This window comes from Rosa rugosa, chromosome 3 (genome assembly GCF_958449725.1).
Source record: "Rosa rugosa chromosome 3, drRosRugo1.1, whole genome shotgun sequence".
Taxonomy (NCBI): Eukaryota; Viridiplantae; Streptophyta; class Magnoliopsida; order Rosales; family Rosaceae; genus Rosa; species Rosa rugosa.
Genome location: NC_084822.1, coordinates 4,886,142 through 4,957,139, shown reverse-complemented (window position 1 = coordinate 4,957,139; position 70,998 = coordinate 4,886,142). Strand labels below are relative to the sequence as shown.

At 39.7% G+C, this 70,998-nt stretch overlaps 6 protein-coding genes, 2 long non-coding RNA genes and 2 pseudogenes across 9 annotated transcripts in view; 8 read left to right on the top strand and 2 right to left on the bottom strand.

The window, feature by feature from the left end:
* Window positions 1-1,913, top strand: part of LOC133736808 (probable zinc metallopeptidase EGY3, chloroplastic) — a 3,859-nt gene extending 1,946 nt beyond the window's left edge. Inside the window, exons 4-6 of the mRNA XM_062164405.1 lie at window positions 35-273; window positions 498-652; window positions 1,230-1,913. Coding sequence (XP_062020389.1) covers window positions 35-273; window positions 498-652; window positions 1,230-1,585 — 750 coding nt within the window. The 3' untranslated portion in view covers window positions 1,586-1,913. The remainder of the gene's footprint in view (window positions 1-34; window positions 274-497; window positions 653-1,229) is intronic.
* Window positions 1,565-5,283, bottom strand: LOC133736810 (uncharacterized). The gene is made up of 2 exons (XR_009859751.1): window positions 2,140-5,283; window positions 1,565-2,061 (listed from the first exon to the last, which is right to left on the bottom strand). It is a non-coding gene; the product is annotated as an uncharacterized LOC133736810 (long non-coding RNA).
* Window positions 5,284-5,319: 36 nt separating this feature from the next.
* On the bottom strand, window positions 5,320-9,350 carry LOC133741442 (uncharacterized). Its single transcript, XR_009861919.1, has 3 exons — window positions 8,569-9,350; window positions 6,174-6,221; window positions 5,320-5,983 (listed from the first exon to the last, which is right to left on the bottom strand). It is a non-coding gene; the product is annotated as an uncharacterized LOC133741442 (long non-coding RNA).
* Window positions 6,340-8,290, top strand: LOC133741438 (F-box protein SKIP22-like). Its single transcript, XM_062169331.1, has one exon. The coding sequence runs from the start codon at window positions 6,527-6,529 to the stop codon at window positions 8,060-8,062; it is 1,536 nt and encodes a 511-aa protein (XP_062025315.1). The 5' UTR covers window positions 6,340-6,526; the 3' UTR covers window positions 8,063-8,290.
* Window positions 9,351-9,483: 133 nt separating the features above from the next.
* Window positions 9,484-11,458, top strand: LOC133741439 (mogroside IE synthase-like). The gene is made up of 2 exons (XM_062169332.1): window positions 9,484-10,221; window positions 10,431-11,458. Exons 1-2 carry the CDS (start codon window positions 9,559-9,561, stop codon window positions 11,151-11,153), a joined length of 1,386 nt encoding a protein of 461 aa, XP_062025316.1. The 5' UTR covers window positions 9,484-9,558; the 3' UTR covers window positions 11,154-11,458.
* Window positions 11,459-12,111: 653 nt separating this feature from the next.
* On the top strand, window positions 12,112-13,950 carry LOC133741440 (mogroside IE synthase-like). The gene is made up of 2 exons (XM_062169333.1): window positions 12,112-12,855; window positions 13,078-13,950. Exons 1-2 carry the CDS (start codon window positions 12,193-12,195, stop codon window positions 13,798-13,800), a joined length of 1,386 nt encoding a protein of 461 aa, XP_062025317.1. The 5' UTR covers window positions 12,112-12,192; the 3' UTR covers window positions 13,801-13,950.
* Window positions 13,951-32,486: 18,536 nt separating this feature from the next.
* Window positions 32,487-34,455, top strand: LOC133739710 (mogroside IE synthase-like; annotated as a pseudogene).
* Window positions 34,456-42,214: 7,759 nt separating this feature from the next.
* On the top strand, window positions 42,215-46,401 carry LOC133737270 (mogroside IE synthase-like). 2 transcript variants are annotated; one of them, XM_062164868.1, is made up of 3 exons: window positions 42,215-42,777; window positions 44,714-45,407; window positions 45,479-46,401. In XM_062164868.1, exons 2-3 carry the CDS (start codon window positions 44,760-44,762, stop codon window positions 46,199-46,201), a joined length of 1,371 nt encoding a protein of 456 aa, XP_062020852.1. In that variant the 5' UTR covers window positions 42,215-42,777; window positions 44,714-44,759; the 3' UTR covers window positions 46,202-46,401. The 2 variants fall into 2 exon arrangements, with proteins under 2 accessions (XP_062020852.1, XP_062020851.1); XM_062164867.1 differs by having other exon boundaries at window positions 44,711-45,407.
* A 439-nt stretch (window positions 46,402-46,840) lies between these two features.
* Window positions 46,841-61,476, top strand: LOC133737060 (UDP-glycosyltransferase 74E2-like; annotated as a pseudogene).
* A 7,079-nt stretch (window positions 61,477-68,555) lies between these two features.
* On the top strand, window positions 68,556-70,384 carry LOC133739707 (1-aminocyclopropane-1-carboxylate oxidase homolog 1-like). Its single transcript, XM_062167497.1, has 3 exons — window positions 68,556-69,098; window positions 69,191-69,512; window positions 69,900-70,384. Exons 1-3 carry the CDS (start codon window positions 68,581-68,583, stop codon window positions 70,152-70,154), a joined length of 1,095 nt encoding a protein of 364 aa, XP_062023481.1. The 5' UTR covers window positions 68,556-68,580; the 3' UTR covers window positions 70,155-70,384.
* Window positions 70,385-70,998: the final 614 nt, after the last annotated feature.

Sequence of the window (70,998 nt, the reverse complement as noted above, 5' to 3'; positions counted from 1 at the left end):
TGGTTTTCATTCTGACAAAACTTGTGTTATGCAGATAGCCACTAGAGTAACAGCAGCTCGGTATGGTGTAAAACTCAGCCCATCTTTTCTTGTGCCATCCAATTGGACAGGGTGTATAGGAGTGATGAATAACTATGAATCACTGCTTCCAAATAAGAAAGCTCTCTTTGATATTCCAGTGGCTCGCACAGCTAGTGCATATATTACATCTCTGGTGCTTGCAGTTGCTGCGTTTGTGGTCGATGGCAGCTTTAATGGGGGTGACAATGCATTGTAATTTCTTCTAACCTTCCTCGGAACAAAATGTTAATTTATTGTCAAAAATAAGTTTTGCTTGTATTTGTTTGGGTACAACCGTACAAGTAAAGCGATGGTGGCAGTGCTTACCAAAGTATAGTTTCATGTATTTCTTAATAGTGCTTTATAATCTTCACGATACTGTGGCATCCAGCCCTTCATTATTTGGTTCTAACAATTATTCTTTTATTTCTTGGCAGGTATATAAGGCCCCAGTTTTTCTACAACAATCCACTGCTTTCGTTTATCCAATTCGTTATTGGTCCTTATGCCGATGATCTTGGGAATGTGCTACCCAATGCAGTGGAAGGTGTTGGAGTTCCTGTTGATCCCCTTGCTTTTGCTGGACTTCTAGGTGAGTTCCTTGGCCTTCTTAAGCCATATAATTAAGAGTTATGTCAAATATTACTATGGTAGTGGTCAGCAATTTGGGTAAAATTGACTGTTTTTGTCCAGAAACTCAATTCTACAAGGGCTCAGCTTGTGTTTATACTATCTGTAATCGGTCCTTATGATCGCCAACTTTGACACTTTCAAAGCATTTTAGCTTAAGTTCTGTAACTCCATGTGATCAGGACAAATGCAAATGACTTTAGACTCTTTCCAGGTCTGAGTGCGAATTAACACCAATATGATGAAGAAGTTGAAAGGAAAAACAGGAAACCAGTACGAGTTGGCTAAAAAATTGGGGCTGTTGGGTAATAAAATTACTTGTTTTCTTTCTATTATTGACCATATTTGTTCTCCAAATATTTTTGTAAAACAATTGTGAGTTGGTTGAAAATCTGGGTCTTGGGGGAAGCAATTACTTCATGCCAAGCCAGTGTTGTCTTTGTGAATATATGGTTTGCAATTATCTTAGGCAGTCCTCAAATACATAGAAGTATAGAACTAGTATCGATACAAGGTATTGACTACAATTTTATCTGCAGGAATGGTGGTGACTTCTCTGAACTTGTTGCCTTGTGGAAGACTCGAAGGAGGGCGGATTGCACAGGCTATGTTTGGGAGAAGCACGGCTACTCTGCTATCCTTTGCCACCTCACTTTTACTTGGTATCGGTGGCCTGAGTGGAAGTGTCCTTTGCTTGGCATGGGGGTTATTTGCAACCTTCTTCCGAGGTGGAGAAGAAGTACCTGCAAAAGATGAGATCACTCCCTTAGGAGATGACAGATTTGCTTGGGGCTGTGTCCTTGGCCTCATCTGTTTCCTCACTCTTTTCCCCAATGGCGGAGGAACATTCTCCAGCTCATTTTTCAATGGACCATTCTTCAGGGGAGATCTGTAAATAGCAAGTGTAAAATAGGGAACTAGGGAAGAATCAAGAAGCTCAGAGGCTGATATATAGTACACGTATAGTTCCAGGTTGGTATGCAAGTTTGGGAGACTCATGTTACATGAGCTGTAGCACACTATGCTTTCCAGCAATGCTGCAGCTCACTATGCTTTCCAGCAATGTTGCAGCTGGCGGAATATACTAATATTGACAGAGGTGTATATGTAAGCTTTCTAGCTGTAATACACAGAGTGTAATCATGGTATGAGCTCTATAAGAGCATGATTGTAATTCAGTTGTAAGTGTGCTTGAATACAGAAATACATTACCAGTTTTGACATGGTATCAGAGCAGTTTGCTCTTGAGACCGATACCCATATCTAGAAATCTAAATTACCCATACCCATATTCCGCTGCCAGAATTACCAAGAGAAGAACTCTGTTCTTCATCTGAACCAAGCACCAGAAACTCTTAGCCATACCAATACCTTCAACAGAAGAACCTTGTTTCTTCATCTTAACCAAGTACCCAGAAAATACCAGCACCAGAAAATCTAAACCAATACCAAAGAACTTTTGTTCTTCCCCATATCCATATTCCTAGAAAATACCAAGAACAAATTTTGTTCTTCAGTACTCAGTACCCATATCAATACCAAATTCTATCCCATACCAAACTCAGAAAAGAAAAAATCAAACTACCTTGATTCCTTTCAGACCACTAGGTACGTGAACATCACCAACCTCAAGGGTGGTAAAGCTGGGTTCGGTACTGAAGATAACAATACTCCTTTCTACCATAAGTCTCTGAAGTTATCCGACCACCTCATACAATATCACACCCAAACTAGCGGTGCAGTCCCACATCCAAGTCGGCCGTACTGCACCACCTCCATTCCCACCAACGAAACCCGAGCTGCAGCATCTCCGATCGAACCGCGCCTTCCACTCCACCGCAGCAGCAGCTCCATTCTCCAATCTGCACTTCCACTTCAGTTTCAGCTGACAGAAGAAAGAAGAAAAGAAAGGAGAGAGAGACAAGGGCTGGTCTCGGAAAAGGGAGGAGGAGGAGAAGAAGAGAGAGAAAAAAAAAAAAAAAAAAACCAACTTTCTCAAAAGCAGAAGAAGAAAAGAAGAAAGGGACAGGCACGTCCTTTCTTTAAACTCAACTTTAAAAGGCCACACATGAGACTCCTTTAAAAAAAAAAAAAGGGAGGAGGCGTGCAAGCTTGCCAGCTTTGTCTGGAGAAAAGGAAAAAAAAAAAAAGGCAGGCTTTCTCGAAAAAGTGGAGAGAAAAAAAAAAAGAAAAAAAAAAGAGAATCTCGCAGAGGAGCATCTCGCAGAGGAGATCCGACAAAGGAGAATCTCGCAGAGGAGAATCCAGCAGAGGAGAATCTCGCAGAGGAGCACCTCTCTTGTCTTCCTCTTCACCTTAAAAGAAAAAGTAAAAAGTAAATTAGATTAGAAATTTTATCCTTGTAACGTCGAGCTTACTCGCTCAACCACATAGGTCCACCCAATTAATGTGGTGTCTAGGCTGATTGGATACGAGAAGTGCTAGCAAAGGGTCTCATCCCCTACTAAACAAGTGAGCTGAGCTCCGCCAAAATCGTTCCTCTACTACCTGGCTACATTAAAAGGAGTTACCGAAAGGTTGCGCGATAGGCAACACCCAAGGATCCGATTTCTCTTCTCTTTACTTAGTAAGTATTGAACCATGGTCATCGAGGAAGTATCTGCTGATTCAACCCACACATCGGCAACCAACTCTTCTCAACATAAAGGGCGATCATCGTCCAATGATCATGGTCCTATTGCTCCAGAAAAATTGGACAGCACCAATTTTATTTCCTGGTCTAAACATGCGAAGTTGAACATCACCGGCCGAGGTAAACTTGGCTACCTCACCGGCAAGAAGAAAGCGCCATCTGAAGAAGATGAGGAGGGGTATGAAATTTGGGTCGAAGAAGACAGTAACTTACTAAGTAAAGAGAAGAGAAATCGGATCCTTGGGTGTTGCCTATCGTGCAACCTTTCGGTAACTCATTTTAATGTAGCCAGGTAGTAGAGGAACGATTTTGGCGGAGCTCAGTTTACTTGTTTAGCAGGGGACGAGACCCTTTGCTAGCACTTCTCGTATCCAATCAGCCTAGACACCACATTAATTGGGTGGACCTATGTGGTTGAGCGAGTAAGCTCGACGTTACAAGGATAAAATTTCTAATCTAATTTACCTTTTACTTTTTCTTTTAAGGCGAAGAGGAAGACAAGAGAGGTGCTCCTCTGTGAGATTCTCCTCTGCGAGATTCTCCTTTGTCGGATCTCCTCTGCGAGATTCTCTTTTTTTTTCTTTTTTTTTTTCTCTCCACTTTTTCGAGAAAGCCTGCCTTTTTTTTTTTTTTCCTTTTCTCCAGACAAAGCTGGCAAGCTTGCACGCCTCCTCCCTTTTTTTTTTTAAAGGAGTCTCATGTGTGGGCCTTTTAAAGTTGAGTTTAAAGAAAGGACGTGCCTGTCCCTTTCTTCTTTTCTTCTTCTGCTTTTAAGAAAGTTGGTTTTTTTTTTTTTTTTCTCTCTCTCTCTCTTCTTCTCCTCCCTTTTCCGAGACCAGCCCCTGTCTCTCTCTCCTTTCTTTTCTTCTTTCTTCTGTCAGCTGAAACTGAAGTGGAAGTGCAGATCGGAGAATGGAGCTGCTGCTGCGGTGGAGTGAAAGGCGCGGTTCGATCGGAGATGCTGCAGCTCGGGTTTCGTTGGTGGGAATGGAGGTGGTGCAGTACGGCCGGCTTGGATGTGGGACTGCACCGCTAGTTTGGGTGTGATATTATATGAGGTGGTCTGATAACTTCAGAGACTTATGGTAGAAAGGAGTATTGTTATCTTCAGTACCGAACCCAGCTTTACCACCCTTGAGGTTGGTGATGTTCACGTACCTAGTGGTCTGAAAGGAATCAAGGTAGTTTGATTTTTTTTTTTCTGAGTTTGGTATGGGATAGAATTTGGTATTGATATGGGTACTGAGTACTGAAGAACAAAATTTGTTCTTGGTATTTTCTAGGAATATGGATATGGGGAAGAACAAAAGTTCTTTCGTATTGGTTTAGATTTTCTGGTGCTGGTATTTTCTGGGTACTTGGTTAAGATGAAGAAACAAGGTTCTTCTGTTGAAGGTATTGGTATGGCTAAGAGTTTCTGGTGCTTGGTTTAGATGAAGAACAGAGTTCTTCTCTTGGTAATTCTGGCAGCGGAATATGGGTATGGGTAATTTAGATTTCTAGATATGGGTATCGGTCTCAAGAGCAAACTGCTCTGATACCATGTCAAAACTGGTAATGTATTTCTGTATTCAAGCACACTTACAACTGAATTACAATCATGCTCTTATAGAGCTCATACCATGATTACACTCTGTGTATTACAGCTAGAAAGCTTACATATACACCTCTGTCAATATTAGTATATTCCAGCTGCAACATTGCTGGAAAGCATAGTGAGCTGCAGCATTGCTGGAAAGCATAGTGTGCTACAGCTCATGTAACACTCCCCCTCAAGTTGGGGAATAGATGTCTCGCATACCCAACTTGTCTAGTGAGCTGTGGAACACTTTTCCAAAAACTGCTTTGGTCAGAATATCTGCAAGTTGATCTTCAGTACGCACATGTGGCATGTTAATGGTTTCTGACTCCAACTTCTCTTTGATGAAATGTCGATCCACTTCAACATGTTTTGTTCTATCGTCGCGTACTGAAGATCAACTTGCAGATATCCTGACCAAAGCAGTTTCTGGAAAAGTGTTCCACAACTCACTAGACAAGTTGGGTATGCGAGACATCTATTCCCCAACTTGAGGGAGAGTGTTACATGAGCTGTAGCACACTATGCTTTCCAGCAATGCTGCAGCTCACTATGCTTTCCAGCAATGCTGCAGCTCACTATGCTTTCCAGCAATGCTGCAGCTGGAATATACTAATATTGACAGAGGTGTATATGTATGCTTTCTAGCTGTAATACACAGAGTGTAATCATGGTATGAGCTCTATAAGAGCATGATTGTAATTCAGTTGTAAGTGTGCTTGAATACAGAAATACATTACCAGTTTTGACAACTCAAGTATGCACCTTCCATTCCAAACCATTGTGACAGTAGGAATGCCTTATATTCTTTCATCGTACTGTTCTCTTGGTTATTAACAAAGATTCTCCATTTCTGGTGCTATATAATCATTAATGCAATAATAGAGAAAAATCTACGAGTTTAAACTCTTGTTCAAAGAGAGGTGTTCACTGACACGCAATGAGAGTGAAAATAGAGGCACTCCTATTTATCCTCATGTCGTGTTTATTGACAGCCGAACACCAAGAAGTAATCCCTTTAACAAGAATAAGCCGTCTATATCCGCGTATATCACGTTGAACTACATTGATATGAAATGCAATGAGAGTCGTTAAATTAGAGGTCAACCAAAGATTAAATCATAAAGTCTACAATCAGTTCAGTATATAATTCTTCCATAACTCATTAGTATACACAATAAGTTTGAGTTTACCAGAATTTATATACAACAGCTTTTCAAAGAAAAACAAGAATCGTTTTAAGTTACTAACCACTTCACCACTTACTAGTGTGCTCTGATCTAACTGATGTAGAACGACCTGCAGAAAGAAGAGTTTCAGGAGCACCTTGAAAAACGCGTCGAGAAGCAACGTCGCAAGCAAGCATAAATTTTATGTAATCCTTGAAGTTTGTTATTTCCTAATTCTAGACTAAATAGAATGTCTATTCATGGGTTAAAGTCTATTCAAGTGCTCCTATCCAAGGTTATTTGGGTAATTTCCTATCCATTTCCAGATAAATAGGAGAGAAATCCTATCTTCTTCTTCCTAAACCAAAACCAGAACCAGAACCAGAACCTGAACCAGAGAGAGGGTTGAGTTGATAGAGCCATAGATAGAGTCCAATGAAGCTGAGACTGCGATCCATCGAGTCTAAAGAGACTCTCCGAATCGAGGTCCCCAATCTCTGTTCTCTCCACCACCTCAAACAATCCCTCTCCGAATCCATCTCCGCCGCCTCTCCCTCTTCTCTCCGCCTCTCCCTCAACCGCCGCGACGAGCTCCTCTCCTCCTCTCCCGACGACTCCCTCGCCTCCCTCGGTATCACCTCCGGTGACCTCATCTTCTACACCCTCGACCCCTCCTCCCAAACCCTTCAATCCCCAATTCCTCACACTCCAGCTTCCCCAATTCCACAAACCCTAACCCTAATTGGCCAAGGGGCTTCCACGAGTGAGGCAATGGCCGAAGATCCGAGGTCGGGTTCGGAAATCCTAATTGGCGAAGGGTGTTCAGGTGTGGGAACTTCGATCTCCGAAGAGCCGAGGTCTGTGGGTTCGAATTCTCAAACCCTAATTGGCGAAGGGTCTTCTGGTATGGAAATTGATGATGAAGATGAGTCGACTGGAGTGGTGAGGAAGAAGTACTCTGTTCCGTTTTTCTTGAGGAGGGTGATGAGGGAGGAGCTAGCCGAAGATCGCAGCGATCACAAGCTTCTGGTGATTGCATTACATGCGGTGCTCGCAGAGTCTCGATTCGTCAGGTTTGATTCTGTTTCGGGTGTGCAGACCGATCGGTTTCATCTTCCGAAAGAATGGCCGGCAGTGGCTTACACGCTGTCCCTCTTGTATACATTGCCTGAGGTTCTGCAGAATCGGGGCAATGGCGGTGGTGGGGTTGAAGCTGTAGTGCTGAAGATTCAGACTTTGGGGCATTTCGTCAATGTCTATGGGTCGTTGGCTGGTGGCGGCGGTTCTGGGCATTATAGGGTGTCTTTGGATGTGAAGAGGTTTGCTCCAATGCTGGATTTTGTCTGGGAAAGCAGGAATGTGAGTGATAGTGAAGTGTTTGTCCCGGAAATTGAAATCTTTGAGTTTTGGAGGATTGTCAAGGATGGGATTACATACCCATTGCTGATTGATCTTTGTGCAAGGGCTGGTTTGCCTGAGCCGCCCAGCTTCATGTGCCTTCCTTTGGATCTCAAGATGAATATTTTGGAGAGGCTGTCTGGTGTTGACATTGCGAAAGTGGGATGTGCTTGTAAGGAGCTACAAAATCTAGCCAATAATGATGAGCTCTGGAAGCAGAAATTTCAGGAGGAGTTCAGGGAGGGCGCAGGAGGAATAGGTAACTGGAAGTTTCGATATGCTGGGAAGTGGGAGGATAGGGAGCGAGAGAAGAAGGCACTGGTCATGTGGAGAGATTGGAGAGAACATGTTAGGCCTCATCACATCATCCCTATGAGAAGGGACCCAATAGTCCCATTTGTACCTGGTTTTCCTGGAATTATTAGGGATCCTTCAGGTTTTGGTGTCCCTGATCCTTTTGGACGACCACGGTTACCATACCCTCTTGGTGGTGGTCAGCCTGAAATCTTTCGGCATGGGAGGAGGCAGAATTTCTCTCCCAATTGCAATCTGGGAGGAGGATTTAGTGAATAGTCCAGGACCTTCTCCACTGCTGAGTGCTGCAACTGAAGCTGCAGGTTCATCCGTTCATGTTTTGTTTATAGAAATATATATAGTAAGTTTACTTGGATCTCCTAGTACAGTTAAAAGACTGAAGAATAATCAGTTTTAGTTCTGTTGTTTTTGTTTATATGGATATTGTTCATGTGTTGATGGGCTTTTGGTTTTTGGATATAATATGATTTCTGAGTTTTGTAATTACATTGCTAGTACCACTTCATGTATTATAGAAGTTATCTTGCTTAAATTTCTCACTGATAGCTGTTCTGTTGGAGCCGGCTGCTGGCATTATATGGTTTTAGTTCAATTCAGATGAATACTTCAGTTTATGATATACATGGTTACTTTAAACCACATTTTCAAATAAGAACCTATTCTTGTCAATTGTTAGATGATGATATAGATCAATACAGATATCAATCATTTGCATGTGGATTGTAAAAGGAAATTATATGCTAGAGAGAAATTTTACCAAATACCTTATACATCATCCGACTTAACCAAGTCCAATTCTTGCTTCCTCGCAACCCCTGCTATTTCTTTCAAAACCATTGAATCCCCTGTTTACATTCTTGAACCCCCAGAACCCCCAAAAGAACTCTTAAGTTTGACAAGAAGAGGGAAAGACAGTACAAGAAATTCAGAACTATCTCTGATATTCATGTGTGGGTTGATGCACTCTTTTTCTCTAGAGTATTCTGGGTAACATAAAAAACAATGTAAATGGCTCCCAAGGACATGCCTCAGGTTGTCCAAGCTATTCTGCACAGGGAGATCATCTAGAAGCTAAACATTTAGGATTTCCATTCAAGGTATGGTGCAATCATGCAGCACAGATGCAAAAGCCAAATTGCACTTGGCTATTTTGAGAGCACAGATGCAAGAGCCAAATTGCACTTGGCTATTTTGAGGTTTCCCAAATGAGCTATGAAATTTGTTACACAATGATATTATTGGCTCTGTACCCAATTTTAGGTGCCACAATCATAAAGGAACTTCAATTGTCCTTTTTTGTCCTCTGCATTCCACATAGTGTGTCTAATTACTCTATTTTCTTTACTGGGCCATCGATGTCCATCATATACATTTTTATTTAGCCAAAAACAAAAAGTCAATATACATTTATTTACTCTTACCAACTTCGTAGAACGATCCTATATTGATGCACCATACAAAACCTCAGCGTCCAAAGGTAGTTGTCCTTTTGCTGCATTTTAAAATCATTGTTTTTGGGAAATTGTGCAACAAAGGGACGTATAGATGTGACTTGGTGCTCAACTTCACATCAGCACATGTGGAGATGACTTGGCGGCCAAGGTTTATATGACCACTAGTTTCTTGGCGGACAAGGTTTATATGACCACTAGTTTCGTGGACTGATTGTGCACTCCATCTTCATTCTTCAGCAGTATATATTAATCTGCAGCTGAAGTTCATTCCAAATACAGATACAAAACCAAACCAGAGAAATGGAGAAAGAACAGAGAGTCTACAAAGCTCACTGTTTGGTCTTTCCCTATCCTAGTCAAGGCCATATTAACCCTTTGCTCCAATTTTCTAAGCTTTTAGATCACAAAGGAGTCAAAGTCACACTGGTCACTACTCGTTTTATCTACAAGACAATGTACAGAGGATCAAGTTGCACTGCCCTTGAGACTATCTCACTGGAGACCATCTCCGATGGTTATGACGAAGGCTGGAAAACGCAGGGAATAAGTATTCAAGCATATTTGGAGAGCTTTCGGAAAGTCGGGTCACAGACTTTGGCTGAGCTCATTGAGAAGCTATCCGGCTCAGGGTGCCCAGTTGACTGCCTTGTTTATGATGCGTTCATGCCTTGGCCTTTGGACATTGCTAAGAAGTTTGGAATAGTCGGGGCTGTTTTCTTTACTCAGTCTTGTGCTGTTGACAACATTTACAACCATGTCAACAAAGGGCTGCTGAAACTTCCTCTTACTGACTCTGAAATTTCACTTCCTGGGATGCCACCACTTGAGCCTTTGGACCTGCCATCTTTTGTATATGATTTCGGGTCTTACCCAGCTTTCTTTGAAGTTGTTATCGGTCAGTTCTCCACTGTTGACAAAGCCGATTGGGTCCTCTGCAACACATTTTATGAGTTGGAAGAACAAGTAAGTACATCCAAGACTGCTATACAATTGTTCTGCACTACCATGGTTTCTTATCGATCATGTACTAATTCTTCAGGGTGCTTTATCATCTTAATCTGTCTTTCATGGTTTTGATATGAGTCCAAGTTTCAAAACCAGTTGCTATAATAACCAAAAAAGAAAACTAACTGTTGTCATTTATTTTGCTTCCTTGGCTTTGCTCTGTGTAGGTGGTAGATTGGATGGCAAAGTTTTGGACACTGAGGACCATTGGACCAACTATACCATCCAAGTACTTGGATAACCGACTTGAAGACGACAAATCTTATGGTGTTGACCTATTTAAATCCAACAATGATGCCTGCATGAAATGGTTAAACGAACATCCAAAGAACTCTGTTTCTTACATTTCATTCGGCAGCGCTGCACAACTTGGACTTGAGCAAATGGAGGAACTGGCATGGGGTTTGAGGAGGAGCAAAACCAAGTTCTTGTGGGTGATTAGAGAATCAGAAGCAGCTAAAGTCCCCAAAGGGTTTATTGAGGAGACAGCTGAGAAGGGTTTGGTGGTTTCATGGTGCTCCCAACTGGAGGTTTTGGCTCATGAGGCTGTTGGATGCTTCATTACACATTGTGGTTGGAACTCGACTTTAGAGGCTTTAAGTTTGGGGGTCCCTTTAGTGGCAATGCCACAATGGACCGATCAAAGCACCAATGCCAAGTACATTAGGGATGTGTGGAAAATAGGGGTTAAAGCTCAACCTGATGAGAAAGGCATCGTAAGGCGAGAAGAAGTAGAGCATTGTATAAGTGAAATCATGGAGGGGGAGAGAGGAAAAGAAATACAAAAGAATGCCATGAAATGGAAAGATTTGGCTAGAAAGGCAGTGATTCAAGGTGGAAGTTCCGACAAAAACATTGATGAGTTCATTGCAACGTTGGTTAAGCGTTAAGAGGTGCTCAAGTGTCAAGTCCACTGAAACCATGCAATTTCTTTGCTACCTCTCTCTCTATTGTACTATTGCAGACCTTTTCACTGATGATTCCATTAGTTTGGCTTCAATAAGGGCCTTTCCTATGTAGTTTTGTTATAAGTTTTTTGTATCCTTGAATTGTGTTGAGATTACAAGAATTGTTCTTGTGATGAAAAATAAATTGGAGAGTTGTGCAATTTGTTGTGATGCTACTACTCCAATTAAGAGATCAATAGTGGTTTTGGCTTTTCCCTTCCATAATTTAACCTTCTATTTTCTGTGTGCTTTTGAAGATTGATTTCTTTTCTGTTTTCTCAGTGCAAAGTAGTTTACTTGATTCTGTTTCAGATTTTAACAAGAGGAGAAGTGAGACCCCAATTGTCACTTTCTATGCAGGATATGGCTGTTTGGATTTTCCAGATAACCTGTTCGAGGAAATGCCTCAGAAGAACACAATGGTTAATATACTACCCAAAACAAGTTTATTGGTTTTTTACGTTAATTATTAGAATAAATTTAGTGTCTGAAATCTTTTGCGAGTTGTGAACTCCAAATGCTCTTGGATTCTACTTCAGTTCTCCTTTTGTTATCATATCAGGGGTTCCAGGTCTAGTTGTCAATCAATTACCATTCCACCTTCCCTAAATAAAAAAGAACCAACAGACTTGACTAATTATAATTGCCCCCTATTAAAAATCATTGCCATTGTTTTCAATTTTTCATGTGTGGATTGATACATATTGATGCACTATATAAAACCTCAGAGTCCAACAGTAGATGTCCTTTTGCTGCATTTTAAAATCATTGTTTTTTGGGAAATTGTACAACAAGGAGGCGTATAGATGTGACTTGGTGCTCAACTTCACATCAGCACATGTGGAGATGACTTGGCGGACAAGGTTTATATGACCACTAGTTTCGTGGACTGATTGTGCACTTCATCTTCATTCTTCTGCAGTATATATTAATCTACAGCTGAAGTTCTTTCCAAATACGGATACAAAACCAAAACAGAGAAATGGAGAAAGAACAGAGAGTCTACAAAGCTCACTGTTTGGTCTTTCCCTATCCTAGTCAAGGCCATATCAACCCTTTGCTCCAATTTTCTAAGCTTTTAGATCACAAAGGAGTCAAAGTCACACTGGTCACTACGCGTTTTTTCTACTCTACAATGTACAGAGGATCAAGTTACACTGCCCTTGAGACAATCTCACTGGAGACCATCTCCGATGGTTATGACGAAGGCTGGAAAACGCAGGGAGTAAGTATTCAAGCGTATTTGGAGAGCTTTCGGAAAGTAGGGTCGCAGACTTTGGCTGAGCTCCTTGAGAAGCTATCCGGCTCAGGGTGCCCAGTTGACTGTCTTGTTTATGATGCATTCATGCCTTGGCCTTTGGACATTGCTAAGAAGTTTGAAATACTCGGGGCTGTTTTCTTTACTCAATCTTGTGCTGTTGATAACATTTACAATCATGTCAACAAGGGGCTACTGAAACTTCCTCTTACTGACTCTGAAATTTCACTTCCCGGGATGCCACCACTTGAGCCTTTAGACCTGCAATCTTTTGTATATGATTTCGAGTCTTACCCCGCTTTCTTTGAAGTTGTTATTGGACAGTTCTCCACTGTTGACAAAGCCGATTGGGTCCTCTGCAACACATTTTATGAGTTGGAAGAACAGGTAGGTACATTTGAGATTGCTATACAATCGTTTTATACAACCATGGTCTCTTACATCTGTCTCATGTGCTAATTCTACTTGGTGCTTTATCATCTTATCTGTTTTTCATGGTTTTGATATGAGTGTAAGTTTCAAAACCAGTTGCTATAATAATTATATATATTAAAAAAGAAAAAATAACTGTTGTCATTTATTTTGCTTCCTTGTTTTCGCTTTGTGTAGGTGGTGGATTGGATGTCAAAGTTTTGGCCACTGAGGACCATTGGACCAACTATACCATCTAACTATTTGGATAACCGACTTGAAGATGACAAAGGTTATGGCGTTGACCTATTTAAATCCAACAATGATGCCTGCATGAAATGGTTAAACGAACATCCAAAGAACTCTGTTGCTTACGTCTCATTCGGCAGCGCTGCAGAACTGGGACTTGAGCAAATGGAGGAACTGGCATGGGGTTTGAGGAGAAGCAAAAGCAAGTTCTTGTGGGTGGTTATAGAATCAGAAGCAGCTAAAGTCCCCAAAGGGTTCATCGAGGAGACAGCTGAGAAGGGTTTGGTAGTTTCATGGTGCTCCCAACTGGAGGTTTTGGCTCATGAAGCTGTCGGATGCTTCATTACACATTGTGGTTGGAACTCAACTTTGGAGTCTCTAAGTTTGGGAGTTCCATTAGTGGCAATGCCACAATGGAGTGACCAAAGCACCAATGCCAAGTACATTAGGGATGTGTGGAAGATAGGGGTTAAAGCTCAACCTGATGAGAAAGGCATTGTAAGGCGAGAAGAACTAGAGCATTGTATGAGTGAAATCATGGAAGGGGGGAGAGGAAAAGAAATACAAAAGAATGCCATGAAATGGAAAGATTTGGCTAGAAAGGCAGTGATTGAAGGCGGAAGTTCCGACAAAAACATTGATGAGTTCATTGCAACGTTGGTTAAGCGTTAAGAGGTGCTCAAGTGTCAAGTCCACTGAAATCATGCTTCTTTGGTACCTCTCTCTCTATTGTACTATTGCAGGCCTTTTCACTGATGATTCCATTAGTTTGGCTTCAGTTAGGGCCTTCCCTGTGTAGTACTGTTATTAGTCTTTTGGATCCTTGAATTGTGTTGAGAGAATAAGAATTGTTCTTGATGTAGGACGAGATTTTAGCTAATTTCAACAAAAAATCTCGAAAAGAAAGAAGCGTCTTCACATTAAGAAGAATAATTTGAATATTGGAAATTAGTATTCAAATAGGCTTCTTAATGATGGAAGTAATCATAAATTACTCTTTTGGATATATCGGGATTCTCAAGCAAAATCTTGATTGGGATTCCAAGCGTAATATTCTTTAGTATATATCTAGGATTCTATTTCCGATTTTTATTTAATCAGGTTTAATTAGGTTTCCTAGTTTTAGTCTATAATAAATTGTTCTTTATGTTTTCTAGTTGTATTAGGTTATTCAAGTTATCAATAAAAAAAAAAACCAAATATTAGAGAAGTTTCTCTATGTTTCTTACGGCTGTGTCCGTAATTGCTAGTGGATTCTAGCTCATCTCATATGACTTTCGACGCTTGACGAAGTCTCTTACTATCGTGTACACGCTTCCCGCATCAGTTCTTGTGGTGAAATATAAAATGGAGAGTCGTGCAATTTGTTGTGATGCTACAGTCAAGAAGAACAAAGGAACAATAGATTTGGGATTTTCTGATATGTTATTTACCTTCTCCAAGAACGGAGTATATATACAAGATACATCAATACCTATTAGGAAACTAATTACGACAAAAAATAAAGACAAAATAGTTAAAATTACATGTTTGATGTAGTGGTACCAAGATGCATACAAGTACCAAAATAAATCCGTTCCTTTATCACCATCACTACTATGATGCTCAATATACTTGTACGTGCTCAAACAAGTTACTTACTAGTTGTTGCATTTGTGTTCTCCCAGCCCTAATTTTTGTCCTATATATGTCGTTGCCTGGCATTATATATTGTCTTCAGTGCTGTCACATTCTTCAGATTTCTTCTCATGATGGCGGTCAAAATCTCTTTAGGCCTCATTAAACTCATGGACATATCCACCAACAATGAATTTTCTTCTTATGATAATCGACCTGCAAATGAGTGCCCATGAAGGTATTCTGAAGCAGCATGGTTATATATGCACTCCACAAACCACCTCTAACTTCCATTCATCTCCATTTTCAATATTGATGCCTCTTAATGAGAATGGGCATCCACATTACTTTGTACCAGTAAGCCTCAGACGCTTTTCTTTTCGACTATCTTCATCAGGTTCTTGTATATTTATATCAGACTTCATAGACTTATATGATTTATATTGACCATTCCTCTCACAACAAAACCTTATTTTAGGTCTCTTCTTCTTATTGCCAATTTTTCCAGAATCAGACCTTCGGATAACAATCACAAAATTGTTTCTTATTCATTCTGAACGAGTCCATTCAATTAACTCAGCTTTACTTTGGAATATCTACCAGCAAAAAATCTAATCATGATTCAAAATAGTAGTGCCTTCGTGATATTTAAAGAAATTTAGAAAATAGTTTACCTTGTCAGTTGTAAATTGATTGGTATGATCTAATACATCATCTACTTTGACCCTGCTATCTGGAATAAAGGTATCACCATGTTGTTGATCCTGTATGTTGTAATTGAAAAACAAGAACATAAACACAAGCAAGTGATGCATGTTGATTAAATGTAATATGTCAATCAAGCATGTATATTTGTCTTTCAAGCTTTTGAGAATCATATATAGAAATATAGTTAAAGCTGAAGAAAACTTTAGGCATGCATCAGCAACATTTTCAAAACTTGGACCATATTTTTTTACTAAAGAAAAAATAAATCATGATCCTAGCTAGAACCATACTTGCAACATGCACACACAGTTTGACTACAATATTTATATATAAAAGTGAACCCATTAACTCCTATGCTCCTATTAATTGAAACGATGCTTCTATGTGGTGATTATACACACTGAAGGCCATTAAGAAGATTGATAATGTTAGAGTCAAACACAAACGTAGAAGAAGAAGAAAAAAAAAAACAAAGAAAGAAACACCAGCAATAACGCAAACAAAGTACCATAGCTCTGTTGAAGTCAGCCCTAATCTTTGCACTGTGCTGCTCTTGTAGTTATCATTCAAGATAGCTGTCCAGTTTCTAATGAAACAAATCAAAACCCAATTGGTAAATTCAATCCGTAATGAAAAGTAGAACCCAGAAAACTAGAAAGCAAGAAGAAAGAACAACATCAGACCTTGATGGGTGGTGGAAGAACATCAGACCTAGTTGCAATAGCTCTTATGCACGTCGCTGACTTTGACGTTGTGATCAGAACGGGAACGTTATCATAGATGAGAGTAAGATCACAGGTCTAGGGTTTAAACCACTGTATCGTGAAAACTAAGTTGAGAGGTTTGTAAAGAAAATACTAGTTAATTAAAATTCATTGTCTATAATTGTCATTTTACAAGAGGATATATTTGTAATTCAATAATTCAAAAGAGGTGGAGGTCAAATGAGCAAATTGGGAGGTCCCAATAGAAAATCTCCCTTCTATTTTCTATTTTCTGTTCTTTATTATTTATTTCTATAATTGTCAATAAATAAATGAAAAAAACTTCTACCTCTAGTAGTGGAGTTTGATTGGTAAGCCAATCGAGGGATGAGTTGTAAACTCAAACATCAGCCGGTTGAACTATTGAAGCGCAAAGCAAAAAAAGATAAATGCCCCGAAGAAGAGTAAAGCTGATGATAGGGTCATTTCTTTTTTTGTGATCCTTTCAGCTCAAAGATTATAATTCTGTTGGGCCCTCAGCCCAAAAAGGCTCTCAGAAACCCTAATCGAAGCCTAAGAGGCCCAATAAGTCATTAAAACGTGGTCTATTTTTGCATAAGAATGGCGTAACTATTTAGTTGTTGTTATTAAGGCTTAGCCGCTTAGAGTGTAACACACCAAGAGAAGATCTTGCGTGGGGCACCCGTAGGGACACGTGGTGGGGAGGGCCAATCACCCCCCAGCAGGGGGGGTGTTTTGGGTATTTCACTTTAGGAAGCAGGGGCATTTTCGGCAGAGATGGAAAATTTCGACAGTTCTGATTGGGTGGCCGTAAGGCCACGTGGTGGGGAAACCCCCACCTAAGTATTTGCCACACACCAAAGACCAAACACAATGAGTGATAAGTTTACCAACCAATTGCGCCACACTCTGATAATAGAATTGAGAGAGAATTGTAGAGAGAGATGTGTATTATTATTGAGAATAGGAGCCCTATATATAGGGATTACAAAGTGCTAGTTCTAATGTTACAAGGAATACCAATCCGTGTAGGATTGGGAAATCTAGAACCTTCTCTCCTATTGCTATTCCTAGTTTGATAAGGCACACTAAATCGATATTCCTTCAACACTCCCCCTTGTGCCGCTTCAAACTTAGTGGTGGCGCTTCATCCGTTGCCTCGTTAAAAACCTTGCCAGGTAACAAAAACCCTGTGGGATAAAAATAACCCTGGTCGAAGGACAAAAAGAGCACAACACGTCCTTCACTCTTCGAGATCGAACATGTAGACATCATGACTCCCCCTGATGTCGATATCTCCCCCTGATTGCTACAATCGTGGGATTTCAGATAACTTTCTCAATCCGATGCTCTTCAGATGTTTCTCGAAGGTGGATTTAGGTAACGACTTAGTGAATAAGTCCGCTACATTATCCTCTGATCAGATTTGATTCACTTCAATCTTTAGAAGTGATTGTTGTTGCTGATTATAAAAGAACTTAGGCGATATATGCTTGGTGTTGTCGCCTTTGATGAAACCTAACTTCATTTGTTCAATACAAGCTGCATTATCCTCATAAATGCATGTAGGTTCATCTGTGGTAGACTTCAAACCACAGCTTCCTTGAATATGTCGAATCACAGACCTTAGCCATATACATTCACGAACGGCTTCATGTAGAGCAATAATCTCTGCATGATTCGAGGAAGTAGCAACAAGGGTCTGTTTCGTAGACCTCCAAGATATCGCAGTGCTTCCCATGGTAAAGACATAACCTGTTTGGGAGCGACCTTTGTGAGGGTCAGAGAGGTACCCTGCATCAGCAAATCCCATCAAAACATCATTGTCGTTTTGATGGAGGGAGATAGGGGGACGCCGGCCACCAAGAGCGCCGGCGGCGCTGGCGGCGGCAACATGGCCGGCGGCCATTCTATGGACGGGGGCGTTTTGCCTTTTGGGGTCCGATCCCAACTTTCCGTCATTCCTTTTCTCTCTGTAGGGATAAAATAGGCCTATATCAATCGTACCTCCTAGGTATCGAAAGATTGTCTTTACACCAATCCAATGGTGGCGTGTTGGCGCAGAGCTATGTCGAGCTAACAAGTTCACTGCAAAAGAGATGTCTGGTCTTGTGCATTGAGCTAAGTACAATAATGCGCCTATTGCACTTAAATAGGGCACTTCGGCCTCTAATGGTTCTTCGTCCTCATCCTTTGGACGAAACGGATATTTTCCGGGCTCAAGACTACGACCAATCATGGGAGTACTCACAGGCTTTGCTTTATCTTCATTAAAGCGCCTTAGGATTTTCTGAGTATATGCAGACTGATGGATCAAAATCCCATCACTACGGTGCTCGAGTTTTAAACCGAGACAAAACCGTGTTTTCCCAAGATCTTTCATCTCAAATTCGGATTTCAAGTATTTAGCAGTTTCCTTCAACTCATCTAGAGTTCCAATTAGGTTCATGTCATCGACATAAACTGCTACGATTGCAAATCCGGAACTTGTTCTTTTAATGAACACGCATGGGCATATTTCATTGTTAATATATCCCTTCCCAATCAAGTAGTCACTTAGACGGTTATACCACATCCGTCCGGATTGTTTTAATCCATATAGTGAGCGTTTTAATCTTATTGAAAACGCGCTCCGTGGTTTAGAGCTACTTGATTTGGGTAATTGAAGTCCATCTGGAACCTTCATATATATCTCTAAATCCAGATCCCCATAGAGATATGCTGTAACCACATCCATAAGCTGCATGTCAAGTGTTTCGGAAACTACCAAACTGACAAGGTAGCGGAACGTTATAACGTCCATTACGGGAGAATATGTCTCCTCGTAGTCGATTCCAGGGCGTTGTGAGAAACCTTGCGCCACAAGGCGGGCTTTATATCTTACCACCTCATTTTTCTCATTACGCTTTCTAACAAAGACCCATTTATGGCCAACAAGCTTTATATTTGGGGGTGTCTGCGTTACAGGCCCAAATACCTTTCTCTTTGTTAGTGAATCCAATTCAACCTGGATCGCATCTTTCCATTTAGGCCAATCTGCTCTTCGTTGACATTCTTCAACAGAGCGAGGTTCGATATCATCATATTCTATAATTCCTTTTGCAATATGATATGCAAATGCATCATCAATCGCCATAGAATTTCTATCCATCATCTCATGTACACTAGTGTAATTTATGGAGATCTCTCTATTCTCTGGAGTTGGTTATGACATTGGAGCGTCCCCCAATGATGTCTCTTGGACATAACCATAATCCGGAATATTCTCATGAGATGGATTATTCACATCGATGATTAATGGATTATTTTGTGCCAAATTCGCTTTCTTTCTTAGGCGAGAATCCATCGAACCTATGGGCCTCCCGCGCTTCCTGGCAGGAGCCGTGGGCCTAGCCAAAACGTCACCATCATTGAGAGATGGGACATTGGCGCCATGCTCATGCATTCTTGAGTTGGCGTTATGTCCTCTACTTTTAGGGACATCAATCCTTGCAGGCACGTTTGCAGCAGGTATGTGTGATATCAGAAAACGCATCAGGCATCGATTCTGCTACGTTCTGAAGATCGAGAATTCTCCGCACTTCAATTTCGGACTGTGCGGTTCGGGGATCAAGATGAGACAGAGTGGGGACAGACCACGACAATTCCTGTCGTTCCTGTTGAACATTGATGTTCTTATCTCCCCCTAACGACGGGAAGACTGTCTCATCGAAGTGACAATCCGCAAATCTAGCAGTAAAGAGATCGCCTGTCAAGGGTTCTATGTAGTGGATAATCGTTGGAGAATTATATCCAACATAAATGCCTAATCGTCGTTGAGGACCGATTTTGGTGCGCTATGGAGGCGCAATTAGCACATAAACTGCGCACCCAAATATGCGTAAGTGTGAGACATTAGGCTCATACCCAGTCACCATTTGGGACGCAGAAAATGGTTGAGTGGCAGTGGGCCTCAGACGAATAAGCACAGCTGCATGCAATATTTCATAGCCCCAAGCAGAAATAGGGAGATTGGTGCGCATTACCAATGCCCTAGTGACCATTTGTAGTCGTTTAATGGCGGCTTCTGCGAGACCATTTTGGGTGTGAACATGAGGAACAGGATGTTCAACATCAATCCCAATGGACATGCAATAATCATCAAAAGTCTTTGATGTAAACTCCCCAGCATTGTCTAATCTTATAGACTTAATAGGATGATCAGGGTGGTGAGCCCTTAACTTAATTATTTGTGCTAGGAGTTTAGCAAATGCAGCGTTCCTTGTGGACAATAGCATGACATGTGACAAGCGTGTCGATGCATCAACCAATACCATAAAATATCGAAATGGTCCGCATGATGGTTGAATTGGTCCACAAATATCACCTTGGATTCTTTGCAAGAATGGTATATTTTCTTTTGTGTCCTTTGCATAGGATGGTCTCGATCCTAACTTTGCTAAAGAGCAGGCTTTGCAGAACGAATAATGGGCTTTAGAAATAACCAATGAGGATTTTGGTTGAGCCATGAAGTCACAATTGACTTTAGAAGTAGAAATTGGAGTCAGGGGAGCAGAGGTGGCGTCAAAAGCCACCCTTGAGCCGCAGGGGGATGGCGGCGCCGGCTAGTGGTGGCCGGACTTGAAGGGGGAAGGCGCCGTGAGGCGCAGGTGCTCCTCCTTGATCCAAATTTAGAGTTTTACTTTCTTTTGTTCTGAAAAAGGGATGTCCGTGTGAAGTCTTTAATATACGGATCATCATGTCATGACCTGGGTGTCCCAAACTGTCGTGCCAAAGCCTATATGTGTCGGAATCCCATAAATCATCTCTCATGACATGGTTGGATTCAATGACTCGAATAGTGGTTGCATACAACCCACTAGAGCGACACATAAGTTTCTCTAAGACTCGTTTATGTCCGTAGTCATTAGAGGTGATGCAAAGGAACTCGTGTCCATTCTCACAATGTGTTTCCACATGAAAACCATTGGCTCTTATATCATTGAAGTAATAAAGTCGAAAGAAATCGACACTTTATTAACAATAGCCAATGATTACATCAAAGTTTCGTGACCAAAATCTAATCCAACATAAAAATCAAACCGTAGACAAATCGTAGTCACTCAATCCGTTCGGTAATTTCAATTTAGTTGTGACCAGGTAAGGTAAGGCGAGATTTTGGTGGAGCGTTGCTCACTTTTAAAACCGTTCTCTCAGATCAAACCTTGCCTAGACATCACAAGTACTCTTGAGTACGCCTAGAGGGAAAAAGTTAATACAAAAAGTCATTTTATTGATTTAAGGCTTAATGGCCATTACATAATTCTTGGAAATTAAAAGACTATATAAAAAATCTGCGGCATTCTATCTTCATCGCCAGATTTAAAGTCTTTTATAGCTCGATATCTTGATTACCATTGATCAGGTACTCCATAAAATACCATGAAGAGGATGCTCTCTTGATTGAGGTGTATTGACATAATACATATGGTCCCTAGGACCAATGGCGTTGGAATAGTGCAATCATGGCCAAAAGTGGCGCCATGGTGTCCAACCCTATACCCTCAACATCATGACTCCTACGGTCATGTTAGGGTTTTCTCAATCAATTTGTTCTTTTGTGTTTTCCACAATCATGCATAAATAATATGATGCAGAGAGCCTCCGAACAATATTTCATAACTCTTTCAAAGTTTTAGTGAAGCAGATATTATTTCATCGTGCTTCCATGTTCGGAAAGTTGTGAATGTTACTAAAACGTTCACTAGGCGCAACCCAAAGGTTGTTAGCGTTATCCTCATTCATGTACTCAAACTGGAGGGCCATCTTCATGTGGCGGTTCATCAGGGTAAATGCCCTGGAATTTTCTATCTTAGTTTGTGAGTCTTGAGCGGTTCCTTTAGAACATGGCTCTTGGATTGTAGGCAAATAAATATCCCGTGCCCGTAGAATCCAATGGAGTAAAATCGAGCTCGTTCAAGTTTGATATCCAAAAAAGGAGAAACAAGAACGGATTAGTTTCGGAGTCAATGCTTCCACGAAAACTAGTATTAAGATTTCCGAGCCTTAATGCTACCAAGAAATCGATTTCCAAGAAATTTGGATTAGACCGAAACAATGATGTTTGAATGGTCAAAATAGATGCTCACGAACGCTCTTAGTCCGTAGCATACGAACGCTCTTAGTTCGTTAAATTGATGCTTACGGACGCTCTTAGTCCGAAGTCTTACGAACGCTCTTAGTTCGTTAATTGCGTGAATCCCCACGATTCCGCTTTTCAAGAATCGAACCCACGTTATAAGAAAGGTGGGATGTAGAAGAAGGGAGGTTTTCAAGTCCCCGAGAAAAGAAGAAATATTTGAATTATAGGAACTTCAAAACTTACTCTTTTGAATACTTACTTGTATTTGGATCACGCGCGTGTCGATGCAGGCGTGATGGAGCGAAGCAATCCGAGTAGAGGCGTGCAGCGAATGTTTATAAGGTCAAGCTTGTTGAAATTCAGAGCAAATTTTCTTCTGAACAGTTTTCACTTTGATTGTTGTACCTGTCTCAAAATAACTCCGATAAGGCTGAAATTCGGAGGTCAGATGGAAGAGACAGAGATGAACAACTTTGATGAAGAAAAGATTTTGATCCGAGGTTCCGAACTAGATGTTTCGGAGCCTGCAAACAGACGGACGTGCACAGGAAAGGGGAAAGGTGCAGTCGGTGTGCGTTGGTGCTGCAGGGGCAGTAGGGATGCGTGCGCAGGGGCAGTAGGGATGCGTGCGCAGGGGCGCGTAGGTGCTGCAGGGACAGCAGATGTGCGGCAGAGCTGCAGGAGCAGTAGGGCAGCGACGCGGGGCTGCAGACGCACGGGCGCGCAGGCGGGCAGCACGGAGCGCAGGGGCGCGTAGCGTTGGGCGCGCAAGGAGCAGGCTGCAGCGAAGGCTTGGCTAGCTCGGGCTAGGGGCTGCTGGGGCAGTAGGCACGCAGGTAGGCAGAATAGTTGCAGGCAAGTGCTTGCAGCAGATTTCGGTGAGAAGAACTTTCGGGTTTTTGGTTTTTGTTTTTGTGGTTAGAACTCGTGCTGATAACGTGTTTAAGGATAATAGAATTGAGAGAGAATTGTAGAGAGAGATGTTTATTATTATTGAGAATAGGAGCCCTATATATAGGGATTACAAAGTGCTAGTTCTAATGTTACAAAGAATACCAATCCGTGTAGGATTGGGAAATCTAGAACCTTCTCTCCTATTGCTATTCCTAGTTTGATAAGGCACACTAAATCGATATTCCTTCAACAGAAGCAAGAATATATAGTGAAAGCAAAGAAATTTTTTCCTTTTCAGTCAAAAAAAAGCAAAGAAAAATTATTAGAGAACAAAGCTCCTGCTTTTGAAGATGATGAGCTCGATCATCTGCTATGACTTAATTGGGATGGAACTACAGCTTATGACTTATCAATGGCAACTAAAAGAAACAAAGTCATAGACGTTAGTTATCTTTCTCTGTGGATGCATGTCGTTATTCACTTATTCCTTGGAAGGGTCTAATATAGTCAATTGCTTGAACTTTCCTTTCGAGTTCTCTAGTCAATTAACATGAGTTTGGGAAAATGTTGGGGGTGTCTAGTTGCATGCAGTAAGTACTTCAGTGCTATAAATAAGAGCTTCTGCATATTGATGTAATCAGATTTCTTATATACAGTTAAAAACTGAAGAATAATAAGTTTTAGTTCTGTTGATGACCTTTGGTTTTTGGATATAATATGATTCTGAGTTTTGTAATTACATTGCTAGTACCACTTCATGTATTATGACAGTCCTAATTGATACACTATTTTTCTTCAGAGTATTCTGGGTAACAAAAAAAACAATGTAATTGGCTCCCTAGGACATGCCTCAGGTTGTTCAAGTTAATCTGCACAAGGAGAACATTTAGAAGCTAAACATTTAGGATTTCCATTCAAGGTATAGTGCAATCATGCAGCACAGATGCAAAAGCCAAATTGCACTCAGCTATTTTGAAATTTTCCAAATGAGCTATGAAAATTGTTACACAATGATATTATTGGCTATCTGTACCCAATCTTAGGTGCCATAATCATAAAGCAACTTCTATTGTCTATTTTTCGATCCTCTGCATTCCACAAACAATGTCTAATATATTACTCTGTTTTCTTGACTGGTCCATCGATGTCAATCATAGACATTTTCATGTAGCCAAAAACAAAAAGTCATATCCATTTTCACTTATTTACTGTTACTTAGTAGAATGATCCTATATTGATGCACTACACAAAATCTCAGGGTCCAACAGTAGTTGTCCTTTTGCTGCATTTTAAAATCATTGTTTTTGGGAAATTGTGCAACAAAGAGACGAATAGATGTGACTTGGTGCTCAACTTCCCATCATCACATGTGGAGATGACTTGGCGGACAAGGTTTATATGACGACTAGTTTCGTGGACTGATTGTGCACTTCATCTTCATTCTTCAGCAGTATATAATAATCTGCAGTTGAAGTTCATTCCAAATACAGATACAAAACCAAACCAGAGAAATGGAGAAAGAACAGAGAGTCTACAAATCTCACTGTTTGGTCTTTCCCTATCCTTGTCAAGGCCATATCAACCCTTTGCTTCAATTTTTAAGCTTTTAGATGACAAAGGAGTCAAAGTCACACCGATCACCACTCGTTTTATCTACAATACAACGTACAGAGTGTAAAACCATACAACCATGCTCACAATAATATGCACACGAGCTCAACAACATTCATACAAAGATCAAGGCTTACCTTCAACTATTACTGGCATGGATTCCATCTTTTGCAGCTGCAATCATGATCACTTGAATATGGCCTTCTGTTGCTTACCAGCTTTGCTTCTCAATGGACATAACTTATGCAAATCAACGTGGTAGCAACAGGGACCAATTCATCTATTTATAGAGGTGACTCAAACCTCAAGAAGCTTTCCATCAAAGGAGTTCATATCGGATTAGGTCTCCTAGTTAGATTCTTAATGTAACACTTTATTGTAGTCTTTCTTGCAGACTAAGAATTGGATTACTATACTTAATGAATTGATACATTGTTTCATTTTTTTTTTTTTTGAAATAAGGGCCGGTGCGGCTGCCCTCAAGCCTTCATGATACATTGTTTCATTAAGCTACAAGTATTGGTTTATAGTTTGTGTCCATGTTAAACTAGCTAGTTTTGACGTTAAGCTAATTATCAATTTACTTTATGTTAATGTGTGACAAGTCCATAATGATTCTAACAATCTATCCCTTGGACTGACACATATTAAGCTTGATAATTTGCACCAGAAAATGTCAGAAACTACTCAACTTACTGTAGTGCGCGCCAGACAACAAATTCAAACTAGAAATCCATTTCAACATGGTCAAATGATTTGCATGTTGCATTATGAATATTGCACTTCAATATTGCATTATGAATATTGCTTGTGTTATGAAAGAATATTGATAATGTCTTGTTGTGTTTTGCTGTATTTTGGCATCTTGCTGTGCAAAGAGTTTTGGGATGTTGCTGTGTAAAAGTAATGACATAATAATGATACTATCATGTTGGTTTTGCAGAATGCAGTTGGAAGAATCAAGGCTGCAAGTCAAGGACCAGCAATCTTTTATTTTTTTTCCTATGAACTTTCTAGTTTCTATTGTGCTCAACTGCTCATTTATGATTTGATTTGTGCAAGACTGCATTGTGATTCAAGTTCCATTTGTGAATTGTGCAAGACTGCATTGTGGCAGAATGCAGTTGGAACTCTTTATTCAATTCATCACTTCATTAGTTCATTGTGGCATTTTCATGGCATTTGTGAGCTTGTGTATTGCTGCTACTACATAGTTGAAGAAGTTAGAAGTTCATGAACTCATTGAGCTGTAATTAAAGACTTCCAACTGTTGAAAATTGCATCAAAGACTTGAAGTTCTTTGAAGAGGTTGAACATTTGAACTGTTATGTTGAGTTGTTGAAGTGGCCGGTTTTGAACTTTTGATTCATTTGATTTTATATTTTCAATGTATTGTACTACTGATTGTTTCATTTCATTGTCTTTGTTGTGTTCTGCATTGAAGTTTAATGATCTGTGAAGTTATGAACTGCAATGAAATGTGGCTGGGAAACTGGAAAAAGTCATTTGTTTTCTTTCTGCCTAGGAACTGGTTCCAACCTGTAACCGAACCGAAAACAACGGTTCCGGCAAAAAAAACGGGCACACTGAACCAGAAAAGAGACTTCGGTTCTGGTTCCGGTTCCGGCAAAAAATTCCAAAACTAGAACCGATCCCAGGCCTAGTCAAATCACAGTCACTCATGCAGAGCAAGAAACAGAACACATTTTATCAAAAATGCAGAGTTTCAAAACCACAACATAAGCTCCTGCAATCCACATATGTCATAACTAGAAGTGAAAAGATATATGTTGATGTGTATCAACAAGTAGACATATTTCAGGTCCTCCTGAATGTTTCTTAAAACAGAAACTCAAGCAGTTTACTGAACACTGATGACCTTACTGCTTATTACTTGAACTGCAATATCATGCTTAAACAAGTATGATAATTTCTACAACAAAACAATAAAGCTGCAGCTAGAATGTAACTGGAAATGCCTCAAAATTTTATTAATAATAAACTGTCATTACAACCAAGTTGTGATAAATAAACTGGAAAACCACAACTTAAAGAAATACGAGAACTTAGGAAACTTAAAATTTTACATTGCTCCAACTGGACTAATTCCTACTGAATCTAAGTATCTAGATTAGCTAAAACTCCAATGCTTGCTGTATGCTTCTGGAATGTAGCCACTGACAAGGCCTTGGTAAAAGGATCTGCTAGTTGTGAATTTGTGTCAATACTCAAAACAGCTATCTCACCATGCTTTACCCTTTCTCTAACACTGTAATACTTTAAATCAATGTGTTTCCCCAATCTATCAAGTATCGAGTACTGGATGAACCTATATGAGCTCCTATCCTCGGGATCACTCCACTCAGCATATACTCTGGCTATTCGTTTCCTCTCGACCTCGGATAGTGTATACGACTGGTCCTCGAGGACTTGGAAAGTTCTTGTTAGGTACCACTTCTTGTTTTTTATCTGCCACTCGCCACCGGTAAGGAACACCATATTCCTCCACTTCTTACTTTGAGAAGTAGGCAAATCTGTGACCAAGGGCTCATAGTCCTAGGCAATAAACTTCACGGTACCCTGACCCCCTTATTCTTCGAGTATAGTACCCGATACACGGCCGTGAACTCGTTGATCGATGGCCACCTCCTGTCGTATAAGTCCCACATTGCAATCATGGACAGGATCTGATGCCACGCGTTCGGAGCCAATTATCCCGGTGCCAGGTTCAGCATCCTCAGCAGGTATTGAAGGCACCGGGGCAGCGGTAATGATAGCCCTTGATAGAATTGGTTCTCGTGTAATGCAACCCACCCGAGAGGAGGATTTGCTGCCAATTCACCAGGCTACAAGGGCCTTAGCTATACTCCATCGGGTACCCCCCCCCCCACCTCATAGTAGTTATCTGTGTCACAGTCATGCTCCAGGCAGGTTCATCGCAGATATTCCCGTCCACTAGCGTGTATCTCGGCTTGGGTATACCTTGGGGTAGGGTATTGCAACCGTAACTTCCTTCTCCTCCCCGGACCCCGAATCCTCTTTGCTTTCAGTACCCTCTGTACTCCCCATACTCTCTGACATCACCCCTGTAGAGGACGTGGTCTCATCAGCTCTAGATCCTTCCCAAGTACCGGTGCTTGCCAGATACCAATCTATATCCACCTCTGTTTACCTCGCGGAGGCTTGGTGAAAGGATTTAGCTCCCCCAACAGCAGCATGTGTTTCTGATTCCATCCTAAGCCTACGGGTACCCTAGCCTTGCACAACTTTATACTGGTATTTGGAATCAGAAACAGAGGAGTCAGCCTAGAATTACCGATCTAGGGCTCCGTTGCAGTAAGGATCTCTCCCTACTTTAAACCCAGAAACCCAGAAAATCGAGCAAAACCCAGAAACACAACCTTTCAAAACAAAATTCCATTCACAAATTACTATCCACCACAAACTAAATCATTTTCAACCTCTAGTACCAAACCAACTTACCATTGTAAATGCAACAAACAATAACAAAACAAAACCAAAGTTTAAACCCACAAATAGAGAGCATGTACCAGAACTCAACAGGTGAAAGGTCGAAGCAATACATACCTAGCAAACGCGCTTCGACGACTGCTCCTTTCTTTGAAATCCTAACTCTCCATTCCGGCTATCTTGCTACGACAGACTCAACATAAAGAAAACACAGAGGCTGAAGAGCGACAGAAACGAAAGCAACAACAAAGAAGGAACAAACGGTTCCCTTTCCCTCTTAAATTCAAGCATAGGTAAATCGCAACCGTCGATGCCTAAACACCCCCACCGTCAGATAAGGACACGTGTCCCACAAACTTTTAACACTTCAAAAACACGCAACCGTTAGAAACTGAAGAGACGTGCATTTATTGCACCCTCAGGAACCCACATTACACATGGCTTGCATGCATTTTACAACAAGTACCTATCCTATCGGGTACCAAAGGCTCATGCCCTCATTCTACCTAATCAGGTACAGGAGGCTCAAGCCCTCATTCTGATCCATTGGGTACACGAGAGGCTCAAGCCCTTTTTACCCAATTGGATACAAAAGGCTCCAGCCCTCATTCTACTCCATCGGGTACAGGAGGTTCAAGTCCCCATTCTACCCCATCGGGTACAAACCACTGTAGCTTAGCTACTTGCCCGGTCAACATATTCCTTCGTCAGGAACTTGGGGGACTCCATATCGGCACGATATATGAAACCTTGGGCCAGAGCTTATTCAAGTCCCCACCCAAGAAACATTTTGAACGGGAACTTGGGGGACTTGTATATACCAGGAGGTAGTTCACTGTCACAAGGTTTCACACTATCGCCAGACCCCGCAGGGTCACCTGAGGGCCATATCATGGGCCGAGTTTGATACCCAACATGATGGTGCTCACAATGGGCGGCACTTTGGGTGACAAAAGTCTCAGACCTGCCCGGTAGATCTCACCAAAGCACACACCAGAACTTGCTATTACTACAAAGGGGTGAACTGCATCTCACATCGGAGAGATGATAAACACCTTTCCTATGCCCAAGTATATAAACCAAACCCAACCACCTTCATAAAGGTAATAACTTCTTCTTAATTATTGTTACCTTTCAAATTGTACAAATAGCCTTACATAAGCATCGGAGAGGCATAAACCGTCTGGTACAGTTTATACCTCTAACGTTGTGTATTTCCTTTGATAGGGTCTCGAAGTTATCTTGGCACCTGTAGTGAGGTGTAGCATTCTATCTGACGACCCCGGGGAAACAGACAGAAACAAGTACGATAGATATGAGCCTGTTCTATCCCTACAGAGCTTTGAGAGCGCCGCCGCGGGCACCATCGGCTGGCGTCCCCTTTTCTCTTCACCAAACATGAATGATGTTTTGGAAGGTTTTGCTGTTTGATCAACAACACCAAGTTTGATCTGAGGACAATGTGGCAGACTTACTCACTAAATCATTGCCCAAATTCATTTTCGAGAAACATGTGAAGAGCATTGGTTTACAGAAGCTATCTGAACTCCCATGATCGTAGTCATCAGGGGGAAATGCAGACATCAAGGGAAGATGTCTACATGTTTTGATCTCGAAACGTGAAAGGTGTATTGTACTTTTTTTCTCGTTCTATCGAGGTTATTTTTGTCCCACTAGGTTTTTGTTACTCGGTAAGGTTTTTGACGAGGCAACGAGAGGAGCACCAACGTTTGAGCGACACAAGGGGGAGTGTTTCAAGATACATAGAATATGTGTCTGGAACAAATTCTAGTAACTTGTTTAAATTGTAATAGGGTAGATATCTACAAGATATTTCATTTAATGTAAGATTACGTTTCCTTGTAGAATTCAGATTTTGTATCTTGTAATCCTCTATATAAAGAGACTCCTATTATCAATGGAATACACTTTCATTCTCTCCAATTCAGTTTCTCTTAAACATAAACATTATTTTTCATGAAATAAATCTAGCAAAGGTTTAATTGGGTGATTTTGCATGAATGTGACGTAGTAATCATCAATTTAGCAACTGTTGATAGTGTTGGGAAAGAAGGGATGCCTTTAATATAAGGCCAATAGATAATTGGTTATCCCATGATCTAACTTTTCCCACCTTTCGTGTGATTTACGGAAATAGTAACAGATAAACAAAAGAAGACACAATATTTAACGAGATTCGGCAAATGTGCCTACGTCCTCGGGACAGTAGTACTTATTTCTTCCACTATGTAAAATAACGGGATTACAAAAACAATCTCATAATAGTGACTAAACTTCACTAAAGTGGTGAAACTCTCTCTCTTGATATTCTCTCAAGAGGTATACTCTCTCTCACCTAATTGAGGCACTTTTTCTCTCAATCTCTCAAGCGAGAAACTCTCTTAGCAAGTGTACAGTTGTCTCTACTCACAAATGATGGACTCTCCAGACTTCCGGACTTCATCAAACTCTCAAATGCTTGAATGAGTTTGGATACCTTGATCTCGAACTTAGACAAGCTCGGATCTCTTGATCTTGGCACTTCGAAAGCTCAGATCCCTTGATCTTGATCTTAGATAAGCTCAGATGCCTTTGTTCTTGTATCTGATGCCTTTATATAGGCATTGCTCTTCATGGCAGGTTGTAGGTGTGAAGAAATGAAAAGCAAAGTCATGCTTTTCCATTTCTTACGTTCTATGTTTGCATGCTAACATTAATTGCATGTTTCCTTCACCAATTCATGACAAAGACTCCAACCACTGATAGGAGCATTTTATGCGATGTTTATATGGTTAATCCATATATTAATCTTTGTTAGTCTATTCTATTTTCTCTTTATTTATTTATTTTTGTGTTTATTAGGTTTTTAGGAGCAAATATACAAAAATGATATAATATGGAGGAAAGATGCGCAAATAAAGAAAATCTTGGAGTCTCTAGACCCGCTAAGGAGACCTTGATGGACCGAGGGAGCCCAATCCATGGAGATATCACAGCAATTAACGGAGATATTCGCAGAGATATTGATGATAACATGGCCAATTCCCATTAAACAAAGTGATGTGGAGAAATCCTAATTCGAGAATAGAATTAAGAAGTTGGTTTTCTCTACACTTCTAAGAGTCTCAAACCAAAAAGGAATGAAAGATTCAAGAGCACTATAAAAAGGCTAGAGAATCCTACAAAAAGACTCTTATGTGCGAGAATCAAGCAAGAAATCCGAGCAAAAGAAAGCAGATCAGCTATTCACCGACCAATCGGCGAAGTCCGACGACCGGTCGTTCTAATGATTTTCCAATTTGGTTTTCAGGGTTTTTTCAGTTTTTCTTTGCTTATGAATTCATTTGTGCTTTCAATTCAAACCATATATGTGCAACTAATTTCTTAGTAGTTGGGGGCTGTTGAAGCCCCGATCATGATTGTAAGCCATGCTATGACATTTAATTAGTTTTTGTTTATTCAATGGATGAGAACTTAATTAATTACTATTTTTACACTGATGATTTCTCTATGTGCTTTCTTTAGTAGCCAACTTAGATTGCATGTTCAGGACTCTATTGCTATGAATAATCATTGCTGCTTGTTAAATAAGGTTAATCCTTTGAGAGTTCTAAGTGGTAAATTGTCTATAAGGCAATAAACTAGCTAGTGATTAGGTTCCCAGGTTAATTGAGACGCTTTGTACCTAAGATGCCATTGCAGGCCTTCCAGAACCAATTAAGATATAGTGATCGAGTGTGTATGGCATTGACGTATATGTATGCTAAGCTTTCCAATGGTTTGCGAAAACAGGTTTGTATATATGACCAAACAGTCTCCCATTTGGCCGACTTTTTATTCAAAGATAATTTTTCATAGGAACCTAAAACATACGGTTCCGATGATCGAGTTATACTGCAAGTTTATCAAATTAGAACAACCTTATTTTTTTCATCCAAGAGGATGTCGTGACTCAAAGTGAACTTAATTTTGCCAAAGTCGTGTAGCAAGTGTTCTAGTACTATAATATTAATGCAAAATTGGGGTGTCAATTCCATCAAGTCTTTACTCTATGTCGTCTTACTGGTCAAGTGGTCAATCAATGAAAACATTCACTTATTTCTTATGTTTCATAATCAAGTGATTCTATATTTAAGCACTACCAATTAAGAGTCAGTAACTTACTGAGTCCCATACATTGTTTTTGGACATAATGCAAAAAGAGACGTATATAGACTTGGCTTGAAACTTCACATGCATTATTATAGCATTTTCATCATTACGGTTTCGTGGACTGATTGTACACTTCATCTTGATTCTTCAGCAGTTTTATATAGTTTTTCCCAATCCAAACACAGCACCAAGACTGAGAAATGGAGAAAGAACACAGAGCCTACAAATCTCACTGCTTGGTGTTACCCTATCCTAGCCAAGGACATATTAACCCTTTGTTCCAATTCTCTAAGCTGTTAGATCATAAACAAATCAAAGTCACATTGGTCACTACTCGTTTTACCTCCAAGACAATGCACAGAGGATCCAGTGGCATTGAGCTGGAGACAATCTCTGATGGTTACGACGAAGGTGGGACAGACCAGGCAGAAAGTATACAAGCCTATATTGAGAGGTTTTGGCAAGTAGGACCAGAGACATGGCTGAGCTCTTGGAGAAGCTTGCGAGCTCAGGGTGTCCAGTTAACTGTATTGTTTATGATTCAGTCATGCCTTGGGCTTTGGATGTTGCCAAGAAGTTTGGAATAGTTGGGGCTGCCTTCTTTACTCAGTCTTGTGTTGTTGACAGCATCTACTATCATGTCAACAAAGGGCTACTGAAACTTCCTCTTACTGACTCGGAAATTTCACTTCCCGGGATGCCACCACTCGAGCCTTTGGACCTGCCATCTTTTGTATATGATTTCGGGTCTTACCCAGCTTTCTTTGAAGTTGTTATCGGTCAGTTCTCCACTGTTGACAAAGCCGATTGGGTCTTCTGCAACACATTTTATGAGTTGGAAGAACAAGTAAGTACATTTGAGACTGCTATACAATTGTTCTATACAACCATGTTCTCTTACATTTGTCTCGAACTCTCGATCATGTGCTAATTCTTCTGAGTGCTTTATCATCTTAATCTGTTTCTCATGGGGTTTTGATATGAGTCTAAGTTTCAAAACCAGTTGCTATAATAATTAAAATAAAATAAAATAAAATAAACTAACTGTTGTCATTTATTTTGCTTCCTTGTTTTCGCTTTGTGTAGGTGGTGGATTGGATGGCAAAGTTTTGGCCACTGAGGACCATTGGACCAACTATACCATCTAACTATTTGGATAACCGACTTGAAGATGACAAAGATTATGGCGTTGACCTCTTTAGATCCAACAATGATGCCTGCATGAAATGGTTAAACGAACATCCAAAGAACTCTGTTGCTTACATCTCATTCGGCAGCTTTGCACAACTGGGACTTGAGCAAATGGAGGAACTGGCATGGGGTTTGAGGAGAAGCAAAAGCAAGTTCTTGTGGGTACGTGGTTAGAGAATCAGACAGCTAAAGTCCCCAAAGGGTTTATCGAGGAGACAGCTGAGAAGGGTTTGGTGGTTTCATGGTGCTGCCAACTAGAGGTTTTGGCTCATGAAGCTGTTGGGTGCTTCATTACACATTGTGGTTGGAACTCAACTTTGGAGTCTCTGTGTTTGGGAGTTCCATTAGTGGCAATGCCACAATGGAGTGACCAAAGCACCAATGCCAAGTACATTAGGGATGTGTGGAAGATAGGGGTTAAAGCTCAACCTGATGAGAAAGGCATTGTAAGGCGAGAAGAACTAGAGCATTGTATGAGTGAAATCATGGAAGGGGGGAGAGGAAAAGAAATACAAAAGAATGCCATGAAATGGAAAGATTTGGCTAGAAAGGCAGTGATTGAAGGCGGAAGTTCCGACAAAAACATTGATGAGTTCATTGCAACGTTGGTTAAGCGTTAAGAGGTGCTCGAGTGTCAAGTCCACTGAAATCATGCAACTTCTTTGGTACCTCTCTCTCTATTGTACTATTGCAGGCCTTTTCACTGATGATTCCATTAGTTTGGCTTCAGTTAGGGCCTTCCCTATGTAGTTCTGTTATTAGTCTTTTGGATCCTTGAATTGTGTTGAGAGAATAAGAATTGTTCTTGTGATGAAAAATAAAGTGGAGAGTTGTGCAATTTGTTGTGATGCTAGTACTTCAATTAAGAGATCAATAGTGGTTATAGTACATGAGTAACCTGAAAACCAGGATTCCCCTGAATCATGCTTCTAATGTCATCAATCAGTAGACGCATAGGCGATAAGTCTTGATCTTTCTGCTGCAAGGCTTGAACCAAAAGAGAGCAGTCGCTCTCAAACGTCACCTATGTGTACTGTAATGTCAGCGCTAACCTTACGCCTTCATTTAATGCAAGCAGCTCGGCATGAAAAGGAGAGGTAAGTAGTGCATGAGAGCATCTTTAGCAATGCTAGCCATTTTTGAGTCAAATTTTAGCTAAAGTAGCTAAAAAGTTATTTTAGCTAGCAACTTTAGAATTACGTCTGCATCAATGCTCTCTATTTTAGCTAGTTTTGAATTTATATTATTTTTTAAATGAAGATTAAATAGTTTAAATGTATTCATAAATTACATAAAATAACTTAAAAGTAATGTTTTAAATTATAGAGAGCCTCATCCCGCTCTCTATATTTAGGAGCGAGATAGCTAAAAGTTATAATAGAGAGCCCACTTAGGAGTCTGGTGCATGCAGCTGCTAAAATAGATAAAAAGCTAAACATGCGCTCCAAAATAGCTAAGGAGCCAAAATAGAGAGTATGCTAAAGATGCTCTGAGGGTGAGATGTACCAGCCAAAAACTCACCCTCACTGTTCTTTGCTGGCATTGTATTAAGACAAATTGTTTTATCTGTGGTCTTCTATTTTGGCTACTGAAGAATTGAAAATCAAATTTCATAAGAAAAAAGAAGGGGAAATTACTGGTCACTCCCTCAACTTTTGGGGAGTCGACAGTTCAGTCCCTCATATCATAATTTTAACAAATAACTCCCTATACATTCAAATCTCACACAATTTGGTCCAAAATGACCATTTTACCCTCACTTCCTCTTTTTTTTTTTTTTCCTCTCTCTCTCTCTCATTCTGCACAACTTAAAATGGGGGAGAATATGTGCTGTTGATTTTAAAATTCTCATGGCTGGTAGACAAGAGTTGAGAAACAACACCACCACCACCGATCGTACTACTCTTCCTCCTTCCTCCTCCTCTGCACCGATGGCCAACTCAACACTTTTCTCCGATCACGAGATTCCGATGATACCCAACAACACCTTCTCTTCACTCTCAAGCATATTCGACTCAGAACCCGAAAGGGGTTTTCTGGGTTTCATGGAGTTGCTCGGCAACACGGACTACGCTCCTGTGGTTGATTTCGGGACCCAAACGATGCCGTCTGACTCGTTGATGACGATGATGATGCCACCTCGGCGGCAGCAGCATCAAACACAAGCGTTTCCGTCACCGTCGCCGGTGTCGTCTACAGTGCCGGAGAGTGGGACTAACTTTGAGGACTCGAACTCCAGCGCCAATACTGCTCCTACGACACCCAACTCCTCTTCGATCTCATCCTCGTCTAATGAAGCTCATGCGGTGAATAATAATGAGGAGCAAACCACAACAAAAGCAGGAGATGAGGAAGAAGATGCTGACCAAGATCCGGACAAGACCCAGAAACAGTAAGCTTCATTTCCACGCCTTTCTTTTTGTCGACCAAATCTGGCGAGTCCAATACCTCTACCTCTTCGTCGTCGTCACATCTCCTGTCTCAGTTAGTCAAATCGTTAAGTTTGGAGAGAGAATCGACGGCGAGAAGCAGCGACTGCTCCGACGGTTCTGTGGTGTTTTCTGGCGACCGATTAAGTTGCATGTGGTATGAAACTCACTCCTCTCGTCATAATCTTCAAGTCTGTGTAATTAGTTTTCGAATTGGATTAAGTTTTGATGGTTTATGTTTCTGGGTAGCTACGGCTCCGCCGTGTTCTTCAACGTCCGACTACTCCGGCCTTTCTGGGCTCCGTCTCTTGCTCAGCTGCACTTACAGGTCAACAATCGAGAAGTTTGTCGAGTTGTTGATGTGAAAATCATCAGTTCATCACCATCCCCGTCTCAGCAATGAGTTCTAGGAACTGAGTTTGGGGCAATTGAAGTTGATTTCAGATTTACAAAGGTATAATCCCGACCTTGAATCAAAGTTTTGTACTTGGTGATAATCGGATGTTAATCTTTGAAAGATGAGGAATTTGATTGGCTATGCGATACTGCGATGTTGTTTGCATGTGCAGAATGGGTGTTTATGTCTTGGTTTGAAATGTGCAGAATGAGAGAGAGAGCGAGAGAGAGAGAGAGAGAGAGAGAGAGAGAGAGAGAGAGAGAGAGAGAGAGAGAGAGAGGATAGGAAAAAAGAAAAGAAAAGAGGAAGTGAGAGAGAGGATAGAAAAAAAAGGAAGTGAGGGGTAAAATGATCATTTTGGACCAAATTGTGTGAGATTTGAATGTATAGGGAGTTATTTGTTAAAATTATGATACGAGGGACTGAACTGTCGACTCCCCAAAAGTTGAGGGAGTGACCAGTAATTTCCCAAAAAAAGAAAATTCAGTATCATGTCCAATTTTGTCTTATTCATGCAGAAGCTCTTTGGAAACAAAGTTTACCAAACATATTGACATTACTTTGAAGAATTATAACATTTTTGAAAACACAATTTACCAAATACTAAACTGATTAATTTCGCAACTGGTTATTCTTACCGCTGATTTATTTTACAGCTGATTATTCTCACAGCAATACCAAACTGGGCCTCAGTGTCTGAAATCTTTTGCAAGTTGTGAATCCCAAATGCTCCCGGATTCTACTTAAGTTCCTCTTTTGTTACCATATCAGGGGTTCTAGGTCTAGTTGTCAATCAATTACCATTCCACCTACCCTACATTAAAAAGAACCAACCGACTTGACTAATTATACTTGCCCCTGTTAAAAATCATTGCTATTGTTTTCATGTGTGGACTCAATTTATTGTGCTCTATAAATTTCGTGAAGGATCTTTCCTCGAAAAGTAGACTAAAGAAAAAGTCAACTCTAGAGCTCTCCCCTAAATGTTCAAAATAAAAGTGAAATCGTCGTTTATGGTCCAAATGACCAGTAACTCTAGGTACTGAGCATAACAATCTCCCCCACCTTATAAAAGTTTCATCCTCGAAATTTCACACGTGCTGTACGAAACGACTTATGTACCCATCATACAATTCACGTAACAAAGTCCATAGAATCGGACAACCTAGTGCTCTGATACCAAATTGACAGGACTCACTCTGGATTTTAGGGTGAAATCCGGGGCGGGTCCTGTCATTTTAACAAGAGGAGAAGTGAGATCCCAATTGCCACTTTCTATGCAGGATATGGCTGTTTGGATTTTGCAGATAGCCAGTTCGAGGAAATGCCTCAGAAGAACATAATGGTTTGTATACTTCGCAAAACAAGTTTATTGGGTTTTCAAGTTAATGTTCAGAATAAATTTAGTGTCTGAAATCTTTTGCGAGTGTGGACCCCAAATGCTCTTGGATTCTACTTCAGTTCTCCTTTTGTTATCATATCAGGGGTTCCAAGTCTAGTTGTCAATCAATTACTATTCCACCTTCCCTAAATAAAAAAGAACCAATAGACTTGACTAATTATACTTGCCCCCATTAAAAATCATTGCTGTTGTTTTCATTTGTGGATTGATACATGGGTCAGGATCAAGGGACCCATATTTTGACACATTTTTTTTTAACACTTTTTCTTAGTCTTTAGATTTAACTGCATCCAATAGTTCTTAAACTTCATTAATGGATTTCAAAATTGAAACATAAATAAATTGTTTTTGGTAAAAATACAAAACTAACAAATAAGATAAAAATAACGCAACAACTCAGCAGCAGCAGTCACTACTAGCAAAACAAGCTATACACGATTTAAATCAGTGGGTATAAATCTTAATAGCTACTGAAATCTCTGTAGAAAACCCAATGGCTATCCTACACTCACAGATGTAATGTCTGTTCTATTTGGTGGGGTGGTCTTTGGTATTTCCCCACTGATAGAAAAATCAGTGTGAGTCTTTTAGTGGGACCCATTAATATCTCACATGACATAAATAAAATTGTAATATAAATTTAGGAATAAAAAAATGGGAAGTTAGAAACTAAACTAAAATCTGTGTGAAATGAGAAAATACATTTACAACAGTACCCACGTAATTATACCAGTACTGTTAAAATGACTTAAATCTCATTATTAAACATCAACATAAAAACAAAAGCTGAAGACATAAAATAGAAGAACAGATCCACGACTTCATTGAACCCCAATATTCCATTACATCAGAAGCAGATGCAGCAAATCAACATTGTTTCATACTTTTATATACAATCTAAAAAGCAAGAGATCGACCATAAATTGCTCTCACATGATTGAACACCTAAAACCTTACAAACTAGTGAACGTATCAGCCACTTTACTTCCTCAATCAAGCAAGAGATCTACAATTTTCTTTCCAACTGCAAAGAACAAACAATGAAGGCTAGTATAGACGGCACCAACAATAACTAATAGGACAGTAACGACATCAAGAAACAATGTCTTCAAGAATGAGGTACGAGGACCCTTGAGGATGATGACAAGGACAATGAAGGAGATTAGAAAAGTCAATATCATAAACATAAACATAAAAACAAGCAAGCTAACTAGCACACTAATTTCGATTAAAAACATACCCAGCCCCAGATCATCAAAACCCCTCAACAAATTTCGGAACTTTGAAACTCATACATTCAAACTGGCAAAAACCCAAATGTCTATCCCATAAATCCCAAGCCAAATGCCAAAAATAGTAACTAACAGAAACCAAGCCTATGTCGGATTTGCAATCCCCATTAGCCCGAGGTCAGATCTGCAGCGTATGCCTCACCATATCTTCTTCCTTCGTCCTCCGAGCACGAACCCGTGACTATAACTAACATGGGAATCAAAAATCGATTGATGATCACATCCACACTCTCCTCTCTCGGGTCGGGAGAGAAAAATCCCACTTAAACAAAAACCTCAATTTCTGCTACGCGTGCAAAAGGGAGAGTTAAAGAAAAGAACCTACTTTGATGAGAGAGAGAGAGAGAGAGAGAGATTGTTTATGATCATTTTAAACTTTTAATCCACAATTTACATTGCTATCTCTGTTTATTAACAACAATATTTGCACTGATATCTGTGTGTATTAACAACAATAATAATAGAAACAAATATCCGTGTGAGATGCAAATATGTCACATTCATAAGTCAATCAAACATTCACATGTTGTATGTGGTAAAATAGCAATTGCTACAGATAACTGTGTAAAACTGCACATAAATATTAGTCACTTTTTCACATTCCTTAATACACACTGATATCAGTGTGTATTAACAACAATAATACAGACTGATATCCGTATGAGATACAAACTTGTCACATTCGTATATGTCAATCAAATATTCACATGGATATCTGTGAAAAGTAACAATTGCTACAGATAACTGTGTAAAACTTCATACAGATATCAGTGGCTATTTCACATTCACAAGGACAACAGTGTGGAAGTTGTTATAACAGATGTCTCTATGAATTAAAACTCATCTTGCAAATTATAATTTTGCTATTTTTTACTGATATCTGTGTATAAATGCTTCATACAGATATCACTATAGACAACATAGTACATACAGACATCTGTGAGAAAATCTAGACACACTGATTTCAGTGAGTAAATGTGTATGCATTTTCTTGTGTGGGACTCAGTCATTCAGTTCTCACGGATGTCTGTATCTACAAGTTAAAACCCATTGATTTTTATCAGTGTGGGAGTAAGTGTGTTTAAAATCTGTGTGTGTTGCTCTTTTTGCTAGTAGTGAGCAGCAGCAACAACACCACCACTATCTAGAGGAAAAACCTTAAAGACCTGAGCTTGACGCCAATTGAATAACTAGTGCAGAAAACCAAGAACACAAAGACCTTTCTCTCTCTCTCTCTCTTTGTGAAATTCTCTTTTCGCTAGTCTCCATCAATGGTGGACATGGAGACTCTTCCCAGAACACCAATCATGCATGGTCTAAGGGTTGATTACAATTGCAATATATCATGTTCAATTATTAAGTGAAACATGTTTTTCTTAAGACTTAATTGATTGGTACATTCATGGGTCGTAAGAAGAAGAATCTTTCTTCTCATCCCCTTGTTATGTGATTGACAATGGTGGCTTGTAGGTATCGGTGCTGCCAGTAGATTGTGTTTAGGGGCCGTGACCACTTACCTAATTTTAGCCTAAAAATTGCCCACTTACTCCACTAAGAGTTTTTTTTAACCCCATTTACCTAATCCAACAGTGTTTGACAGTATTGCCCTCATACTCTCTCTCTCTCTCTCTCTCTCTCTCTCTCGACTCCCCTTCTCCTCCCAGACTCTCTCTCTCTCTCCAGCCGGACGGCCAGATGCCGATCGACAAGACCTTCTTCTCTGAGACCAGCGCCGGCAAGCACATCCCAGGCGCAATCTTCGTCAACCTCGAGCCCACCATCAAAGCCCACCATCCCAGTCGCTGCTGCTCGCGTTAGTATCGGCCAACAAACCCTCGTTCTGGAAGCTCCCGGAGACGCTGGTCCCGATGTGGGAATTCGGGTCGGATAGGAACCCGTCAAGCGCGTCCGAAATCACAATCGGAGACGACGACGTAGATGGTGTCGTAAATGGGAGCAAGGAGTTGTCTCGGTCTCAACCTCCGAGCGCCGCCGTCACCCAAACCACCGATCTAAGGCCCATTGCCACAACTCAGCCCGAACGCCGATCCGACTCAGATCCCAGCCCGATTCGACTCCGCTCCCCTTACACAACCACACCCCGACCACTCCTGCACCGGCCTCACACTCCGGTGGGTGCCCAGAACAATTTCTGGTTGCCCATAGCACTTTTTTTTTTTTTTTTTTTTTTTGGTATACTGTGAGCTCTGATAATGGGGAAGGAAAAAAAGAAAAAAAAAAGTGAATCAATTGTGTCTGTAGTGTAATCATTTTAGTTTTGGGTGTTTATGCAATTCACTTGAGGGCAATAATATGATTATTGGAGGGTAATAATATTATTAGGAGACAATAATATGATTATTGGGATGCAATAATATGATTATTGGGAGGCAATAATATGATTACTGGGGGGCAATAATATGGTTATTGGGTATTATTAGGGGGCAATAAATTCAGACGCCGGAATTCGGTGACTGGTCGCAGGAGTCCAGTCACGGATCTCCGGAGTCTGCCACCGGAGTCAAGTAAGGTCTCCAATGACTTCTCTCATTAAGTGACAAAGAAGGAGAAGGCAAAATTGTCCCAAAAATAAATATAAAAAAAATACTTAATTGAGTATTAGGGAAATAATCTCTTAGAATGTTTGGGTAAGTGGACAATTTTTATGCTAAAATTGGGTAAATGATCATTTTTCCTTGTGTTTATTTGATTTTTATTTATTTTTTATAATTTTTTTTTTGAAAGATAAATATATATATATATTTTATATTACTGCCACATTAGTTAGTGGAGCTTTTAAACCATTGGATGTAGGGAAATCTAAAGATTAAGAAAGAGTGTAAAAAAATGTTCTAAATAATGTGTCCCTTGATCCTAACCTTGATACATATATCCAGCAATTATACAATGAATCATAGAACCCTAAAAGAAAAATTGCAAAGCTAGCGAGAAAATCTACTCAAAACATTACATATCTTTCTTCACACCCCGGCCAACTATATTTCTGTCAGCAGTCCTTGAGTCACCACTTTGTTCCTAGCTTTGTTCTGCACTCAGGAACACTGGAAAGAACTTTTACTTTCAAAAGTAAAAGTGAAAGAGATCACATGAAACTCAAAAACTAAATGTCATAGCTTCCCAAATGAGCTATGTACGTAATTGAGATTAAAGTGGTCCTAAAACCAACTGATTATGACTACTGTATATCAATGAATTAAAGGCGCGCCTCAAGGCTCGGCTGAGGCTCAAAAGTCGGAAATCAGCCCTTAAATTGAGTGAGTTTCGATGGTAAGGCGATGAGGATTCAAAGGCCGACACCAAGGCGCAGGCGCAGCGAAATTTTTTATTTTTTTTTTCAAAACCCAACGACGCCGGTTTAGGCTCCCTTGTGTTTTAAGCATTATCTTGGTCGCGAGAAATTGCAGAACAGAGTTCCAGAACCGTTTTCAGCCTTCGCACTTCCAAAACGCAGCAAATTCCCAGAAAAATGATAAAAATCTCTTAGAACCCATTAGTTTTCTCAAGAATTTGGCTTTAAAGGAGACTCTTTTTCTCACTTGGAATTCGAGTTGGAGACTTGGAGCAACCGAGCAAGAGATTTGGATTATGGGAGTTTGATTCGCAGCAAAAGATTTGAAGGTATGATATGAGTTTGATTTTCGCACTTTGAATGAGTGATTGGATTATGAAATTTTGAATCCCATTATCAAACTTTGAATAGGATTATGAAACTTTTGAATATGCTGCCCAGATTTTGTTTGATTGGAATCATAGCATTATAAAACTTTGATTAAATGATTCAACTAGTTAGGCACTGATTTGATGGAGGCTGGGAGCTGAACCTTTGATTGATATACTTAATAGGCTTAAACTAGTTTGTTTAATTGATATGCTGCCCAGAATATAATCATTTTTTTTTATTCCTAGCAGTTTGCAATGATTTTGTGTTTTAGCAATTTTACATTCTATATAATTGGTAGGATGCTATTGATAGAAAAGCTAGATTTCATATTGAAATATAGAAAGAATAAGACTTTGATGGAAAAATTTGTATATTCATTCGCAACTGAAGTGTTCATCTTTACAATGGTATTGATACCCTGGTTTGAAGCTAGGCTATATAGGTGTATGGTGATTGAAACGCTAGTACAAATCCTGAGAGATCATGAGGCATTATGTAGTGAAGGTTTATTTTTGTATGGCTTGTATCACAAGCGTGATTGTGAGCTGGGTGCAGCAAAGCTGCAGTCTTGACATGTGACTTGGTTAAGACTGATTCCTTTGTCTAGTTATCCTCTGCAATGCTTGTCTGTTTGGCTGCTTGTCTGATAGGATTGCAGGAGTGTTTAATTCAGACATATATCAATTTCCAGTCTGCACTTCATCTTCATTTTTCGGCAGTTGTATATATTCATTTGCTGCTCAAAGTTTTTCAAGCACAAACACAGCACGAAATCTATGAAATGGAAAATGATCAGACAGCCTACAAAGCTCACTGTTTGGTCTTGCCCGAAACTAACCAAGGCTATATTAATCCTTTGCTCCAGTTCTCTAAGCTTTTAGGTCATAAGTAAGTCAAAGTCACACTGGTCACTACTCGTTTTACCTACAAGACAATGCACAGAGGATCCAATGTGACTTTAGGGATTGGATTGAAGTCTTTGAGGCAAATGATTGAAACTCAAATGAAACTTCGAGGGCATCTCAAGAACTTTATCCAATTTCACTTTTTAGAATCAATCACTTCCTCCAATGCGTGGTTGTGAGAAAATTTACTCAAAAATTACTCATCTTCCAACTTCATGAAGTCATCCCTTTCCTCACTACCATTATTTCTATTGCAGCCCTTGAGTCACCTCTTTATCATGATCAAGTGTATATGCCATAGACGTATACTTATGCCATTGCAGAGGCCTTCCAGAACCAATTAAGATATAGTGATCGAGTGTATATGCCATAGACGTATACTTATGCCATTGCAGAGGCCTTCCAGAACCAATTAAGATATAGTGATCGAGTGTATATGTCATTGACGTATATGTATGGCAAGCTTTCCAATGGTTTGCGAAAACAGGTTTTTATATATGACCAAACAGTCTCCCATTTGGCCGACTTTTTATTCAAAGATAATTTTTCATAGGAACCTAAAACATACGGTTCCGATGATCGAGTTATACTGCAAAAAATTAGAACAACCTTATTATTTTTCATCCAAGAGGATGTCGTGACTCAAAGTGAACTTTTGCCAAAGTCGTGTAGCTAGTGTTCTAGTACTATAATATTAATGCAAAATTGGGGTGTCAATTCCATCAAGTCTTTACTCTATGTCGTCTTACTGGTCAAGTGGTCAATCAATGAAAACATTCACTTATTTCTTATGTTTCATATTCAAGTGATTCTATATTTAAGCACTACCAAGAGTCAGTAACTTACTGAGTCCCAAACATTGTTTTTGGACATAATGCAAAAAGAGACGTATATAGACTTGGCTTGCAACTTCCGATGCATTATTATAGCATTTTCACCATTACGGTTTCGTGGACTGATTGTACACTTCATCTTGATTCTTCAGCAGTTTTATATAGTTTTTCCCAATCCAAACACAGCACCAAGACTGAGAAATGGAGAAAGAACACAGAGCCTACAAATCTCACTGCTTGGTGTTACCCTATCCTAGCCAAGGACATATTAACCCTTTGTTCCAATTCTCTAAGCTGTTAGATCATAAACAAATCAAAGTCACATTGGTCACTACTCGTTTTACCTCCAAGACAATGCACAGAGGATCCAGTGGCATTGAGCTGGAGACAATCTCTGATGGTTACGACGAAGGTGGGACAGACCAGGCAGAAAGTATACAAGCCTATATTGAGAGGTTTTGGCAAGTAGGACCAGAGACATTGGCTGAGCTCTTGGAGAAGCTTTCGAGCTCAGGGTGTCCAGTCGACTGTATTGTTTATGATTCGGTCATGCCATGGGCTTTGGATGTTGCCAAGAAGTTTGGAATAGTTGGGGCTGCCTTCTTCACTCAGTCTTGTGTTGTTGACAACATCTACTATCATGTCAACAAAGGGCTGCTGAAACTTCCTCTTTCTGAATCTGAAACTTCGCTTCCCGGGATGCCACCACTTGGGCCCGTGGATTTTCCATCGTTTATGTATGATTTGGGGTCTTATCCAGCTTACTTTGATATTGTTCTTGGTCAGTTCTCCAATGTTGAAAAAGCTGATTGGATCCTCTGCAACACGTTTTATGAGTTGGAAGAACAAGTAAGGATACTAATGTTCTTTAGAAAAGGAATGTTGAACATAGTTAACTCTTTTGCATATGCTTTGTATAGGTGGTGGATCGGATGTCTGACTTTTGGCCTGCGAGGACCATCGGACCAACAATACCATCAGGTTACTTGAATAAACAGCTTGAAGATGACAAAGAATATGGTGTCAACCTCTTTAAATCCAACAATGATGCCTGCATGAAGTGGCTCAATGAACAGCAAAAGGGGTCTGTTGTCTATGTGTCATTTGGTAGTACAGCAAAGCTTAATGCCGAGCAAATGGAGGAACTGGCATGGGGTTTAAGGAGGACCAAAAGCACGTTCTTGTGGGTGGTCAGAGAATCTGAAGCAGATAAACTTATAAAAGGGTTTGTAGAGGAGACATTGGAGAAGGGTTTGGTGGTTTCATGGTGCTCCCAGCTAGAGGTTTTGGCTCATGAAGCTGTTGGGTGCTTCATTACACATTGTGGTTGGAACTCAACTTTGGAGGCTTTGAGTTTGGGGGTTCCATTGGTGGCAATGCCACAAATGAGTGACCAAAGCACCAATGCTAAGTACATTAAGGATGTGTGGAAAACTGGGGTTAAAGCTCAACCTGATGGGAAGGGGATTGTAAGGCAAGAAGAAGTAGAGCATTGTATAAGTAAAATCATGGAGGGAGAAGGTGGAAAAGAAATAAAAAGGAGTGCCATGAAATGGAGAGAATTGGCTAAAAAGGCAGTCGATGAAGGTGGAAGTTCCGACAAAAACATTGACGAGTTCATTGCAAAATTGGTTCAGCTCTAAATGTTGCGCTCTAGTTCCTGGTAATCATGGTACTTCGATACTTCGCTCTTTCTCTTTTGTAATATTGTAAGCCATTTGGCTGATGGCCTAATGATAGCCATTGCTTTGCAGCTTGATTGAAAGTCCTTTCTGATAAATAAAATGGATTGGTGTAATATTAGACGACTGTCCAACTTTAATTTTAAGTGCCTATATTCGTAGTTTAATTATATTAGAATAAATTATGACTGGGGCAGTAGTGAGTTTTTTTTTTTTTTTTTTTTTTTTTTTTTTTCTGGCTGAACAAACATTCATTAATAAGAACACAGACACAGTACACCCAAAAGAAAGATGGGCCGAAGATTACAACAAAAACAAACGTAAACAAACACAACCCAACCAACAAAATTTTAGCCAAGAACAGAGCAATCACAGATACATCGCCGCTGTGAACACCAACGCACCAGCAAGCACGAGCAGAGGACCAGATCCTTGGAGCTTTGGGAACAACAATCACAAGACCACAAGAACAACAGAGGCCCAAACCAGGGAGACCTAAGCACCCAAATCCTTGTCATTTGAGAAATAGCCGTCGAGGAATCGCAGCCACAAGCATAGTGCAGCAGGATGAACCACAGCAATTTGACCAAACCAAAGAGCATGGGAGATGAAGAAAACAAAACCAAAGACAGACCCAAAGAGCCTAAACTAATGATTAATGTTACATAGACCGTATGAATCTTTGTAGACTTCTGTAGCATTCATATGACATCTTTGTAGATATTGTGTACCACATTACTAGACTAATTTTCATCATGAAAGTATTCTTAAACTCTTTTGCTCTTCATATATAGGCGGTGGATTGGATGACAAAGTTTTGGCCAATGAAGACCATTGGACCAACTATACCATCTCAATACTTGGATAAGCGTCTTGAAGATGATAAAGACTATGGTTTCAACATGTTTAAACCAAAGAGTGATGCATGCATGAAATGGCTCAATGAACAGCCAAAGGGGTTTATTGTTTATGTGTCATTTGGCAGCCGAGCATAAATTGAAGCTGAGCAGATGGAGGAACTGGCTTTCGTATTGAGGAGTAGTAAAAGGAAATTCTTGTGGGTGATTAGAGAATCAGACGCAAGGAAGGTCCCGAAAGGGTTTGTAGAGGAGACATCTGCAAAGGGTTTTGTGGTTTCCTGGTGTCCCCAACCGGAGGTTTTGGCTCATTGAAGATCCTAGAGGGAGTCTAGAGGGGGGATGAATAGGCTCACAACCAATTTCTTTCGTTCAAAAACTTTCTCAGGGATTGCAATTGGGTGATCAATCCTGAGAGCTGATATTGAACAGAATGTATTGAACAATCAAACAAACCAACTAAAGCATTAAAAAACATAGATTTTTGTTAACGCAGTAAACACCCTATCGAGGGAGAAACATCTGCGTGGCCTTTACTCTTGAATGACCAAAACCAAATCACTTGTTTGGACCCAAAATGAACATTTTGGCCTGACAATGCGTGTCTTGGAGAAATTGAGCCAATGTCAGTGGCTCAAGCTATATATTGTCGACAAGCTCGAAATATATATTTAGAGGCTAAATAAAGCCTACTATGGAAGCATGAAAAGTCAACTTTAGCACATTTTCCTACTTCGGCTAGGAGAAACCGAGCTAAACAAGGAAGGAGGGGCGGCCGCCTGACCAAATGAACTTGAAATGAGCTGAAACTCTGCAGATCCATTCTAGACAGCCCAAGGATCATTTCTTATGAAGAGTGCCAGAGATATTTTTGAGTGGAAGGCCTTCAAACAATCAGCCCAATTTTCTACAGAAGCAAAACTGGAAAACTGGACCTGTAAGAGGTCCAGTAGCATTTTCGGCCCAACCACATGGAATAAAAATATGAAAATTTGTCAGGATGATCTACACTCATAGTGGAACATTTCATATGAAGAAGTCGAAGGCATATAATGAAGTCTTGTTGGAGAAATAATTGAAGGAATAAAGGGGCAGAAACTGACCTAAAACCAGCTCAATATTCACATGTTCATGTTTCCTACCCACATGAAGAAAGCTAGATGCTTTTCTTCTTTTCCTTGGATATATTTTTCAAGACAATCTCTTTAATAGATCATCATCACTTCCATGTTTTTGCACCTTCATGCCTTGCTTTCATTTCATCATTTCTCTATCTTTTCCATATTTTACAAATCACTTTCATACTCCACTTTCATTATTTTTCTTCCACTCATCATTTCACTCTTCTTTTTCTTCCCTATATAAACACCTTCTCTTCTCATTCTAAGACACCCATTCACATTCAACAACAACATCTCTAAGATGATCTAAGTTCTCTCTAGAGCAAACCTCTCTAAGAGCAACTCATCTCCCTCTCTTTCTCTTTCTCTTAGCGGTGATCACACTCCTAGTCCTAGTCTTCTCAGAAGCCGACTTTCAGTGTCACCAAACCCTCTGTCAACGTGCTTCGGTCCTAGTCTCCTCGGGAGCCGACGGTAGTGCCGCGACCACAACGGTTACAGAACCAGCCAAGCAAGGGTAACGCCCTAGCAACCCAGCCAAGCTAAAGTCACGCTTTAGCAAGTTCTCCTCACTTCCCGGTGGTTCTCGCTCTGCTCGATCTACAACATCGAGTATCGATTTGGTGATTTTCAAGAAGCTCAGCAAAAGTCCTCGCCACGAGGCACAAAGAATCCCACGACGAGGTTGGTGCTCTCCTCGTCCACAATCGCTCAACAGAAGTCAGGTCAAGGGACACCCCCGACGACCGCACCCGAACGGTGTTGGCACGCCCGCGCAAGAAAAGAGACTGTTGACCAGCTGCAGCAAAATTGGAGCCAAACATTTTGGCACGCCCAGTGGGACAAGGTTAGAATTTTGTTTCCTTTTCTTGAAGACATTCAACCACCGGGCTTCAAAACAAACATTTTGGCACGCCCAGTGGGACTATACTAGAGTCTTTTTTCGTCATCATTGAGATGCCAGGGGAAAATCTTTACCAAAAGAAATTCCTAAAGTGAATTGATGGACAATGTTGCCACCATTGGCGATACCGCCATTAATGATGAGTTTATGCCTATTCCCATCCCAGAGGGGGCAAGCATTGATGAACAGCTCGCGATCATCATGGCCAACATCGAGAGGAATAAAGAAAAGCAAGCCAGGGACATGGCCATTTTGATCGCAAAAACAAAGCAGAGGTTTCGCGATTGGGACCTAGAAATTGAGCAGAACGCTCGAGAAGAGGTTATTTATGAGGTTGATTTGCCTATAGCTGGCAATCAACCTAATGGCCTCACTGGTGAATCACAGCCTTACATAGAGGCTACTTATGGAGAACGTCATCAACAAGATTGTTCTTCAGATAAGAAAATTGTCTCTGAACAAATATCTGATGTCTCCACTGATCAAGCCAAATATGTGGCTACTGATCAGATGCATGGGGGGCAAGATATGACCCATGATCATCCCTTTGATCAAGAGAAGTTGGCGACAGTTGGCGACAAAGCCGATCTTGGGACACCGTCATCTTCCAAATTACAATTGGAGATCATGTCTCGTCAACCAACAAAGATACTTGGGGGGCAAGAATACCCCTCTCACGAGCCAAATTCCTCCAAATTCTTCAACGAGAAGTATCTTTGTTCTTTTTCTACAAGCTCTCATAGGAGGGATTTTTACCCTACAAATTTTGATACATCGGAGCTTGGAGTGAAGCATAGACGGCCTCCCCCATGGCCTTCTGGAGGTTAGCCAAATATAGTGCTGCTAACTTCTTTCTTTGTTTTTAAATTTCCTGTCAATTTTCAGTTTTCATTTTTATTTTCGTCATTTGTGAATCATAACGGAATAGGTGAAGTCTCTTTTGTTAATATTGGCCTAAACTCCTTATTGGTGCCTAGTTCAGGTCCCTTAAGGTTAAGGGCGGCTTTTATTAACACTTGTTGAACTGTCTTCACACTTATGACCTTTCTCATCTCAGTAAGTATAGCCTATGTGAAATGGTGTCTAGAAAGGGGACAACGTTCATGACAGGTTCTTGAAGCCAGAAGTGCGTGCAAATGGGCCTAAACCACTATGTGGGAGTAGCTCATGCCAAAATGGATTCTGCCTCTCTTGTTCGCCCTCCCCCACCTGGCCATTTCAGTAAGGTTGCCCAAAGGATTTGAAAGAAAATTTGTGTCTAGACGACTATACTTGGGCCGCATGTCTAAATCTTGATTCACAATGTCTTATTAAAATTAAAAAAAAAAAAATACAAAAATACAAAAAGAGTTTCAAATTTGTGCGTCGCGGAGGATGCAAAAAATTGTGTTCTTGCCTAATAGTGGCTGGAACTTGCTAATATACTTAAGAGGCCATTGGTATTGGTCTGGGCACATATACAAGAGGCATTTAATATGCCTAGTATGGTATTAGCAGTGGAGGAGGTCAAATCAATATTTTTGCCAATAATTGTGGCGAAAGCTGGGTTGCGAATTGTTGGCAGCGAAGTGGTTTTAATTACATGGCCTCGCAAAGGATGGTTCGCGAAGGAAGACTGGCGATTAATATATGTATGCTCACTATGTATAATTAAGAGGGAGAGAGGCTACTGTTCAAGTAATTTTAGTCAAGCCAATACAAGTGGCTTTGGAGCAACGACATTATAAGAGTAGTGTTGATTCAAGACCTCTTTAGTCAAGACGAGGACCTTTGACTTCGAGGTCTGGGGGGCAATGTTTGGACCCAAAATGAACATTTTGGCCTGACAATGCGTGTCTTGGAGAAATTGAGCCAATGTCAGTGGCTCAAGCTATATATTGTCGACAAGCTCGAAATATATATTTAGAGGCTAAATAAAGCCTACTATGGAAGCATGAAAAGTCAACTTTAGCACATTTTCCTACTTCGGCTAGGAGAAACCGAGCTAAACAAGGAAGGAGGGGCGGCCGCCTGACCAAATGAACTTGAAATGAGCTGAAACTCTGCAGATCCATTCTAGACAGCCCAAGGATCATTTCTTATGAAGAGTGCCAGAGATATTTTTGAGTGGAAGGCCTTCAAACAATCAGCCCAATTTTCTACAGAAGCAAAACTGGAAAACTGGACCTGTAAGAGGTCCAGCAGCATTTTCGGCCCAACCACATGGAATAAAAATCTGAAAATTTGTCAGGATGATCTACACTCATAGTGGAACATTTCATATGAAGAAGTCGAAGGCATATAATGAAGTCTTGTTGGAGAAATAATTGAAGGAATAAAGGGGCAGAAACTGACCTAAAACCAGCTCAATATTCACATGTTCATGTTTCCTACCCACACTATGCCAAAAACTTTATCAGACGACGGCGGAAAACCGTTGTGTGATAGGAGAGCCACCGTTGTAGACCGAGCCGTTGTCTGATGAAAATTCAGACAACGGTGGAACACAGTTGTCTGAGAAACACACAAACGACGGGTGTGTGTTAAAAGTGTTGTTTGATAGCTCGGCAGATGCCGGGCGCAGATGCGCTGCAGTTGCGGCGCTGCCTTCAGACAACAGAACTTGTTTAAATCCGTTGTTTGTTAGGCTTTTCAGACATCGGAGTTTTAGTGTTTCTGTTGTGTGAGAGTAAATTAGAGGACTTACTTTTTGAAAAAACCATTGTCTGATATATGAAAAATCTGTTGTATGATCATTTAAACATCCATTTTACCTAATGAACAGTAGTGATCAAATGGAAATAAAATTTGGTGCAAACAATCAAATGAACTAATAGTACTCCAACCAATATTTTGAAACATTGGATCCACCAAGATACAATTCGTATTGGTCATTGTTCCACAAAATCATGTATCGGTGACAATTTATTGTTTAACATTGCATCAGGGAAAGAAAACATTAGTGTGCTAGAAATGAATCAATGATTATCGGACTATCCCACTTCGGCCACGATTAATGCTTACTCCTGCTGCTCCTCTTTTTTTCCTCTGCTTTGCCTCCCCCATCAATTTGTTTCAAGAAGCTGCATACAATACTCCTACATCGAAAGCCACACTACCCATAAGCAACATGACAAAATGACACATGCAAGAAGCTGCAGAGAAAGTATTAGGTACTTGTCTAGCTGGTAAACCAAACATTAGTTAGCAATTGTTGAACCCTTCAGATAAACAAAAATTACCAACTGCAGTAAGAGGCTTTATTGGGATATCTGAAGCAAATAAATTACCAACTGCAAGGGTGAGGCCTTATTGGGATATCTGGCCTTCCATGAATAAAATTTGCAATCTAGCCACTCCTATGTAGGATGTTAGACGTACTGCACCAACAATCCAAACACATAAGCAAAGCCAAAACAGAGCACCGACCGACTGAAAGCCAAACTAAATCCTAAAGAACTTCAAGTCTAATAGAACTTATAAATTTTGGGCTTGCTCAAGCCTATCAAGGTATTTCTGCTTCAATTAATAAAATGATTGACTGTCATAGTGCACCATACATATTAATAAAAGTTAACAGTTAGAAATAACAAGTCAAATGCAAGTATGCAACTGCCCTACATAGATTTTGCGCGCACACACAAAAACACATTGAATCACACAACCCTACTTGATTTAGTAAATAAAAGTTTCAAGGCTTCAATCGACAAACATGTCATATGACTGAAAATTGAAACAAGATGCAATATCCATTTCTACATTATTTTTCAATATCCCAGAAATCTTTATCATTCAGAAATTGCAATCAAATCTATAAAGGGCAATATTGATCAAGGAACAATCCAAGTAATATGATTTGGTGTTGTAGCAAAGAGCCATGAGTGTTGTCCCTATGTCCACAACAAATCTAAATTAGGCGCAGGCAAGAAAATTAAAAAAAAAAAAAAAAATTCCCACCGCACAAATTGGGAAATCAAAAAGAGAAATCTTCTCACCACACACACATTGAAAGAACTAATAGATCCAATTTTTAAAGACCACAATAAGCCCTGCTATGGAAAATCTGAAGGCAAATAAATCTATGTTGAAGGGTACACAACTGATTTTCTAATTAGACGAACAATTAAAGAACCAAAGCAAAAGGATTGAGACTTTAAGTAGAAAGCGATGAGGCACGTTACTACCTCAGAGCCATATCTGAAAGTTCTGAATATAAAAAGAACACATCAAAATATGAGGCAAGTCAAATATTCTTCTGCATCTATACAAAGAGAGGGAACTAGCAAGAACCTAATGTCGTACAGTTCTCCAAAATCCGCTATAACTTGAGAAATATTGAACTTAGGAAGTTGTATGTCTATTAACAAACAATAAGACTAACATGAAAAATAGAAATCAAAGAGTAAAATGAATGAAGTCAACTTTGATTAAAAATTGCCCATCCTTCTGAAGTCTAAGACAACTTTTCACTTCCTAACAGAAAACATGAATGCTTCATGATTTTCTAAAAGCTCTACAAGCATATCTTAATCACAAAAAATGAACACCAAGTTGTAAACTAGCTACAAGTAAGATAAGAGATAAAACCTAGCATATGCTCACCTACAAGATGACAAAATTATGCTTTAACATAAAACTAATAAACCACTAATTCAAGTTAGTATCAGGACGCAAAGATACTCACCCAACTCCGTTGACAAAGAAAATAAAGACACTGCAATAATTAGCCAATTGTAACAACCATACTACTCTTCAAAATATAATTGAATAATACTCAAAACAGAGTTGCAAGATTTCGCAAGTTTATAAAACAAAGCAACCGCAACCAATCACTTAGAAGTAACAGACATTAGGAAATCAACTTCTCCTTCAATGTCAAAGTAGAACAAAGACAATAAATCCATAGAATACCAAAATCAATAGAATCCTGATTGCTACAGCAGAATAGAAAACACATAAAACAGAAACAGGTTATTTATAGAAAAACTGAATAAAAGAAAACCCCCTCCAACAGCTCAAAACAACATACATTAATTAGACCACCACAAGCGTCCTGCTCCTATACTCAACTTTTGTAACGAAAAGATGCAAGCATTATAATATATGGGCATAGAACTACACCCAAACACTTTCTATATTGTACAAAAACTCAATGAAATGTTTCCCAACTGTCCAACTAAAGACCAGACATATAATAAAACTAATAGTTAAGCACACTGAATACATGAAAGCTCTTTCTCATATAAAACAAAGCATCTCAATTGATACGCAGTTTGTGGTTTGCCTGCGTAAAACAAAGCAACCTCACAGTAAAGAAGTGATTTTTTGGGACTACTAAATCACAATAAATTGATCTAGTCCATTTAATCCATATGCCATCAACAATTAATCACACTAAACATACACAAACCAGGCTTAACAAAAAATACCCTATTGAATCAAAAAAATAAAACTAAATCCCCACAACAATCCATAAAGACCAGTCAAAATTTGTTTAAAAAAAAAACACAGACTCATACCGCAAGCCAAGATTCTCCTCTCCATCTCCTCTTGCATCTTCTTCGCCTGAAACCCAGCAAATAAACAAGCTTAAAACCCTAGAGAATCAACCACGTATCTTCAATTTAAACAAACCCAAACACATAGAGAAAGAGAAGAGGAAACTAGTACCAATTGGTGAGCAGATTCGACTGGGTGAAAGCCAATGAGGTTGCTTTTGACGCTATTAAGACCATAACGGAGCGTGTCATTCTGGGTCCCTTCGATTTGGTGATCAATATTCTTGGGTGCCTCCTCTGCCTTCAGTTTACCACTCGTCAAACCCCCAAATCTAATAACTCTAACTTTCAGTAGAACGAATGCTCTTCCAACTCAGATGGAGTAAAACCTGAGCACCAACAACAACAACAAGCAAGTGGTTATAAACTTGAGCCAAAAGAACTTCTCCACAAAATTTAAAACCCGAAGGGGATTTGAGCACCAAAAGAACAAAGACAATGAACAAGAGCAATGAAATCTTAAATTTAGCTCACCAATCAAATGGATTTGAGCACCAATCCCTAAACCCGTGAAAACCCCTTTTCCTCTTCCTTTAACCCAAACCCAACTCGATTGTTGATAACTCAATCCCTTTTCAGTAGAACGAAGAATCCCCAAATCGAATCCAACTCGAACCCTAATCGAGTCGAACCCAACTCGATTTGTGAGAACCCAATCCCCATTCAACGAAAAACCCCCAAATCGAACTCTAATCGAGTAGAACCATAATCCAGACTTAAAAGATGGTGAGAAGATGGTGATTTGTGATGCCTAAATGTTTTGAGAAGATGGTGAACAGAGATCCAGGTTTTGCTCGAAGTGAAGAAAAGCTTGGGGTTTTCTCTCAGACATGAAAAGCAACTAAGGCACTAGCTTTGTTTTAAGTGTGCCCTCAGTTGTCTAAGGCATTAAGCAATAACACTGGTTTTTTTTTTTTTTTTTTTTTAAGTTATTCAGACAACGTATAGATACATTTACGTTGTCTGAATTGCTACATAGCTGAGGGAACAAAAGATGAAAATTTCCCGCTTGTGCAATCAAAATACCAATTTTGGCACTTAGGCTAGGCATTTCTCATTCACACAACAGATATAGTTCATTATGTTGTAGGAACTTGCAAGCATAACAAAACATTGAAGCCAAATTTGCTCATTCTGGGGGGGAATGAATGCCATTTTGGAGACTTTTCTAAATTTTGCCACTCACTTGCACAACGGAACATTAAAAACCATTGTATGATGATTTGCAAGTATACTCCTACAACACAAGTAACTAAACTGTTGTACAATTTAGTGGCATCTACAATACAATTTGGAGCCAAATTTGACTCAATGGTAGGAGGGAAATATGCCGGTCTTTTTTTTTCATTCAGACAACATATAATCCTTCTTTCTGTTGTGCCATAACCTTCTACTTAGAAATTTTAGAATTTGAGCATCTTTATACAACGAAGATTCACTAAATGTGTTGTATGATTCAATTTTCATCAACAGACAACAGAGAATTTCTTTTTCGTTGTGTGAGTACTGTCGTGTGATGCAATTTTTGGCATAGTGCCACATGAAGAAAGCTAGATGCTTTTCTTCTTTTCCTTGGATATATTTTTCAAGACAATCTCTTTAATAGATCATCATCACTTCCATGTTTTTGCACCTTCATGCCTTGCTTTCATTTCATCATTTCTCTATCTTTTCCATATTTTACAAATCACTTTCATACTCCACTTTCATTATTTTTCTTCCACTCATCATTTCACTCTTCTTTTTCTTCCCTATATAAACACATTCTCTTCTCATTCTAAGACACCCATTCACATTCAACAACAACATCTCTAAGATGATCTAAGTTCTCTCTAGAGCAAACCTCTCTAAGAGCAACTCCTCTCCCTCTCTTTCTCTTTCTCTTAGCGGTGATCACACTCCTAGTCCTAGTCTTCTCAGAAGCCGACTTTCAGTGTCACCAAACCCTCTGTCAACGTGCTTCGGTCCTAGTCTCCTCGGGAGCCGACGATAGTGCCGCGACCACAACGGTTACAGAACCAGCCAAGCAAGGGTAACGCCCTAGCAACCCAGCCAAGCTAAAGTCACGCTTTAGCAAGTTCTCCTCACTTCCCGGTGGTTCTCGCTCTGCTCGATCTACAACATCGAGTATCGATTTGGTGATTTTCAAGAAGCTCAGCAAAAGTCCTCGCCACGAGGCACAAAGAATCCCACGACGAGGTTGGTGCTCTCCTCGTCCACAATCGCTCAACAGAAGTCAGGTCAAGGGACACCCCCGACGACCGCACCCGAACGGTGTTGGCACGCCCGCGCAAGAAAAGAGACTGTTGACCAGCTGCAGCAAAATTGGAGCCAAACAACTAATGAAAAACAAATTACAAGTTTACAACACAAGGATTGAACTGGACGCAGCAATCCTTCCTAGACTGACTCACTAGGTTGTGGTAATCACTCCTTGCTAATTGTTTATACAAGTGATACACTTTGAAATCCCAACTATGAACCTAGAAAAATTATTGACTAGAACAAGCATGTACTTCTTACCACCTAAGCTTCTAGTTTGAATAGGTCCAACCAAATCCATATGCATTAAATCCAAAGGTTGTGAAGTAGACATAGAATTAATGACCCTATGTGAAGAACAGGTTTGCTTACCTAGCTTGCAACCCTCACACATACCAGTTGGTTTCCCACTTAATTTGGGCAAACCTCTTACCCCTTCTTTGGTGGAGAGCTTCATCAAGTCTTGGTAGTTCACATGGCAAAGGCGTCTATGCCAAAGATTGAGAGTATCTTTAGTTGAGGAGGAAGTAAGACAAATCTAAGAAGAGATAGAATCATTAGCATTAACACAATAACAATGATCTTTGGATCGTAGTCCACCCATGACACTCTTACCCTTACCATCAAGAACAAGACATCTCAGCTTATTGAATCTAACCTCTTCAAAGTCATCACTCAACTGACTCACACTAATAAGATTAGCTTGGAGTCCTTCAACATACAACACATTTTTTAAATTTGGGATAACATGAGCAGTTACAGTCCCTTTTCCCACAACCTTTGCTTTCTTTCCATCACCAAAAGTGACAGAACCACTGATAACCTCATCATAAAAGGATGAGAACCAGTTTTTATCACCTGTCATGTGCCTAGAACACCCACTATCCAAGTACCATGTATCAGCTCTTCTCGATGAAAGAGCAGTAAGAGCAACCAAACATGTAGTAATGGAGTCATTTTCTTCAACATGTGAGAAACAAAAAGAAGATAGAAGACACATTTGAGAAGGTTCAGAATCAGTTCCACAAATGTCAAAGGGCTTAAAATCAGCAGAGGCAAGTGGATGAAATGACTTATTTTTCTTTGCCCAAACAGTTTTTTCTTTTCTCGAGATTGCAACAAGTTTAGCAATCCTTCCAAATTCTTTCAAAGATTTTTCCAGAGTTGACTGTAAAGAAAGAAACAGAGAATTTTCATGACACCTTGTAGACTTTTGAGGACTATTTCTGAGTTTATGACACCTTGGTCTAATGTGTCTAGAGATACCACAATGGTGACAAATGGGAATGAATCTTTTGGATGACTTAGGGACACTTTCTTTAGGCAACAATTTACTTTTCACAAAAATAGTTGGCTTTTTAGAGGAGCTTTCTCCAGAATGAAAACCAAGACCCTTTTTATCCCTATCAACTTTGCCCATTCCAATCATTTTGGAAACCTTATCAGATCCAATTGAAAATTTTGAAAACTTTTCTTGAGAATCACGTAAGGATTTTTCAGGAGTGATTTTTTCAGATGTTAGAGAATTGACTAACCTGATTTGAGCATTGACGTTCTCTTGCAGAGTCTCCACTTGACTTACCAATGCATTTCTTTCAATTTCCCACTTCTTCTTGCAGGATTGCAACTTCTCTGCGATCCCAGATTTTTCTTTTTCACAAACAGCAAGTTGATCCTTTAATTCCTCAGTCTTTCCAATCATTATTTTTGAGGCTTTGTACAGTTGCTCGAACTTGTTAGAGGCTACCTCCTCAGAGTGCTCATCATCATCAGATTCATCTGAGGACTCATTTTGGGTGGTACCAACAAGGGCAACATTCTCCTCTTCATGGTCGGACTGATTTTTTGATTCACTATCACTCCAAGAGCTTTTAAAAGCTTTATTTGATTGAGACTTGAGTTTTTTGTTTGCACAATCAGCAGCAAGATGACCATATCCTTGACACTCAAAACATTTTGGTTTTTCGCCAGAAGACTTCTTTTGAAAACACTTTGAGGACTTTGAGTATTTGTCATTTGAAACATCATCATTCTGAATTCTTTTGGAAGAAGTAGAACCAGAAAAATTTCTAGAGCTAGAGGAGGGTGACCTTGCAGATTTAAGAAATTTTTTGAACTGTTTTGTGAGAAGAGCAAATTCTTCTAGATTAAAATCAGAAAGGTCTTCCTCTTTTTTCAAAGTGCTTAGAGCAATTGTTTTTTCTTTCTGACCCTTTTTCCTGTTTGACTCAAATGTTTTCAAATTTCCCACAAGCTCATCTAATGAGTATGTATCAAGATCTTAAGCTTCCTCAATCGCAATTTGTTTAGCCTCAAAACTAGGAGGAAGAGCTCGAAGAAACTTTTTCACAATTCTATGCTCTAAAATAGGATCACCCAACCCATGACATTGATTGGTAACATTGATGAGGCGACTATGGAAGTCATCAACAGATTCATCCTCTCTCATAGTCATTTCTTCAAATTCAAGCACAAGGCTTTGAAGTTTTTGTGCCTTCACCTTTTTATTACCCTCATGAGTGGTTTGAAGTAATTCCCAAGAAGCTTTAGCAGTTGGACAATTTGTAATTCTTTTTCTTTCCTTATCCGACAAGGTAGCGAAAAGGCTATAGCGAGCTTTAGTATCACATTTGTGATCTGATTTGTGATCTGATTGCTCAGCAACAGTCCACTCACCTCTCGGTTTAGGAATAAGATTTGAAGTTTCAGCTTCCTTTTTAGTTGGTTCTATCCAACCCTTCTCTATAATGTTCCATAACTTATCCTCTTGAGATTGCGGGAAAGCCATCATCATTACTTTCCATTGAGAGTAATCTTTCCCATCAAAATATGGAGGAGAGTTAATAGAACTAGAGACTCTATCATGGTCCATTCTAGGAGGCTAGAGGAACACACTAACACAGGTTAGTGACCCGCTCTGATACCAAATAAAGATCCTAGAGGGAGTCTAGAGGGGGGATGAATAGGCTCACAACCAATTTCTTTCGTTCAAAAACTTTCTCAGGGATTGCAACTGGGTGATCAATCCTGAGAGCTGATATTGAACAAAATGTATTGAACAATCAAATAAACCAACTAAAGCATTAAAGAACAGAGATTTTTGTTAACGCAGTAAACACCCTATCGAGGGAGAAACATTTGCGTGGCCTTTACTCTTGAAAGACCAAAACCAAATCACTAATGAAAAACAAATTACAAGTTTACAACACAAGGATTGAACTGGACGCAGCAATCCTTCCTAGACTGACTCACTAGGCTGTGGTAATCACTCCTTGCTAATTGTTTATACAAGTGATACACTTTGAAATCCCAACTATGAAACAAGCTATGAACGCAGCAAGTCCTTCTTGGAGATTTCACCTTTGAAGTTTGCAATACCCAACTGAACTCAGGGATGCAAGAGATGAATATGCATGAATGGTTTTGTGTTTTTCAAATTGTTTTCAACATGGAACAAGACATTTTGAAAAACAGAAAACCAAAGAGATAAGCTCTTGATAAACAAAGGGACTGAAAAACACAAGTGTTTTCAATACCCGAATAGGAACAGAGAACCCATATATATAGAGGAGGAAGAGGAAGGATAGTTCACTCAAAAAACCCTTAAGCTCAAATGGAGCACGAAAACCCATACCCATAATTTCAGATTGCACATGTAAACCCATGCTCCTAATTTCAATTGGGAATACCAAATCTATAAGCCAAACACTCCAACTCCTTAATCAAAACTGACACCCGAATGGAACCCATGAAAAACCATTGACTTTTTGAAAGAGATGCCATGTATGAGCTTACTTCAGCCATGATGAAGAAGAGTCTTCTTTTGATCTTCAAGATTGAAGCTTGATCTTGGACAAGACAGCAAGATGAGATGGGATGGGGAAGCACGTCAACAAGGCAGCAAAGTAGGAAATTGATGAGGTAGCAAGTTTTAATTGAACTAGTCTTCAAACTTGGTCTTGGTCTTCGACAGCAAGGCAACCCCCAAAGAGAAAAAGAAGCAATTTGTAATTGATCAATTATGCTAAGATGGGAAAGCTGCTAGCAACTGATTTTCCAGTCTTCAAGAGGGTCTTTGACAGCAAGACAACCAAGTCAACCACAACAATTGTATTTAAACAAGTATGGGCTTGGGCTGCAACCTTGGGCTTCTTAATGAATAGAGTTTTGTGAAGAAGGAATGCCAATACTATACTAACACTCATGAAGCAGTTGGTTGCTTCATTACACATTGTGGTTGGAACTCCACATTGGAGGCTTTAAGTTTGGGGGTTCCAATGGTTGCAAGGCCTCGATGGACTGACCAAAGCACCAACGCCAAATACATTATGGATGTGTGGAAAATTGGGATCAGAGCTCAAGTTGATGAGAAAGGGATTGTGAGGCAAGAAGAAGTAGAGCATGTGTAAGTGAAATATTGGAGGGAGAAGGGGGAAATGAAATACAAAAGAATGTTGTAGCATTGAAAGAATTGGCTAGAAAGGCTGTGGATGAAGATGGAAGTTCTAACAAAAACATTGATGAGTCATTGCAACTCTGGTTCATCGCTAACTGATGTTTACCTGGAAATTCCGCCCATGACCCGTTAACCGCCCATTTACCGACCGCTAAAAACCCATTTATTTCTGCCCGATAACTTAATGTGTTAATGGACTGCCAACTCGTTAACAACCCGTTAGTTAACGGGCGGAAACGGGTTGCCCAACGAAACCCATCAAGCACGGTTAGAAGAAAAAAAACGTCTGAGTGTCTAACCCTTACTTCTCTCGCAGAGTCGCAGCTCACTCTCCTCTTCTCCACACAAGCCCTCTCCCCTCTCCTCAACCAACCCCTCCATCGACCTCAAACGCACCGTTTCAAAACTCAGGCAACTCCTCATCCTCTCCTCTCCCAATCACATCCTCCAAAACCTCGCCTCCAACTGACATCTTCACCCTCTCCGGCACCATCCTGATCTCTGTCCCTCGCACACCGAGCCCCTCAGGGTCTCGCTGAACGCGCACCGCAACCAGCTGCCAGAATCTTTAGTGGGCTTCAGGAGGGGAGGATCGGCCATGGCTTTGAGAAGCGGTATTTGTGGTGGTGGGCTTGATCTGTTAGGGGAAGGTGGGTTCGAGGGTTTGGGGTTTGGGTTAGAGTGGTGAGGGTATTGTTCATGGCTCACACACTCTCAGTTCTCTCTTTCTCTATGAAAAATGGAGTCTTTTTTTGAGTTCTGGGGTTTTGTTGGGGAAGGAGGAGGAGAAGAAGTGCAGTAGTCAAAACTAGTTTGTGTGGGAGACCTGTGATTTGCCAATGGGAGTTTGACAAGTGGTGAGGGGGGTTAGTTTTTTTGGGAGGTGAATTTACTGAAACCTTGGAGTGAATCTTTTCCCTAACTTTAACTTTTGGTAACTCTTTTTTTTGGTACAGTTAACTTTGGTTACTTTGATTAGAATATTATTTTTAACAATGATTAGAATATTATTTTTTAGAAGAGTTTTAATGGATAATGGGCGTGAAAAAGAGTTTAAAAAAATGTAAAAAATAAAAATAAAAATAAAAATAAAAAAAATTAGAAAAGAATTTAAAATTTTTTAAAAATATTTGAAAAAAAATTAAAAGAAAAAAACCTTAGCGGTTTTAACTGGTTTCAACGGGTAACCCGCGAACCCATCGGGCTCAACCCGTTAACTTAAGGGGTTGAGCCCGTTAAGAACGCCAACCCGTTAAGCTCGCCTGTAACCCGCCCGTGACCGCACTGTTGCCATGCTTACTGATGTTGATCGAGGAGCTGTAGTGATGGTATCCCTCAATGTCATTGCCAAAAAGAGTCTTTGACAAATAAAAAGTGGTTCTGTAATAAACTGAAAACCGTGCAATTGAATGTGGAGAAATTTTTCCATGCTACGGTAACACCACCTAATTTAAGTGACCTACCTATAATAGAACGACACGTGGAAACCTAAGTGATTAGAACGTCATCCAACATTTTTTTGCCGTCTATTTTTTTTTCTTTTGTCGTCTACATCTATCCTCCTCCTTCCATAGTTCCATTCTGATACGCTAAAAGGAAGCGCATAATTTAACCCTGAAAATGTCGTTAGTAGTATAAGCAAATAGGGATCGTTCTATTCCGGGGATTGATGGTACACATGTCATTGTCAAACAATTAATCAATTAAAATTAAAACAAAGTATAATATTTACAAAGATATAACAAAATATATACATATTTACGAAAAGGGGGGATTTTTTGTTTTGATTTTCGAAAATAAAACTAAATAAGTAAAACAAATAAAATGCAAAAACATAAAGATAATGATGGAATAAGAGAACAAAGATCAAAACCGAAACCATGATTAAAATCGATTCAAACCCTAATATTGTTCATCTAAGTCATGAGAAAGGAGTTGATCATGTGAAACATTCGAAAGTAAATGATTTCCCATATTTTACTTTTCAATGCTAATTAACCTAAGCGAAAGCACCTAGATCAATCCTATCAAACATGTAATCAAGCCCAAGAAAGCTAGTCAATCATGACATGTTTAACGCATTAGACATAGAGAAAGGCTATCAACTCAAGTGTACAACTTAGTATGGAAAAGTCCACCTAATTGCAATCCTCGTTAATTAAATTCGATCTTTGTCCAAAACCTTTACTACTTTTGATTCAAGTCACACAAAGCAAAAAGTTGATTTATGTTCTTAAACTAGCACCAATTACAAGCAAATCCTATAAGTGTCGACCCAAATAAGATAAACATATAAAAGTTTTCTGTAAAGCAAATTTAATTAAACAAACTCACATAAGCAACTCTCGAATTACAATATATGAATCTGAAAATTCTCAATTAATCATAAAATTCCAGAATTTAACAATTGTTCAAACATATATGTCAACTAGAAACAATTCCAACGAAATCAAACAAGGTTACAAAGAAAGAGGTTGAATTACACCGTAAGATGGAGATGGGGATGAAAGATAAAACGTATGGAGTCTTGAATCTCGAAAGAAAGCTTCAAGGTGGAGAATGTATGATGATGCTCACGGCTTGGTTCTTCTTCTTCTTCGGCCTTGCTTGAACTTCGTGGCTTGCTCTAGAGGATGGAGAGAGCTTTCGCGTATATAGTAAATTTCTGAATTATGGGGGTGTCTCAAACGTCTAGCATAGGGGGAGTATATATAGGGGACGTTGGCCTTGGTCTCCAAGTCTTCATGAATCTTCTATTATTTTCCAAGGAATTATAAGAAAATGCCACATAACTTCAACCAATCACAAATTGCCATGTAAGCCCTGGTGTGTCATCCAACCAATCATAAGCCTTCAAAATAAGTCCCAAATATATTATTGCCGAATATCCATGAATTAATTCTGATTTTCTTCTTTATATTCGGGCAAAATTCCTTTAGGAATTGTAGGAATGAATCTGGACTTGTTTTTGAACCTTTTATTCCTTAAATCTCTCCATGGACTTCCTTTAATGTCTCCCCTTGATTTTCTCTTGATTTTCATGAAAAAATACAGATTTTATTCCTCATTTTCGTCCAAAATATATTGAGGGGATTTAGGAACGAATCTGGACTTGTTTTGAGCTTTTTCTTGTTGCACAATCCCTTGAAACTCTCCCTAGAATATCTCCAACGTTTTTCCTTGATTTCTTCTTGATTTTTCACATTATCTTCATGATTTCCCACGGCAAAATCAGATTTCATTCCTCCAAAAATATCTCCATTACGTCACAAACCCTAATTTCCATGGGCCTTTATCCATTTTGCCGAAAATCCAAGTCATTCTTGAGAGTTCTTGGGCCTCCATGTGCCACCTTCATGCCATGTCATCTTCTAATGTCTTCAGGTTTCCTAGCCTCATCAGGATTCTTGCGTTGACTGGGATTCCTAGTCGGACCAGGAAAACTCCATTTCTTCATTTCAGCTCATTTCCTTGTCATTTATTCCAATGTACCTAGAAAATAGAAACTTTTATTAAAATTACTAAAAATAGAAACTTTCTAAAGATGGAAACTTTCCTAATCAAGACGGATTTATTTAATGAAATAACTAAGTAAATATGAGGAAATAACAGTTAAAACGTCGCATTATAATGCTCCTATCAATTGCGTTCCTATCAACGGAGTCTGCAACTCTGCAAGTCTACCCAGCAAACTTGTTATATTTTCTTATCTAATTAAATTATGGTTGAATGTTTTCCTATCATTAGGTCACTACTATATTTGTAGAAACCCCATGGTTGACACAGCTATCATATGTTTTGCTTGAAAATCAAACTAATTCTTCCGTACAGACAAGGGAGAACTCTCCAGCCGCATAAGCGACTAACTGGGGAACAATACTGACCCGACCTGCCGGGAATTAAAAGCCGGCTTTGGTGGATTTAAAATTTGTGTTGACAGATCTATCATCTACTACAATTACAAATATTTTACACCTTGATGCAGACCCATTTGTGGACTTTTGGATTGACAATTGATAGCAAGGTGGTCTTCATGGAGAGCAAAAGAAGCAAAAGGTTTCTGAAATGAAGACCAGTGATAGAGATAAGAACAGTAGAAGGACTATGCTGGAAATAGAAAAGCTTGGTGTTTCAGTCCTTCAAGATTTGCATTAACAATGAAAGATATAGAAGAAAACGGTGCTGTAAGATGGCAAAAACGATTTAGATGTCTAAACAGTTAAGGATCCACGTGTCGTTGTTTTATAGGGACATCACACAAATGAAGTGGTGTGACCGTAGTTTGAAAAAATTTCTCTTTAATGTGTACTCATTTGTTGCATATATTTTGCAATAATTGCAATTAGATTGAACTTAATCTTCTATCAAGAGATGATTTAGATGGACCAGAGTAAATCACAAGATAGATTTGTTAACGCGGGAGGTTGAGGTTGAGGTTGAGGGTGAGGCTACTTGTAGATATCTATGGTACTGAGTTGATTCCAGATCAATAACATTCGACTTCTATCAATCAATACAACCGAATGGAAGACAGTAGAACCAACCAATGTGCGAAGATTAGAAATCCATCAAAGAAATTTGGTGCAAACAATTACCTTACTCTATATGAAGCTTCCAAGGAACCACATTGAAATGAAGATAATTAGGCAAGAATCAAAATTAAACTTCAGAAAAAACTTAGATCTACATTGTTCGGAAGTGTCCGTGTCTCCAAATTCTCTTTTATTTGCATACTTTAGGCTGTCTAAATTCATATACTAACCGTTTTTATAATTTAATCAATCCTTAAAGATCATATCTGCAAAAATTCAATATAATAAACACAAATCATTTATTCATCCAATTGCATCAAATGAATGAAAAGTTTTTTTTTTTTTTTTTGAATAAGGGTTATGCGGATGCCCTCAGGCCTTTATTAATGAAACGGATGAATACATAGGGGGGACAAGAAGCCTAAACCCCTCATTACAACACATATTAAGAGAAACCCCGGAATAATACCAGCAGCCTCTACAACTACAATGTATTCAAAGATGCACCTGATAACAAAGAGTGTCGTATCGACTACTCTATTTGTTTTACAACGACGGTGGCATATCAGAAAGTTAAAGCAGTGCCATAGTACCAATAAATTAGTAGCTTTCCCAATATGCTGCTGATCGGAAACAAAATCGACGACACGTTGTTTCATCCCGCCACTAGGAGGTTGCAACCAATGCATGATACGCCGCCTCGCTAGGGCAGACAAGGCATACTAAGTATACAAACCTGGAAAACGCACACAAGTCCCTACTAAGAGGTGGTAGGGATTTATTGTACATACAATACACATAAACGTTAAATAAACTACTGAAAATAAATAAACTATATACCCAGCCCACCAACAAAGGCCCATCAAGGCAACACAGGCCCACAACCCAAACAACCGACCACCCTTCACCGCAAGCCGCACCACGGGAAGCTTCATCACTGTCGACCAACCCTGCTGGCGAACCATGGCCGGTACCAGTGGCCGGACCACTTCATCGTTGAGGCTTTTCGCCTCCGAAACACAGCGACATCGTCCAAGCTGTCCTTCCACCGCATGCGTGCATACGTGAAGAACCACCACCATTGGGACTGGATTACAGACTGTTGCACCACCACAGCCGGAATTGAATTGCTTCCCAGAACGCCGTCACCGGTCTCCAGGCTTCCATGAATGCGGTGGAATGCAGATCCAACCAACGAAAGTCGGAAGCGGCAGTTGTAAATGGTGTTGTAGAATATAGCAAGTCCTCCCTCGTTCCGCCCCGCTCCGACCTCGAACCCGCCTTGGACCTTGACTGGTGGACTGAGATTCGATACCTACCCGTCCGATGACGACGTCAGGAAGACGTGCCGCCGGACGGAACATGGGAACATGACGGTTCGACGCCTCTTCAAAACTGAAACTGTTTTTCGTCTTCTCCTTGATAACTGCTGCAGAGCGCTTTACTTAGCTATGAATGAACAGTTTTAGTAAAGGTTAGATTTTAATCATTTTATCCAATATATATGGAAAGTTTTTATTCACATCATCATGGGCTAGCTATCTACAATACACAATCCTTCTTTGATCCTCTATTACACACCATTTTTTTTAATAGAAATTGATATCATTAGAAATAATAACCAGCAACAGCCAATAACTAGAGTCAACCTGTACTTACAACAAGATAGCCAGCAAGAAAATTATGAAATCCTACTCTAAGCAAAACAAACTCTTACAAGTTGATGATAAGATCGTTAAAATTAGCAAACTTATAAACAAAGATACTCCATGTCTTTTAGGGCAAGATCATTCACTAGCCTCCTATTAGTCAATCACGCAATTGTGGTACCAATAGGGGTCGACAGAAAGAATCATTATGTAGAAACTACTACAAAGCTACCTCTAACCAAACGAGTAAACAAAACTAGCTAGCAAACTCCTAGTACACCAACCTTCTAAGAATAAATTGAAGCGCAAAACAAAAAAAAGATAATTGCCCCGAAGAAGAGTAAAGCAAATAGCAAGGTCATTTTTTTTCTTTCTTTTTTGTGATCCTTTCAGCTCAAGAATATTAAAATTTTTGTTGGGCCTCCAGCCTAAAAAGGCTCTCTGAAACCCTAATCGAAGCCCAAGAGGCTTATATTGAAAACGTGGTCTATGTAGGCGTAATAGCGTAACTCTTTAGTTGTTGGTATTAAAAGGCTTAGCCGCTCAGAGTGGACCAAACACAATTACCAACCAATTACGCCAGACTCTGACTCGCAAGAAACAAGAAGCAAGAATATATATATATATATATATATATAATATATATATATATTGATAGCAAAGAAAATTTTCTTTTCGGTCAGAAAAAGCAAAGAAAAATTATTAGAGAACAAAGCTCCTGCTTTCGTAGATGATGAGCTCATCTGCTATATATGAGCAGCTTATGACTTATCAATGGCAACTAAGAGAAACAAAGTCATAGGCATTAGTCATCTTCCTCTGTGGATGCTTGTAGTGAGTCACTTATTCCTTGGGAGGGTCTAATATAGTCAATTGCTTGAACTTTCCTTCTAGTTCTCTAGTCAATTAACATGAGTTTGGGAAAATGTTGGGGGGTGTCTAGATGCATGCAGTACGTACTTCAGTGCTATAAATAAGAGCTTCTGCATATTGAGGTAATCAGATTTCTTCTGTACAACAAAATGGCCAATACTGAAGAGCGTCTGCAACAGCTAAAGGCCTTTGACGAATCCAAAGCTGGGGTCAAAGGTCTTGTCGATGATGGAATCACCAAAGTCCCATCCATTTTCATGTACAAGCCAGAAGATCCCTCAGCCGAGGACATCCCAAGTTTCGGCAATCCAACTAGCCAACACCAATTCGGTATTCCAGTTGTGGACCTTGGTGATGCTCTCGCTGGAAGGCCTGCTAAGGTGATCCCAGATATCCGGCGGGCTGCAGAGAGTGTGGGGTTCTTTCATGTGGTTAACCATGGGATACCCAAGAGAGTGTTGGAGGAGATGCTCGAGGCGACGCGTGGGTTTCATGAGCTGCCAAGGGAGGTGAAGGCTGAGTACTATACTAGGGATCCCATGAGGAAGGTCAAATACTTCAGTAGCTATAATTTGTACCAGTCAAGATTTGCTACCTGGAGGGACAGCATGTTTTTTGACATGGCTCCCGAGCCTCTTGATCCCCAAGAATTGCCTCTGGTTTGCAGGTATATCCGTATATATATATGATCCATATATGATCATGCATCTGCATGTGCACGTGATTCAATTAATTAACGTGTTCTTTATCTCATTTCAGGGATATAACTATGGAGTTTTCTGAGCAAGTACAAAAATTAGCTGTCACTGTGTTTGAATTGCTATCTCAGGCACTTGGACTCAAACCTGACCATCTTTTCGGTTTGGACTGCGAAAAAGAGCATCTTATTATTAGTCACTACTATCCTCCATGTCCTGAGCCTGAGCTCACAATTGGCACAGCCAAACACCAAGATGGCACTTTCATAACACTTCTACTTCAAGATCATATTGGTGGACTTCAGGTTTTGCATGAAAACCAGTGGATTGATGTTCTTCCTCTGCCTGGAGCTCTAATAGTCAACATTGGAAATCTTATGCAGGCAAGCTTTTCTCTATGGTCTATACTTACATATGTTCCAACAAACACTCTTTACCATTAATATTGATCCAGTAACTCCTCTAATCTGTTAATTTCTCGGTGATTACTGCACATTCATTTTCCGTACCACGTACATATATAGGTAGATCTTCAATTACATATTTGTATTTCAGAGTCTTTGGATATAGAAACGTTAAAGTAGAAAAGAAGAAAAAGAATAGTACGTATACACATAACCTGGTATGAATTTCGTTATACAACTCAGATTCATGTAGCTTTGGGTAAAATATATGAATTTGGACCTATACCAAAATGTCTCTGGCAATTGTATATAGATCGATTGCATGCAGCTGTTTCGTTGTTTGTGATAATGCATGTTTTAGTGCAGATAATCTCAAATGATAAATTCGCAAGCATTGATCATAGAGTGTTGGCAAAGAAAGAAGGTCCAAGAGTATCTGTGGGATGTTTTTTCCAACCTGCTCCATCAGATAATCCGTCGAGGCTTTACGAGCCAATTAAAGAGTTGACATGCAAAGAAAATCCACCCATTTATCCAACAATTACCACGAAAGAATATTTTACGGTGTTATACAAAAACTCTATAAATGAGGTCCCTGTTTTAAAATCTTTGAAGTTGTGAAATTTGTCCATGACAATATTTCCAATATATAGGTACTTAAAATAAATGTACGTGCTTTAAGCATGTTCGTTGTTTTTTTTTTTTTTTTTCCTTTAAAGTTTTAATTTGGATGTTAATTGCCACTTTATGGCAATTCTCTAGTTTAATGCGGAGACGACCCGTTTATTTTGAGTATTTTCTGTTATGTTATTATTGTGTACTATAATAAAATGTTGTCATTCTCTGTTTGATGAGGAGATAGCCCTTCTATTTTCTATTTTCTGTTCTTTATTATTTATTTATATAATTGTCAATAAATAAAAAATTCTACTTGTAGTAGTGGAGTTTGATTGGTAAGCCAATCGAGGGAGGAGTTGTAAACTCAAACATTATTGAAGCGCAAAAAAAAAAAAAAAAAAAATGCCCCGAAGAAGAGTAAAGCAGATAACAGAGTCATTTCTTTTTTTGTGATCATTTCAACTCAAGAAGATTAAAATCTAGTTGGGCCCTCAGCCCAAAAAGGCGCTCAGAAACCCCAATTAAAACCCAAGAGGTCTAATAAGTCATTAAAACATGGTCTATTTTTGCATAAGAATGGCGTCACTCTTTAATTGTTGCTATTAAGGCTTAGCCGCTAAGAGTCTACACACCAAAGACCAAACACAATGAGTGATAAGTTTACCAACCAATTACGCCACACTCTGCATGACTCGCAAGAAACAAGAAGCAAGAATATATAGTGAAAGCAAAGAAATTTTTTTCTTTTCGGTCAAAAAATAGCAAAGAAAAATTATTAGAGATCAAAGCTCCTGCTTTCGAAGATGATGAGCTCATCTGCTATGACTTAATTGGGATGGAACTACAA

Coding starts and splice junctions, on each gene's coding strand:
- LOC133741438 (XM_062169331.1), top strand. CDS start 6,527: ATGAAGCTGAGACTGCGATCCATCGAGTCTAAAGAGACTCTCCGAATC.
- LOC133741439 (XM_062169332.1), top strand. CDS start 9,559: ATGGAGAAAGAACAGAGAGTCTACAAAGCTCACTGTTTGGTCTTTCCC. Junction 10,222..10,430: donor TTTATGAGTTGGAAGAACAA/GTAAGTACATCC, acceptor TGCTCTGTGTAG/GTGGTAGATTGGATGGCAAA.
- LOC133741440 (XM_062169333.1), top strand. CDS start 12,193: ATGGAGAAAGAACAGAGAGTCTACAAAGCTCACTGTTTGGTCTTTCCC. Junction 12,856..13,077: donor TTTATGAGTTGGAAGAACAG/GTAGGTACATTT, acceptor CGCTTTGTGTAG/GTGGTGGATTGGATGTCAAA.
- LOC133737270 (XM_062164868.1), top strand. CDS start 44,760: ATGGAGAAAGAACACAGAGCCTACAAATCTCACTGCTTGGTGTTACCC. Junction 45,408..45,478: donor TTTATGAGTTGGAAGAACAA/GTAAGGATACTA, acceptor TGCTTTGTATAG/GTGGTGGATCGGATGTCTGA.
- LOC133739707 (XM_062167497.1), top strand. CDS start 68,581: ATGGCCAATACTGAAGAGCGTCTGCAACAGCTAAAGGCCTTTGACGAA. Junction 69,099..69,190: donor GAATTGCCTCTGGTTTGCAG/GTATATCCGTAT, acceptor ATCTCATTTCAG/GGATATAACTATGGAGTTTT. Junction 69,513..69,899: donor ACATTGGAAATCTTATGCAG/GCAAGCTTTTCT, acceptor GTTTTAGTGCAG/ATAATCTCAAATGATAAATT.